Source organism: Trichosurus vulpecula, chromosome 4 (assembly GCF_011100635.1).
Source record: "Trichosurus vulpecula isolate mTriVul1 chromosome 4, mTriVul1.pri, whole genome shotgun sequence".
In the NCBI taxonomy this organism is placed as follows: domain Eukaryota; kingdom Metazoa; phylum Chordata; class Mammalia; order Diprotodontia; family Phalangeridae; genus Trichosurus; species Trichosurus vulpecula.
Window position 1 is genome coordinate 104,882,966 of NC_050576.1, and position 71,886 is coordinate 104,954,851.

The 71,886-nt window shown below is 38.7% G+C and overlaps 2 protein-coding genes across 7 annotated transcripts; both read left to right on the top strand.

Annotated features, from left to right (window-relative positions):
- The first annotated feature begins 8,242 nt into the window (after positions 1–8,242).
- On the top strand, positions 8,243–49,059 carry ZC3H11A (zinc finger CCCH-type containing 11A). 5 transcript variants are annotated; one of them, XM_036755075.1, is made up of 19 exons: positions 8,243–8,478; positions 14,231–14,285; positions 15,530–15,587; positions 18,851–19,047; positions 20,551–20,670; positions 23,477–23,600; positions 26,854–27,057; positions 27,192–27,308; positions 27,681–27,761; positions 31,538–31,648; positions 39,424–39,483; positions 41,193–41,291; positions 41,837–41,905; positions 42,413–42,919; positions 43,051–43,130; positions 43,541–43,883; positions 45,956–46,122; positions 46,472–46,539; positions 46,943–49,059. In XM_036755075.1, exons 4-19 carry the CDS (start codon positions 18,994–18,996, stop codon positions 47,199–47,201), a joined length of 2,463 nt encoding a protein of 820 aa, XP_036610970.1. In that variant the 5' UTR covers positions 8,243–8,478; positions 14,231–14,285; positions 15,530–15,587; positions 18,851–18,993; the 3' UTR covers positions 47,202–49,059. The 5 variants fall into 5 exon arrangements, with proteins under 5 accessions (XP_036610970.1, XP_036610973.1, XP_036610972.1 ...); XM_036755077.1 differs by having other exon boundaries at positions 8,282–8,478; positions 14,231–14,296; positions 42,416–42,919; XM_036755076.1 differs by having other exon boundaries at positions 8,319–8,478; positions 14,231–14,296.
- Positions 49,060–52,654: 3,595 nt separating this feature from the next.
- On the top strand, positions 52,655–57,418 carry SNRPE (small nuclear ribonucleoprotein polypeptide E). 2 transcript variants are annotated; one of them, XM_036756886.1, is made up of 5 exons: positions 52,655–52,780; positions 53,179–53,205; positions 55,011–55,073; positions 56,224–56,302; positions 57,180–57,418. In XM_036756886.1, exons 1-5 carry the CDS (start codon positions 52,727–52,729, stop codon positions 57,233–57,235), a joined length of 279 nt encoding a protein of 92 aa, XP_036612781.1. In that variant the 5' UTR covers positions 52,655–52,726; the 3' UTR covers positions 57,236–57,418. The 2 variants fall into 2 exon arrangements, with proteins under 2 accessions (XP_036612781.1, XP_036612782.1); XM_036756887.1 differs by lacking the exon at positions 53,179–53,205 and having other exon boundaries at positions 52,655–52,762.
- The last annotated feature ends 14,468 nt before the right edge of the window (positions 57,419–71,886 follow it).

Sequence of the window (71,886 nt, forward strand, 5' to 3'; positions counted from 1 at the left end):
ATCTACCAGCAAAAAGATCACAACTCACTGGAGGCTCAGATGATGGTTAGCATTGTTTTAAGCAGTAAAATGTTTTTAAATTAATGTATGTACATTTTAAAAAACATAATAGACACTTAAACCACAGTGTAGTATAAACATAACTTTTATATGCACTGGGAAACAAAAAAGATTTTGTGACTTGCTTTATTGCAATATTCACTTTATTGCGGTGGTCTAGAACTAAACCTGCCATATCTTCAAGGCATGTCTGTAGTATAACTTGTTCGGCCATTCCTCAATTGATGGGCACCTCCTTACATTCCAGTTCTTTGCTACCACAAAAATAGCTATAAATATTTTTATTTTGTTTAGGACTAATCCCTCTTTTAATGTACCCTCTCTCTAATTCTCCCTTCTCCTACTTCCCTGTTGATAGTGAAATATACTTTTGCATCCAACTCTGTTGTGTGTGTGTATTCTTCCTCCCTTTGACCAATTCAGATGAGAGTCAAGTTCAAGTGTTAGCCATTCTCCAATCCCATCCTCTTTGTTTGTGTAAACTTCTACTTCCACACCTTGACTATGTAAGATAATTTCCCCTAACTTTCCTCTCCCTTCCTCCCCTAGCATATTCCTCTTCCCCCTCCTTTCCTATTCTTCTTTTAAGATTATTGGGAAATAATAGAACTACTCCCAGGCTTTGTGCTTAATTAGACTCCCTTTATGACCCCTCACAAAAATAAGCTTACAGTGCAGAAGGGGTTTTTTTCTTTTTCAATTAAAGAGGGAAGTAGGAGAGAGAGGTGGTGGATTTTTCCTGATTGAAAAAAAAAACTAAGAAGGTTCAGAGAGGACACGTATCATCTTCCCACGTTAGAATATAAGCAGGTTATCCTTGTTCATTCAATTTACAATTTTTATGTTTTGCTTGAACTTTCTGTTTACACTTCAAAGTTTCTATGTAGCTCTGGTTCTTTCATCAGGAATGCTTGGAAACCTATTTCATTAAAGGACAATTCCCCCCCCCCCCATAGGATTATACTCAGTTTTGCTGGAAATTTATTCTTGGTTGAAAGCCTATATCCTTTACCTTCTGGAATATTGAATCCCAGACTCTCCACTTCTCTTTAGTCATATCTGATAAATCTTGAGTGATTCTGACTTTGGCTTCTTGGTACTTGAATTCTTTTCTTTTGGCTGCTTACAATATTTTTCTTTGTTACGGAAACTCTGCATTTTGACTATAGGATTTCTACTTGGGGAATTTCTTTCAGGTGGTAACCAGCAGATTCTATTTTCATTTTGTACTGGGGGAAGTTTTCTTTTAATATTTCTTGAAATAATGAAGTCTAGGCTCTTTGGGGGATGAGTGAGTTTTAGGTAGTTCAACGATTCTTAATTTCTTCCCTCTCCTCAATCTGTTTTCCAGGTCAGTTGTATTTACTATGAGATACCTTATATTTTCTTCTGTTTTTTAGATTTTTCAAAAAAATATTTCTTATTGCCTGATGGAGTCATTAATTTCTATTTTGCCCATTCTAATTGTCAGGGAGTTTGGTTTTTGTGCTTCTTGTACCAAACTGTCCATTTTCTTTTCAATTCCTTATTTTATGGCTCTCAATTCTTTCCCAATTTTCTCCTCTAAGTGCTCCATTTTGTTTACATAAAAGCATTTTAACCATTTAAAAATGTTTTGCTTCATCTTTCCCATGAATTCTAGTTAAATTTGAGCCCAAGTTTTGTTTTTCTTTAGGGTTTCATTTGTAGATGTTTTGGAGTCATGATCTTTTTCTGGAATTGTGTCTTGAGTATATCTCTTTCACTACAATTGTTTTTTTATAGTAGGATTCTTTTTTTTTTCTCCTTTTTCCAACCAACTTTAGCCCTGATGCTAGGGCCAAGCTCTACAGGAAATGTCTGGGCTGGTCCTAATGTTGTTTTCTGGGGTGTACTGAGGGCTGTGTTGTTCCCAGGAACAGCTCTGTTTGAGCACCTGCAAGCTTTTAGTGCTCCCAACATTGTCTGATCCACGGCAAAATCTGATTATTGCCCCACTGGTCTTGACTCTGAAAGTTCCTGACCTGCTTTTGGGTCTGAGCTATATACCTTTGGACTTGCCTACTTAGAGTTTCAACAGATTGCTGCTGGACTTGGCCACTACCAACCAGCTGGAAAAGTTCTGTTGTTTCAGAGTGACGAACTTTGTTATAGTTCTCCTACTTTGGTTATTGCTCTGCAGGCTTCAGACTGAGCTGCAGGCTGGAAGTGAGACTACATTGCTCTTCGGATCTTAGCTGTGCAGATACTGCTTGCTTCTTAACTTGCTCTTGCCTCCATAAATGGCCTAGGACCCAGGCCCTCTGAAATGCCACTCCTAGAGTCAGGTTCCTTTCTTGGTCCTCGATGGATCTGTGACCTGAGAGAGAGGAGTAAGTTCCAGATATGTGATTTGATACATGTTCCTGCACCTTACATAAGTTTAGGCCTCTCTCCTGGACCTGAGACACCACCTTTTCCCACTGCACAGCATGTCCCTGAATTGGAATGCTCTGCATGGCATGCCTATGGCTGGACTCTCATCTGCCTTTGACTGTTTCTCTATGCCAACCTGGTCTGGAAAAATGAATCACTGTGATTTTTTTCTTGTATTTCCCAATCAGTATTCATCCTGGTACATTTTCTAGATGTGTTTGGAAGAGTTTTTCTTTGCAGGGGAGAAAGAAAGCTTGCTGCTCCATCACTATCTTGGCTATGCCTCATAGTAGGTCTCTAATAAATACTTGTTGAATTGAATTAAAGAAGGAAAGAAAATAGAAAACTGTGTTTATCTTTGCACATTTAGAGAAGGATGAGGAAAAGAAGAAAAGAAAAAAGGAGAGGAAACACATTGTAAAGATTTCCCTTTTCTTTATTTTTCCATTTTTTTCTCTCTTTCCATTGTCCTTTTTCCTTCCTTTTCTCCTCTCTCTCATCTTTACTCTTCATTTTTGTGTCACCTTTGGCAAGTTATTTAACCTAACTAGGCCTTAGTTTCCTCATCCATAAAGTGAGATTAGTTCTTGCTTTATCTACTGTAGAAACGGTACGAGGATCAAATTCAATAACTGATGTAGAAAGCTATTAGAATAACATGAGAATTCTATGTATATAAGAATTTTGGGGTTTGTCAGAAGAGCTAACAAGGGGTGGAAGTCTATGGCGGAAGAATTTTGCAAATATCAAGTGCCACTCTTTTTGGTTGTTTTTGCTTAGCTGTTTCTTTGTTACAAGTGAAGGTGCAGTTCTGGGAGGAGGGAAGGATATGCAGAAATGACTGATATAAAAAGCGAAAGGTATCAACAAAGCTTACTTTTAAAATAAGAGTTAAAGAAACCCAGGAAATTGTGGAATAATTTCTTTTCTTTCTTTTTACCCTTAATTTCTGGGGGAAAAGAGGACACAGACCATAGATCTCACCCTTTTTCAGCCTGCAGACACCAGCAGCAGGAATGCGAGCCAAAAATTTTTCTAGCTTCTAAAATAAACTGAAAGCCCCAAGTAGTTTCATACAAGTAGGGTAAAAACAAGCCAAAAAAAAAATAAAAACTAAAAAACCCACAACCAACCAAACTTCAAGGTCTGGGAAAGGGGATAATTCTTCATTTAAAAATAAAATTAGAATTTGTTCAAATGGCTTAGTGTGAGAACCAATACTAAAACCAGTAAAGATCTAGAGGCATTTTGAAAAAAAAAATTTTGGAGAGCATCTGGGACTTTGAAAGGGCTGTGTTAATAATGTGTCACAGAAATTTGTATCAGAGTAGAGTGGAGTAGAACAACAATATATACAATGACTGCAACAGTGTAAATGGGGAGAACAACAGTAACAGCAGAAAACAAAAACAAAAGGCAAGGCTGAATAGTGTCTAATTATAAAGATACTGTAATAGATAGTAATAACCTCAGCTGGGTCCTGGAGAAGAGCTGAGGGAAAAAATGTACTGTACTTCCTTACCCTCTTCTGCAGAGGTAGAGGATTATGGGTGTGGAGTATTGCATAGATACAGTCAGCCCTGGCTGACTCCAGGGTCATTGCTGTACTCACTGAGCCACCTAACAGCCCCTGAATTGACCAATTCTTGAAGAGGTTTTGCTTTCCTTTCTTGTGTTGTTGGGAAACAACTCTATCTCAATATTCATCTCTTTTGCGAAGTAGGAGAGCTCTTAACATGGAATCAGTGGATTTTTATTTTTAAATATTTTAAATATTAAATATTTAAATATTTTAAATATAAATTTAAATATCATTCAATATAACTTAAAATAAAGCTTTTTTAAAAAAAAATTCTTATATGCATGGAATTAAAAATCAGGATTTGAAACAGCTTAGCTAATAAGTTTATACCCATAAACTGGAGGCTACTTTTGAAAAATCTTTGTGCTTCAATTTTTTTTTTTTTTTTTTTTTTGCTTTTTGGCAGGGCAATTGGGGTTAAGTGACTTGCCCGAGGTCACACAGCTAGTATATGTGTCAAGTGTCTGAGGCTGGATTTGAACTCAGGTCCTCCTGACTCCAGGGCCAGTGCTCTACTGACTTCTGTTTCAATTTTTAAAGTTGCCGTTTTATTTGAATATCTTAATGAGTAAGGTCTTTAGTTTATAACTACATCAGAGACTGAACAGGAATAGTGGAGAGTCACATAGAGTTAGTCCAAAATGAAAGAGATGTTTCCTGATGAAACCATACCTTCTCTGGCCATAGTCTGGTCCCATTGTACTCCATAACCTGACTATTTTCCCACTTGTGAGCCCGAGGATGCTTTTTGCTGCTCTTCTCTGGGTTTTTGTGGATATTACCACTCCTCTCTACTTCTAGGTTTCCTACCACCCAGCGTAGCCTGATGGAAAAGTTACCAACCTATGTGGTTCTATTTCCCTTTTCCCCTTTCTGTGCTCCTTAAAAATAGCATGCACCCAACTTTTAGATGGTTTTAAATGATTTTAAACAACGTAAGGAAATAGAGGTCTCAGTGGTGGTGTGATAATTTGGTTTTTCAGTAGCAAACACAGGCGGAAATGACCCAGTTGCAGAAGTTTTGTTAATTAATAAAGTCTTTTCCTACTCCTTGTCATAGTACCTCTATATTCCTACATCCTACCTCAGCTCATTTCTGTTAACAGATTTCACAAGAGTGAGGTACCTGCATCCTTCACAGAAATGTAATGCAAAAAATCTCTTGGAACCTTGCAGGTGAAAGAAGGTAGAGCAGAGCAAGGGAACAAGCATTTTTAAGTGCTAAGCATGGTGCTAAGTGCTTTACAAATAGTATTTCATTTAATTCTCTTGACAGCTCTGGGAGGTAGGTGCTATTACTACCCCCATTTTAACAGTAGAGTCAGACAGCACTTAAGAGAATTGCCTCGGGGCAGAAAACTATCACATATCTGAGGCTGAATTTGAATTCAGGTCTTCCTGATTCCAGGGTCAGCTCTCTATCACGGTACTACCTAGCTGCCTGGGTAAGGCTTACATTGGCCTCTCTTTTCCCCAATAAGTATATCATGGAAGAAATCTCCCTCTAAAAGCCCTCAATTTTAGAAATTCTTGAATTTGGGGTTACCCACAGCTTCTGCTATGTACTTTTGGTGGAACTCTCTCAAAGGTGCCCCAGTTGCTACCATTCCTTGGGCTGGCAAAGTCCACTCTCAGCATTTTTGTTCTCAAGTCAACCTGTGCAGCATAAGCCCCCCCGCTATGTTCTTCTTCCAGAGTATGCAGTGGTGTTCATACTTCCCTTCCTCCTTTCCTTCCTCCTCTACCCCCCACCCCCTACCCCACACTTCTGTCTTGCCTTTCCTGCTGATTGCCATAGAAGTAGTTTGTGGTATTTGCCCCAGGTTTAAAAATTCCTAATTACCATTCTGAATACCTGTAAAACCTACCTTACAGGATTGTTGGGAGGTTCAAATGAGGAAACCTAGGTAAAGTGCTTCACAAACTCTAAACCACACATATATGTCAGGCATAAGTATGAAGGAGGTAGTATTTGAGTTGGGTCTTAAGAGCATGGATAGGATTTTAAAAGGTGGAAATGGAAAGAGAGAGTATTCCATGTAGTTTTTTGTCCAAGCCCTTAGCTGCTTTCAGCAGATCAGGCCAGCAGGGGAAGGGTAGTTTGACTCAATGTTGCCAAGTAATAAAGTTGCTGGAAGTTAATTCTCTATATGAAACAAATTGTCACAATTTAAAACGTTATTTTTCCAACCCTCGCCTGGGCTGACTGCTCTCTCCCCCCCCCCACAGGATTCCGACCCATTGCTCCTAAATTATGACTATTTTCTTACATGTATTTATTCACAAATTTCCACCTTTGAGCTTTGAGTTAGTTACCGGTTACTTTCATTCCTAGGCTGACAGCAGACTGATCAAAGCCCCTCTCTTAACTATACCACTTTCCTCCTTGGGGTAGTTGACTCTCTGCCTATTAATTAATAGGCTTACTCTCTTAGGGACAGAATAAAGGTTTGCTGGTCAATTGAAAAGGTAGAAAACAGATTGAGAAGGGCTGTGAGAATTTGGCCAAATTTGAAATGCATTTGGTTGCAACAGGAAACCACTGAAGAGTTACACGAAGAGGAATAACATGACTAGAAAGTATCTGAGGATGTTTTGAAGGGAGGGAGTAGAGTAGTGTAAAAATAAACTCCTCAGAGCTGTCTCCACTTACTGGGCAAGTTGTCTTGATTCAGCATTGATGGAGGTTGGTGGGATTGGGGGGGGGGGGGGCGGTGGAGAACAAGAGAAATAAATAAATTCCTTCTCCTTCACCCTCTGGTAGAGGTGCAAGTTGAAAGGCAAAGCTCATTTCCCTCCTTAGAGCTGGGCTGTCCTGTAGACTTCCAGGGGCCATACTCCTTGGATTCAAAATTGGCAAACAAGCCAGTCGTCTTGGCAGTTAATGGTAAGGTGTTCTTCTAAATTCTTGAAGCTTGATTCAAGGCTTCTTTAAACTTTGTAAAAGGCATAACAACAAATGTAAATCTTAAAAAAAAAAGTGTCTAAAATTTTAACACCTTAAAACTTTGGTATAAGCTAATGGTATTTGGTAATTTGGTATTAACTATTACCATTGTCTCCATTATATGTCCTTACTTTATGTAATTATATTAACTGTTAGCAATCAATTGCTTTTCTGACCAGTCCCCTTCTACCACATATATTAAAGGCATTTGAGCTTCAGGAGATGAGTTATTATCCCCATTTTCAGATGACAGCAGTAAGTCTCAAAGAAGTTCACAATTGGGGCAGCTAGGTGGTACAGTGAGGAGAGCACCTGCCCTAGAGTCAGGAGGACCTGAGTTCAAAGCTGCCCTCAGACACTTGACACACTTACTAGCTGTGTGACCTGGGACAAGTCACTTAACCCCAATTGCCTTCCCCTCTCCCGTCCAAAAAAAAAAAAAAAGAAACAAAGTTCACAGTATGTGCAAAGGCTGGATTTAAACACAGGGTTTCCTGACTGCAAATCCAGCAGTATCTCCACAATTCCATCTGAGATGAAAAGACTTAGAAGGTTTTCACAATACTCCAAGCCGTTTTTGAAAATTAATTTTTATTGATATCATTTTTTATATCACCCAAAATTTCTCTTCCTCTTCCCACAAAGTCTTCCCATATATCAAATATTTATTTGAAAGGGGGAAAACAGAAGAAAAAAAATCAGCAAAACTCATGAACATGTGGAATAAGTCTTAAAATATGTGAAGTGCACAGCTAACCACGGTAGACTTCCTGCCTACACAAAGGTGTGGGGTGGGGGTGTCCTCTTATATTTTTGTTTTGTTGTGTAATTTTGCAACATTCACTTGTGATTGTTTTGCGGACAGTCTTTCCGTTTACATTGTGGAAATCTTTGGGTATACAGCTAGGTCCCAAATAGTACTGATGAGAAATTCTCTTTAAGTGGTCGCATTATTCGAACCTGCACAGCATAATTCGATTGGGCTGGAACGAAGTACCCATAGCTTATAACTTCGAATAGTGTGAATTCGAATACTTGTGCTGTTTTTCTGGGCTCAAAAGTGGGTGATAATTAAAGGTAACAGCAGAAAAAACGAGGGTAGGGCAGGTACTAAATCCAGTCTTAAGTGAGAAGCCAGTTTCACTTCCCCTCCTCAAATCCCTCCCTGCCCTCGCCACCAAGACCTGTAGGAAACCATCTTGAAACTTGCCCAAGGAAACTACAGCTCCCAGAATTCCGTGCGTCACGAGCGCAGTGCTGGCACGGGGCGTGGACAGGAGCCATCTTGGTTGCTGGCCGGGCCTCGGAGCTGGGCCAGTCGGCCAGGCGCCATCTTTGAGGCTGGCAGCCCGGAGGGTCCGTGGCTGCTGCCCGAGGAACGAAAAGCAGTGGCGGCAGCGGCGGGGACAGACCCTGGCAGCGGATGAGGGAAAGAGTCGAGGCCGCGGCGGAAGCGGTGAAGAGTGACTCTGGCCCGGTCAAGTTACGCTTTCAGGTAACTAGACCGTCTCCCCGACCCCGGAGCGGGTCAGGGTTCGGGGGTGTGGGGGAGCCCTGGGGAGGGCGGCCTAGGAAGCCCCGGGCGGGCCTCTGGTCGGCACCGCCGTAACGACCCGTCCCGGCAGACGCCCCGGCACCCCTCCCCCGCCCACCCCGCTCCTGTCACAGCCCGGCGGGGGCCCCCTCCCCGCCCCCACCGCGGCCGCCCCCCGCGTCACGGCCGAGCCGAGCCCGAACTCCTCCCCCTGGCCGGCCGCCTGCCCGCGCGGCCCGGCTCCAGCTCCTGTCTCGGGCCTGGGGCCGGGTGACGATGCCTCCTCAGCCCACCTCGCTTCCGCGGCCGAGCCCTTGGGTCCGCCGGAGAAACTCCCCGAAATCGGGGCCCAGGTCCCCGCGGCTCATGGACGAGCCGGAGGCCCCTGCGTTCGAATCCCGACTCGGGCCAGGCTGTGGGCTTCGTTTCGCCTCCAGTTTCCCTCCTCTGTTTAAAATAAAAAAAGAAGAAGAAAAAGAGGCTGGACTAGATGATGACGTGGGAGGGCCCGTTCGCCGGTGGCTCGGGGCGCCCCGATCCCTCGTCCTCGCGTCGGGGAAGGGAGGCAGCCCCTGTGCGGCGGCTCCCCGGGAGAGCGGCGCGACGTCCGCCGCCCAGCGCCCGCTTCCACCCGCCGTAACTGCTGCGCCCGGACGACGACCCGCCGAACCAGCCCTAGCCAGGCTTCATCGGGGCGGTCTGTCTGCGTCCATTAACCGCCGGTGGCCGGGCGATGCAAAGAAAGGCTCGCCGCGAGCCCAGTCTGTGCGGTTCGGCTCTGACCGAAGGGAAACAAAAGTGAATTAACTTTCCTGGGCTTGAGGTGTGAGGAGTTACTTGTTTGCAGATTGTAAAGTATCTCCACTCCCCAAAGGAGGGTAAGGACTGGAATTGGGTTAAATCTTGATACAAATAGCAACTTTACATCTGCAGGATAACTCTTGAAAACATGTAACATCTTGCTCTCAGCTGCGTTGTTTAGGTAACCCGCCCCCCCCTTCCCTCTTCCAATCAAACAAAGATTTTTAGTTTAAAAGGGGGGGGCAGGGAAACAAGCATTTGCTGTATTGACTGGTATGTGGAGTCAGATCTGTCCTGAGAATTGGGCTCTTGGGGGTCTTATTGGCAACTTGGATACTAAATAAAATGGCAGTTTCGTTACTTTAAAAATGGAATACCCAGGAAATAGATTTCATAATCTTTGAGTTAAGAATCTGAAAGCATCAAAAGCCTGTTATCTGGTAGTATGGAAAGAACACTGGACCCATAGTCAAGAAGCCTGGGTTCTAGCTGACTCTGCCACTAACCCTAAATGACCTTCAGTTTCTGGGTCTCAGTTTCTTGATTTCCAAAATGAGGGAACTGGACTATGTGGTACTATGACCTCCCATCTTTATAATTTTTTAAGACAGCTGGGAGATGTTTTCTTTCTGTTGTCAATTTTCTCACCCAAGTAGAACTATATAGCCAAAGGGAACTTGAAGTGAAAGAAAAGATGATTCAAGTGGGGAGGAACAACTGTATTACTACAATAATAAACCAGTTACAAGATTCCTATATAATCTTTGGAAACAGGGAATATACTTTTGGTGTGCTGATATCTTCAGTTTCTCCTGGCAGCATGCACAGCATTTTTAGTGATGCTGGGATTCTGGAATGTTTCAAATACCCTTATTAATACAGGTGAAAAAAGCAGGAATTCTTAACTTTTTTTGTGTGTCATGCACCAACTGGGTTGGCAACCTAGTCAGCCGTAAGGACCCCTTCTCAGAATATTTTTAAATGCACAAAGTAAAATGTGTAAGATTACAAAGGAACCCATTTATATTGAATGATATTTATATTTAAAATATTTAATATTTAAAATATTTAAAAATAAAAATCCACTGATTCCATGTTAAGAGCTCTCCTACTTCGCAAAAGAGATGAATATTGAGATAGAGTTGTTTCCCAACAACACAAGAAAGGAAAGCAAAACCTCTTCAAGAACTGGTCAATTCAGGGGCAGTTAGGTGGCTCAGTGAGTACAGCGATGACCCTGGAGTCAGGAGGACCTGAGTTCAAATCCAGCCTCAGACACTTGACATGATAGCTGTGTGACCTTGAGCAAGTCGCCTAACCCCAGCTACCCTGCCTTCCCCCCTCCAAAAGAAAAAAAAGAATTGGTCGGTTCCCCAAAAGATCTGGAGGATCTCAAATGCCACAGCTACTGCTGATATATTGTGTGCCAGTGCTCCCAAGAAGGATGAAGAACATCTTTAATTGCATGCCATATAGCCAAACAAATCCTGCTGCTTGGTACAAAACCCCCATTGTGATGCAAGTTTTCTGCATTAACCCATGATACACCTGTTGAACGATTTGTAGTGGCTTTAAAAGAAGTGTCCACAGGTGTAAAAGGAGACATCCACCTGGGTACATCCACACTTCAGCAGTATTGCTAGACAAAGTTTTCGGTCTCCTAAGGCAATTCTGATAAAGTTGTACTGGCCAGTGGAAGTAGCCTTAGGGAGGAAGATTATACCTTCCATGTACTCAACTCCCACTACACTTGAAAATAAGTGTAACAGTCTGAACAGAAGTGGGTGCTTTGAATATGCATCTTTTTACTTTAATATTGACAGAATGGAAACTGTCGCTCATAAGTCTTGCAGTAAAAAGAAAATTAAGGATTAAAAGTTATGCCTCTCCAGTTAAATTTCAATTGTTTAAGGCATTTGTTAAATATGATAGCTCACCTGTAGCTTCTAGCATGTCTTTAACAATCATGGAGTCTGATGTCCTTCCCCAAGAGACTTTCTTCATTAAAAGCAGCACAGTATCTTAATACCTGAAACAAAACCCCAGACATTTGGAATTTGGAATTTCTGCTTTGACACTAGTACAGCTGGTGAGCTTCATAAAGAGTATGAGCTGGACTGACCAGTCAGCCCTCTCGGAAAACTACACTTTAGGGTTACCTGAAGTCTAAGCTTCTCAACCACTGCCAATGTAATGATGCTGCTGGAAATGTGTTAGAAGGTGAGGACTTCTCCATAGGACCAGGTGCTGTGAACTTTTTTTCTGGCTCAGAAAGATGACCAATTGAGCTATCTTCTCAGCTGGGAAAAATTTATAGGCAAATAAGATTTAATATTTCAAAACCTAACAGTCCATACTTGAGCTCTACCTCCCAAGTTAGGGATTCAGAATATTGAGGCTCTGTAAGATGAGAAATACAGTGAAACAAATAAGCAGAACAAAGAACATCATGAAATAACTACAAGACAGGGGCAGCTAGGTGGCGCAGTGAGTAGAGCACCAGCCCTGGAGTCAGGAGGACCTGAGTTCAAATTCGGCCTCAGACACTTGACATATGTGTGACCTTGGGCAAGTCACTTAACCCCAGTTGCCCTGCCTTCCCCCCTCAAAAAAAAAAAACTATAAGACTGTAACTGAAAATAAGCAGAACAAAGAGCAAGATATGAAATAACTACAACAGTGTAATTAAAAAGATCACTTAAAGGAGGTTAAATTCGGAGTGATAGAAAAAGGAATGAAGGTCCAGAAGGATAAGTAATGAAATGTCCCTCTTCTTTCATGGCAGAAGGGTGGCAGATTATTAGGACAGAATATTATATACATTGTCAAATGTACTCAAGTCAGGTCAACAAACATTTATTAAGTAGTCACCATGTGACAGACACTGTGCTAAATTCTAAGGATAGAAAGAAAGGCAAAAAAGCTCTCAAGGAGCTCAAAGTCTAATGGAAGAAACAACGTGCAAACAACTACATACCGATGATATATACAGGGTAAAGTTGAGGCAAATCTCAGGTGGAAAGTACTGAGATAAGGGAGAATGGGAAATGCCTTCTTGTAAAGGTGGACTTGAGGGAAGCCAGAAACAGGAAATGAGGAAGGAAGGAATTCCAGTAATGGAGGATAGCCAGTGAAAATACCCAAAGTGAGGAGATGTGTAGTGTCTTCACTGAGCAAAGCGCAAGAAGGCCAATGCCACTGGATCCTAGAGTATTTGGAGGAGGAGTAAGTGTAAGAAGACTGGAGAGGTAGGAGGGGGCCAGGGCTTTAAAATTCAAGCAGAGGATTTTATATCTGATGCTTGAGGTGATAGGGAACCATTGGAGTTTATTAAGGGGGTGGGGGGGGGTGACATAAGTCAGACTTGTACTTTAGGGAAATCAGCTTGTCAGCAGAGCGAAAGATGGACTGGACTGGGAAAAGACTTGAGGCAGGCACCCCAAACAGCAGGCTATTGCAGTAGTTCAGACAAATTGGATGTTTCTGTTTAATTGTTTTTCCTTGTCATAAGGGAGAATGCCATGGGAGTGGTGGCAACATTGCTGATATAAAGGAAAAAAGGTGTACCAAAATGTATTTTTCAAAATAAAATTACACTTGAAATTAACATCCTACTGAATGCCTTATTGCAGTTCAAGCTTTGCATCTGAGCCACTTTGTTAGCTTCTTGTTTTAAAGAAAATTTAGATGACTTCCTCAGGATAATGATTTAGAAACATAAGCAGATCCTTGTGGAAGAAGTTTGTAATTATATGGACATTTCAACAGAGAACTGCCATGTAGTCACTTTAGAAGCTTCTGGCCTTATCACCTGTAGTAGGAATTGATATGTTTATAGCTTGTCCAGAAAGGGAGCCCACTCCTGTTTAGGCCCCGCTGATAGCTCAGCAACAGATAGTATTTCAGAGACAAGCAAAAGCCTTATATCACCTCTGCTGCTGCAGTAGCAGCAGTTGAAGAATACTGGAATGAAAAGTGTTCAAAATTATAGTAATCAGTGACCCCCTGATATATTTGCAGAATATGAGACTTAAGGCCAACTTTAAACCACATTGCTATTCAGTAAACTGCCCCATCAGTAGTCTACAATCTGAATGCCTCTTTATAAACACCCATCTTGTCTCAAACTGGATAGGTCAAAATTTTGAAAATATTGAACAATTGAAGTTTCCTGAAAATAAACTTTAATTATGATTATTCCTTATTTACTTGTAGCTGGAATATTATATATAGATGGTATAATTTAGAGTGAATTCAATAACTCTCCTCTTTTTTTATTAAAAGGCATATAAGTATCTCAGTTATTTGGTGAAGAGATCAATTTAGAATAATTGAAGTCTTTTTACTTTGAATTGATCCCTTGGGAATTTGTATAGGAAGGGGAAACTCAAGTTAACTGGCCAGTGAAATTAAAATGTTGTCATAGATGCCTTTGGATAAAGGGGGTAGATAGTACTAAAAGTGGCAAAATATATTCTTACAATTTGGAAAGTCCTGATGAAAAGATTTGTACAGGAGATAGGAGTGAAAAACGCATAGAAACAATTTTGGCTAAGATGGTTTTCATTTTTCCAAAGAAAATGCTTTGTCAGACTTTCATTAGTCTGTTAAAAATAAAACAAAATCTTGAAGTTAAGTGGATGTCCCATGAAACTGTCAAAAAATTGTTTTGGACATTCTAATCTCGACTAAGAATAAGCACTCAGCTTTTTGGAGTGTTAATCTGTAAAATGAACTTAGACCATGTTTTTACATTAAGATGTAATTTAGTCCTCTTAAGTAGGACTGGATATATAATCATTAAAAAGGGAAAGGTTTGGGATTTTCTCTTAGCAAAACTTTTCTTAAAGCCCACTTTTACACAAGTTTCTAAGTAATACAAGATCTGATTTTTCCTTCTTTTTCATTTTAGGTTTGGGGATATTCCCTGCTCAAAAAAGTCCTGGAAAAATTGACTAGTGTTAAGTGTGAGTAAAAGGTGTCCACATTTTATTTTCAAATTCTAAGTAACATTTAATTTTTGTCTTGTCTTGGGTAGAATTTGACAAGATTTAGCCTAGAGATTGTGCAGCTTTTATAAGAATCAAAATTCCTTTTAAGTTGTGGGATCTAGTTTAAAAATCTATAGTATTTTTATTTAAACTTTTTTGTTATAACATGTCAACATCATTGCAAAATTGAGAGTTTGAACACCTCACTAACCTGAATAGATAGGCAGTTAAATTCCTTATTGGTAGTCTGTAACTTAAAAAATTTGAAACAGCTGCTCAAGCAAACTTTTGCATGACTAATAATACTTAATGCCTTGCTAGCAGAATTGATATTAATTTAAAGGAAATGTTGTCTTTCCCCAAATGTTAAGCTCCCTATGTTTTCTGTGACTGTGTTCAAGATGGCTTCTCTGCTCCTCTGCCTTCTATAGTTTGCTGTACCATACAGTTGTCACTACTCTGATCATTTCCATCTATTTTGGTTAAAGATCATGTGGAAATGTTAATGTTATACATGCATCCATACTATACACATTCAGATGTGTAAGGATATTATTTCACCAACATTTGTGGGCTGGTGCAAGATTTCAGCCTTTTTAAAAAGATACCTTGATTCTGAGTTTTTATCATTATTTTTTAAAATGCAGTCAAATCTAAAGATTTTTATTCTATATTATAAAGATGAAAAATCACTCAAATGCTTTGGTTATGCACATTTGTGTATATGTGTTTGTGTGTATAAACCAATTTGTATATATGTATATGCTGATATACATAGATACACACATACCTTTGCGTACCTTTACATACACATGTATTTTCAGTATACAGATAATAAAGATGGGGGAAGGTTTCTGTTTTTTCTTAATAGGTGAAGAAATCTTGAAGACCAGAATTGGATATTATTCAATTTTTTTTTGTTTTAAAAAAAAATAAATTGTCCGGCTGTGGAAGATGGATCTTTTTTGTAGCCCTTTGAATTTCAAGTTCATCTTTAAATGAACTATTTTTTTTTTGGAAGAGATAACTAACCCTGGCTGTCTCCAGTCTGAGAGAGGTTATTCGAATGGACTTATTCTTCCAGTAGTTGGGAGATGTTTAAAAAGCACAGCCTGTGTTTGAATTGTGGCTGAGAGGTGTTTCCTTGGCAATGTGAGGAGGAAAATTCTTTCTGCCCCTTTATTATTAATTCATGGATTGAGTGTTGGTTCGACCTACAGGAGTAATAAATTGGAATTCATTGAAGACAGACGATCCTGTTGAGGTCACCCAGCTAATGTAAGTATGGAGATGTATCATTTGCCTTTTTTTCTTTTAAGGAACAGATATTTCTATAATTTAAACTGTAATTATTTAGAATATTACGGTTATCTACGTAATTTTCAGAAGCACAAGTCAAGCATTTTATGCTTTTTAGAAAAATAATAAGTAGCCTGCAAGAGATGGATTTGTACTTGGTTTTTTAAACAGTTATTCTAGTCCTGAAATTAGACTGCTCAAAAAAACAGTTCATTGGCTAATTGGGTTTGAACTTCAGTTTAATTTTTGTTCTTTTAAAGTGATGTTTTTCACTGAGAGAGTTGCACAGAATTGTCTTGATTCTTCTGCTTATATTTTTGGAGAATAGTAGTTTTCTGGTATAGCAGCTACATTATTAAATATTGAAGGCACTACTGTCTGTTACTTAGCAACATCACTGAACTATAACTTTATTTTTAACTAATGGCTTAAATAAAGGCTAAAGAAGCTTCCCTGTGGAAATATGTAAGTATATACCTCTCACAAGTGAGCGAAAACTATTGAACTAGTGAACTATTTGCTGATAGCACCTCTCCGAGGTCTGCATCCTTCACAGTTAATTCAACAAGCCGTTTATTTAGTCCCTAGTATGTGCTAAGTACTGCAGACAAGGAGAGTTACAAAGACAAAAATACAATAGCCCTTGACTTCAAAGCACTTACATTCTTACCACGTAGGGAGGAGGGATACAATATGTACACAGAAAAGCAAATACAATGTAATTTGAGAGAAGAACTGGTGAATTAGAAGAGGCTTAAAGTACCTGAAGTGAGGCTTGACAAAAGAAAAGGATAAAAGAAAGGAGGAGCCCCAGAAAAATGGAATAGGTCAAGTTTGAGAATTTTTGTGAATGTTTTAGTTAATGTGAAGCTTCTTAAAATTTTTATCTTTCACTTAACTAAATATTGAAGCTGAGGAATGCATGAAATAAATATTCCATGCTTTATAAGCTATAAATTGCCTTTTGGTGGGCTTGAGTGGTTAGAATGTAGCTGTCTTGCTACAAAGTGAAACAAGTCTGAACTCAGCATGGGTGAAGTAGAAGAGGGATTTCCTGAGGGCTTGTGAGCCTTACCAAAAGCATTTCCATAGCTACTGGGAAGAAGCCCTTGATTTATTCACTGTGGTTTTTATAATATATATGAAATGTAAGTAACTGAATTTCTGGACCTGGTTTTGGAATGAAAAACTTAACAAATACCCTCCTAACTCTTAGTATGGGCACATATTTTAGCTTTTAATTAGAGTCCCAAAAGTGTATGTGTGCTGAAAGGGAAGAGTTCTAGTACTTGTGGAAATTTTTTTTTAATGACACAAAATACTCTAATGTGTAGTTCATCACAATCTACATACATGCCCCAAATCATGCTTCCCATGTGTATGTGCGCACGTGCACAGGTACATGTGTGTACGCAGCTGCACTGTCTCTGTGTTTCAAATAGAAAAGTTATTTGTTGTGAGAGAATTGTGTAGAGCACAAGAGATTCTTAAACCTCAGCTTTCTTATCTATAATGTAGGGGTAATAACACTTATAGTAGCTGCCTCCCAGGATTATTGGGAAGGTCAAGTAATCAATCACAAGTATTGATTAAGCACATACTCTGTGTCCAATGCTGTGCCAGTTGCTGGGGATGCAAGTACAGAAAAAAAAAAATCTTTCCTTCAAGGAGCTTACACTCCAATGGTAGAGACAAATACACATAAAACATATATACCATATGTATAAAGTGAATAAGTACAAATATATACAATAAAGTAGCTTATGATAATGAAAGTGTGCTATAGCAGGCGATAACTAAGAACGTATATAAATTATTTTGCAAACCTTAAAGCATTATGTAAATAAACATCAGCTATTTTAATTTTCCTTCTCAAGAAACAGTGAGTTTTGGCTGTGCAAAGCAGTCTCTGCTTTCAGCCTGGCAGTGTGTGTATATGTCATCAGTCTGTAGAGCAGGAAGAAAACAAATAACTTGCTTTTTTTCAGAAGCTAGAGGTTTGTCTCTAGAAGGCCCCCATGAGAAGAATTCTGCCTTTTAGCTTACAGCCAGGGCAATTTGAGTTTAAAATATATTTGATTATAATATGTTCTCCCCCTGCCCCCACTAATGAATTTGGATGTAAATGCTGCCATTTTCATTATTAGGTAAATATATGTCCAGGTATAAGGAAGTTCAGAGGCATATGATTTTAACTTTATTCCAGTAAAATAATTTGTACTTTCTAAATCAGGTGCATTTGCTTTTGAAATAAAAATCAGATGCTGTTGTAATGTTAAAGGTAGTGTGATATACTGTAAAGGGTATATGTGTAGTTATGTGATCTGAGTTTGAATCTCAGCTCTTCTACTTACTAGCTTTGTGATCAAAGTCACAACCTCTCTAAGCCTCAGGTTTCTTTAGCTATGAAATGAAGGATTGGACTTAAATGATCTCCAAGGCCTCTTCTAGATCCACAATCCTATGAATCTTAATGTAGCAGTTTTCAAGTGAAAAAAATCTAGATTATTTCTTCCCTAGCCAACTCTAGCATGTAGATTGCACAGAAATCATCTAAGTATTAGAAAAATTATCTGGGTCATCTGTTTAGCAGTATTTATTGAACATCCACACTCTTCTGAGGAATGTACTAGATCCCGTAGGAAATATAAAAGAGAAAAATGAAGGTTATTATCTGCAAGGATTTTGTAGTCTTAAGTGAAGTATCACGAGTATAGAATATACTTGTATATTGTATACAATATCCATACAGAAATTACATGAAAGTATGTTTATAAAACAAGATATATGGATTAGAGAAGCAGTGTAGTTTAGTTTACTGGATAGAAAGCAAACCTCAGAGTCAGGAAAACCTGGCTTCAAGTCCCAACCCTAAAAGATAATGACTTTGTGACTGGGCAAATCATTTTAACTTCACACTAGCACAGGAGACTCATAAGACTATAGATTGCCTGAAGGTGCCAATCAGTAGAGGGAGTTCCCTGTGCTAATGAAATCATTGGTCCAATACAAGTAGAGAAATAATGTAACAAACATTTATAGAAACCCTGGTATGCCCAAAGCATTGTGCTAGGCACTAAAGGAGATACAAAGTATGGTGCCATTCCTGTTCTTTAGATCATTGTCTAGTGGAGGGATAAGATACCCACACAGATTTTGCGCTGTTATCTCAAATGATCCAAATCTTTTAGGGTTAAAAGTTGTACCTCATATACTTTGATTTATATTCCCTTCTATCTCAGGTAACATTTTAAAGAAGATTTCAGTGGTTGAACTGCCTGTGGAAGATTGAGACCATTTGAGAAAGAATTGGAACCTGGTTCTCTTCTAGAGAAGTAGTGGCTTGTTTTCAAGCCCCAGCACTTGATCAGAAAATCTGGCCAGCATGTCTAATCAAGGAGAAGACTGCTACTTTTTTTTCTATTCTACATGTACCAAGGTAAAACTTAAAAAGTTCTTTCCTATAATTGATTTCCTACATTGGATGAGATTTTCTTAATACTCATCATTTTAATGTTTGTGTTTCACTGCTTATCTGTTTTATTTGGTCTTTTGTGTTCTCCTAGGAAAGAATAGTGTGCAGTAGGGGAATTTGTTCATTCTTTATAATCTTTTTCTTCTTCCGGTAGTCTTGTAGTTGTAATTGTATTTTTTATGTTTTGCCAAGGTGATTTTAAACGGCATATGATATAAAATAACATTAAGTTTAAAAATAGTATGTATACACTGATTTCAATTATATAAAAATATGTGCATAAACATTAACATTTGGAAGAGAATTTAGAGTATAAATAGTTAATATTCATTGTCTTTTATTTTAAAGTTGCTTAAGGTTATAATCAAAAAAAGTTCAAGGGCCAGCTAGGTGGCGCAGCGAGTAGAGCACCGGCTCTGGAGTCAGGAGGACCTGAATTCAAATGTGACCTCAGACACTTGACACACTTACTAGCTGTGTGACCTTGGGCAAGTCACTTAACCCCAATTGCCTTCCCTTTTCCCCTCCAAAACAAACAAACAAAAAAAAGTTCAAGGTACATGACAAAGTTGTCATTCTGCATAGTCTATACATGTTTTTTCCCCTCAACATCCCTAAAATGATTAAGACCCCTGGCTGTAGGCTATTGACTTTGATTTTATGTAATGTAAATGTTATTATATATATATGTAATTGCTACATTTCCATAACTGCGTAAATTAAGATTTGTATTTTAATTCTTTCCTTTTCCAAATTTCCTGCTGACAACTCTGAAAATACACACACGCACACACACTGCTTTTTCTTTCCTTCATTTTGATATGTACTGCTTGTCTCTTTCTTGTAATTTACACATCTATGTCTTCATAGACTTTTCTGAGTCCCTTCAGTGACATCATGCTTAGAATGCCCAAACAGATGTGTAGTTCTGTTTTGAGCAAAGCCCTGGCAATTTTGTTGGTTATAAATACATACAGGCAGCCAATTGTACCAAAATGGTACTTGATTTCAGAGTATTAACAATGTGTACTGCCTGTGTTATAGAACACGTGACTGAGCCAACCTCCTGGTCTAGCATCTTGATATTTTATATGTAGAATTAGCTTTACTTGTAGAACTCAGAATATGTAGGACAGATTGAAATTAAGCTACTGTTTATATATTTTTCAGGTTTTACCAATCGTACTACTTGTATTTTCTTTGTCTCTGAATCTATACTAACATGTTCTGGCCTCAGATGAAATAAATAGTAATAACTGTAAGAAATACCTGTAAGAAATCTTTGCAAAGTAGAACCTGTTTCCCTTAGATTAGTCCTATTTTCTTTGAATTTTTTTTTTTTTTGATCTTGATTTATCTCTTTTCCCTACTAAGTACTTATCACTGAGCAGCAGAGTTTTACATTTATAGATGTATGTGAGTTTTTAGGTCATGATTATTTTCTTTCTTCTTTCCCATTCATTTCAGGGAGATAGCTGCCCATTCCGGCACTGTGAAGCTGCCCTAGGAAATGAAACTGTTTGTACACTGTGGCAAGAAGGGCGCTGTTTTCGTCAGGTCTGCAGGTTCCGACACATGGAAATTGATGTAAGTGGTCAGTCTAAATTTAGTGACATTTGATAATCAGTAACCTAAGACCAGAAACACTGGGTGGTCGGACAATTGAAAATTTTAATTGCTGTGTGTAGTTTGATGATTAGGAGAGGGAGTAGGACAAGATGGCATACCTTTTTATGAGCAGGGAATACTTTCTGTACTTATCTACCAGGTGGAACAGGTTAAATGTCACATGATTGTGGAACACAGAGCAGGATTCACTATAGTAGGTCAACCTGTGTTGTGAAAGTTTGCTCCCAAGAGAGAGGCAGTAAAGTCTCCTAAACCAAAAGCCTCAAGAACAAGCAAAATTAACATCAGATCTTGAATTGATTCACTGAATTTCTGTGGCCTTGAAGCAAGAGGCAATTAAATAATTGCTATTGTCATCATCTATAAAAGAGCAATGATTATAATACCCATTTGGGAATTTCAAAAGAATAATTGTTCATTGTCTTTACAGGTCTTTGCAGGTAAAAACATCCGATCTTTTTGTGTGTGTGGTTTTTTTGGGGGGGGGAAGCTTTATTAAACACTGAAACATTCTATACACTATACTCTTTTTAATTCATCTGAGGTGGTTCTTCATAAAATTAACAGCATTTCATTATTTTCTTTCCCCCTTTAACATTTTACATATTACTATTACTGATAATGATCTTTTAAAATTTCTACTGCTATAATTTCCTAAAAACTTAGATCTTGGGCTGTTTGTTTTTATTTGTTTTGTCTAGACCTGTGATTGTATCACTGTGGGGAAGCCCAGTGAAGAATCTTCCTTTATCGATGCAGAATAACAGTTCTGCAACTTATAATTTTAGGGACATGCTCAGTACACTAAGAAGTTAAGGTGGCTTGCCCAGGGTCATATAGCTCACAAATGGCAGAACTGGAATTTGAATCCCACTCCTTTGATTTCAAATCCAGCACTAGTTTTTAAAATTAATTTTGTTTTAGGTTCTAAATTCTCTCTTCCCTTTTCTCCCTCCTCCACCCATTGAGAAAGCAAGAAAAATAAAACCATTACAGATAAGGATAGTCATTCAAAACATAGTCCAGCATGAGAGAGAGAAGGAGGGAGGGGGGAGAAGGAGAAGAAGAGGGGGAGGGGCAGGAGGAGGATCAATATGTATTGTTTTGGTCATTGTATGGGTCAGAGTTCCTAAGTCTTTCAGAGTTGATTATCTTTACAACATTTTTGTTATTTTGTAACTTGTTCTCCTGGTTCTGCTTTCTTCACTTTGTATTGGTTCATAGATATCTTCCCAGGTTCTTCTGAAACCACCCCCCATCCCCCTTCATCACTTTTTATACAGTAGTATGCCATCACATTCACCTACTGCAGCTTGTGCAGCCATTGTCCATTCTAATGCTATCTTCACACACATTATGCTGCCTTCCCTCACTCGTAAGCAGAAAGAGCAGATACGGAGAATGTTGTGGATTAAACAGTAATCTGATCAGATGAATTCAGAACTGGTCACATGGCCAAACTCAGGGTAGTTGTAAATGGCTTGATGGCAGGAAGTCTCCAGAGGAGTACTCTAGGACTGTCTGCTTTGTTTTGTGCCTTTGCTGTGTATAACTGGATAAAGATATGGATAATTTCATCAGATTTACAGATGACACAAAGCTGGGAGGGGGTAACTAACACACTGAATGATAGAGTCAAGATCCAAAAAGATCTTGTCAGGCTAGAGCATTGGGCTGAATCTAACATAAATGTAAATTTATACACTTGTATAAAAAAAATCAACTTCACAAATAATAAGATGGAGAATTATTAGATAGCAGTTCTGAAAAAATGTGGTGTTTTTATGTTTCAACAATCCAGCTAGCAGCTTCTGTGGGGGTGTAATATCCACCTACAACCAGCACCCAGAAAGCTGCCAACACGCTGCAAAAGCACAGGTTCTTTTGATCTGCTTTAATAAGGAAAGCAAGGTTAACTCACTCAAACTCATTTGTAAACTAGGCTGTCCCCTGAGTTAGCCCCACCTTGGGCCCCACCTTAGTTACCAATCCACACCCACATAAGTTTTATACCTAATAGGGGTTTGGGCCTGGGGCTTAGCACCTAGTAAGGCTCAATGAAATACACTGACTTACTCAAAGGAAACAAACCAAACTTTTCAAGGGCACTTGTTGAACTAAGTGCTAAGAGCCCATTTTGCTTACCAACACATTTTAGTAGATTGCAAGGCAAATAAAGTCAGCAGTCAGTGTGGCATTTAAAAAAATGTTAATGTGACCTTGAGCTGCATCAAGAAAGGCACAGCTTCCAAAAATAGGGTGATGAGAGTCCCCCTGTACACTCTTCTTGTCAGAGTTCATCTGGACTATTGTGTTCAGTTCTAGGCACCACAGTTTAAGAAAGACATTGATAAGCTGGAGAAAGTTCAAGGATGGTAACTAGAATGGTTAAGGCCCCTACCTCCATGTTGTGCGAGGATCATTTGAAAGAAGTAGGGATGTTTGGCCTAGAAAGGAGAAAACGTGTTTGCTGGCTTCAAGTATTTGAAGAAAAGTGTGGAGGAGGGATTAGCTTCATTCTGTTTGGCCTCTGGAGAAAGAACTAGGAGAGATTGGTGAAAGTTATGCAAAGACCATTTTAGGCTGTGTATCAGGAAAAATGAACAATTAGAGTTTCCCGAGAGTGGAATTAAGTGCCTTAAAAGGTTCCCCTTCCTTGGAGGTCTTCAGGTAGAGGCTATTTCTTAATTCTTGATCGTCTTTTCAAGATAAGATAATTCTGTTTCATATTTTGATTTATCTCCTGATCTTTTTTTCTCTACAGAAAAAGCGGAGTGAGATTCCATGTTACTGGGAAAACCAGCCAATGGGATGTCAAAAATTAAATTGTGCATTTCATCACAACAGGGGACGCTATGTTGAAGGCCTTTTCCTACCTCCAAGCAAAAGTAAGTTCTGTACTTATTTTAAATAATTTCACACTTCTTTAGTCACTCTAATGTTTTCTATTCTTGATTTCTTGTCACATCCACAAAGACCTTCAAAAGAAGCTTGAATTTATCGGCTCCAACCTAAATCCAAGCCAAGCCAATAAACACTTATTAAATACCAATTATATGTGAGTCACCATACTAGGTGCTGGGGACATAAAGACAAAAGTAAGGAATCCCTTCCCTTAAAAAGCTTACATTCTAACAAGGGGAAAAGGGAGAATTAGGTTCAGAACAGCAATTCTTCTTGTTGCTTCCTCGACCTTTTTTTAAATAAAATTTTATTAATACCATTTGTTTTTATATCACCTGCATATCCTAGTTATACTTCTTTCATTCCTCCCCTCTTCCATCAGTCTTCTGAAAAATAGTACTATAATTAAGCAAGCCAAAATTTATCAGCTGCTTTGAGTGGAAAGAACTTTAGCAGATGTCAAGATAATTGAAGTCACTCCTCATACTTTGTATCTGAACTCCCCATCTCTTTGCTCTTTCTTTCTAGGAGATCTGAAGTACACCAATGCCAATATCATTTCTGCTTCTCCATCCATTGATGGAGAATACTTTCACTCACAAATACTTTCACTCTTACTTCCTTATCTAGTTTCTGGATTTTCTCAAATGAATATATCTTTTCTGAAGAAATGAATCTTACAGATAATTTTTGTTTTGTGATCACCTACAATTTCTCCTGTATCCTTCTTCTACCCTTCCTGTCCTCAAAGACATCCCTTACAGATCAAAAGAATTCTTTTAAAAAAGAAAATAAATTCAACAAAACCAGTTATCCTATTGGGGAAAAAAAAAAGCTGATACTATGTACAATGCGCCACACCCATTGATATCCCCCTCTGCAGAAGAAGGGTATAGAATATCTTTTTATCCCTTGGGGCTGGGCTTGGTTTTTATAATTTAAAAATATTCAGTTGTGATTGCTTTGTGATTGTTCTTTCCATTTACATTGTTATAATCATTGTATAGATTGTTCTTCTAACTCTGCTTATTTCACTTTGCATCAGTTCACATAAGTCTTTCCTTGCTTGTCTGCAGCAGATTCATCATGATCCTCATTTCTTATAGCGCAGTAATATGCCTTTATATTTGTTCACCACAGTTTGTTTAGCCATTCTCCATTTGATGGGCATTTTTGTTTGCAGTTCTTTACAACTTCAAAAAGTGCTTTGGTGTGTATGGAGCATTTCTTTTTGTTAGATATAACTTCGCAATCTACAAATGCAATTTTGTTTCTACTTTTTTCTCTTTTATTCCCTTTAAATAAGTTTTAACCTTCCATATTCATATTCCAGTTATAGACCTTGTCCCACCATATCTTGGTGATACCTTTGAAGTTTCTTGTTTCCCTGCTTTAGTTTACTCTGTTGCCCATATTTTGTTTAGGATCTGAGACCTCGAACTTTTTTGTTTTGTTGTTTACTTTGCTGTCTACCTTACTGGATTTTGAATTTTTTTCTCCCATGAACTTCTGGGTGTTTCTACTGCAATTTTTCCTATATTGGAGCTCCTACTCCTTGTGATTCAGCAGATATATGTAGGCAGTTTTCTCCCTTCTCTCTTTTCCATTTAAAATCTTTTTGGTAAGATTTAGAAAACTCCCAAGCAAAAATATTTTTATCAGCCCTTACATAGCCATTTATGGCTAAGCATTTATCATTTCTTCATTTTAAACTATATCCCCAAATCCAAATTGTTTTCTTAATCACTAACTAGCTTTTTCATTCCAATATCTGTCTTTCTGTTCTGAAGCCTCATCTTCATTCTGCAGCCGTGATTAAAATACTCCCTGTATTTAACTTTCCTAATCCCTAGTAGAGCTTTCCTTCAAAGGTCAGCTCAAATGCCACCTCCTACATGGGGCCTTTTCTGATCTCCCTAGCTGCTTACTGCTTCCTCCCCCAAATCATCTTGCATTTATTTTGTATACGTTCCATATGCTATTCTGTGCGTACATATTGTCTCTCCTAGCATAGTACTTGGCACACAGTAGGTGTTTAACAAATGCTTCCTGACAAATGATGCTACCAGAATCAGTCAACTAACAATTGGTCATCAGATTTAAGAAGTCTGAGGGAAGATTCGTTCCCCTTCTTTATTTGTACTGCTGCTACTCTAATATAAGCCTTTATTGCCACCCACCTGGACTCCTAGTAGACCCTATTTCCACTGTCTCTTTCTTTTGTCTCACAGTCAGATTTATCTTCTTCATACATTTGTCTGGTCATGTCATTTCCCTCCTTAGATCACTTTCATCGCCCTCTATTGCCTATCAAATAAAGGTCAAAGTCCTTAACTTGATTTTCAAGACTTTCCATGGTCTGGCACAACCCCATATTTCCCCTTATCTCATACTACTACTCCTTCTATGTGTATGATACTCTAACCAGAACTGGACTGTTCACTATATCTGTATAGGTCCTATGATTTACTATCTTCAAGCCTTTGCTTGTGGTGTTTCCTGTTCTTATAGTGCCCTTCCTTTCCATCCATCTGACCTTTAAAAATTCAATCAGATACTGTCATCCATGAATTTTAAAATCCCTAATTTTCCCCAGTGTTACTTTTCTCTTATCTCCCAACTTGACACAACACTTTCGTTTGTTTGCTTCCTCATTTATGTACTACTGTATTTTTAAATAATTATTTGTGTGAGTTACTTCCCAACTAGAGTATAAGCTCCCTAAAAACTGGGATTATGTGTTATCTAAGTTATATATTTGTCCCAGTATTTAGCACTGTGTTCTACTGATTAGTAAGCACTTATTAAACATTTGTTGATTTGACTTGAACTTTACAACATCTATGTCATAAAAATTAAGTAAATAAGAATCTGTTCCTTAGTAGTTAATGTAATATAGATTTTGAGGTGTTATCTACAATATTTTTTCTTACTGCTGCCTTGATTAACAAAAGTTATGATTTTTAGAATTCATAAAATTATTAAGAATTAGTAAATACAATTATTGAGACTTTTATATGTTGAATACATTTCATATTTGTAATTCCTCTTATGGAGTTTGGGGAATTGCAAAATAGAAGACAGTTAATTCACCTCAAGAGCATATATTCTAACTAGAGACTAAAAAGGACATAAGAAAGTGTTATGAAAACTGCTGAACCTAGTATGTGTAGACAAAGTAATTTGGAGTTCTATTTTTCAATTGTTGTTGACTTAATGCTGCCTTTACACTTTTAGCTATTTTACCCATTGTGCCTGAGTCACCAGATGAAGAGGTGAAAGCTAGTCAGCTCTCATTGCAGCAGAATAAACTGTCTGTCCCCTCCAACCCTTCCCCCCAGCTTCGGGGTGTAATGAAAGTGGAAAGTTCAGAAAACGTTCCCAGTCCCACACATCCTCCAGTTGTAATCAATGCTGCAGATGATGATGAAGATGACGATGGTAAATATCAACTTTATTTTGGAGATTCAGATATGGGAATTCAACAAAAAAATCACTCAGTGAATCAGAGGTAGAACCAGGAAAGAAACTGTAAGTCTTCATCATTTTAAATTTTGTTTGACTTTGTTCTCCAGATCAGTTTTCTGAAGAAGGAGATGAAACTAAAACACCTATTCTGCAACCAGCTCCTGAAGTTCATAATGGATTACGTATAACTGGTGCCCGGAAACCCGGGGTCAGCTTAAAGCAAGGTAAGAGTAGGTTGTAACGGCTGATCCTTTATCCCAGAGGTTTGTAATCTTTTTTGTTTTGTGGATCTTTTGTCAAAATAATGTTTTAAAGTGCATAAAATAAAATATATAGGACTATTAAGAAAAACAATTGTATTAAAATAGTTATCAAAATATTTTAAAATCACATCCTTGGACCTCTGCTTATGAACTTTTGCTCTTAACCATAAGTCTTACAGAAATATTCACTAATTCCTGACCATTTTTTATAAAGTTCCTATTAGCATATGTTATTGGCTTAGGGAGGAAAAGGCCCTGGCCAAAATGTCCTAGACAGTAGACCCTGCCTCTTTACTGTTTCATTTCCTCATAAATCCTCTTTTGGCTTCGTAGGTGATAGTTTGAATTTTGGAATAAAAACTCTTGAAGAAATCAAGTCAAAGAAAATGAAGGAAAAATCTAAAAAGCAAGGAGGTAAAGTTTGTGAGAATTTTTTGACAGAAAGTTGTTGATGTTGGAGAATAATAATTTTTCTGAACATAAGAACTAAAATGAATGAGTTGTTTTTGTGGCTTTTTTTTTTCTGGAAGGGTCATTTTTGTTTTAAAGCTAAGGATTGCCTTATACCTTTAATTTGGCTTTATATTCATCCCTGTATAATGGGAACTAAGCTTAAAGGGAAAGCCTGTTCATCATTTAACAACAGGAGTTCAAAGAAAGGGAAAATGAAAAACCATAAAAATTGGAAAATCTTGCTTTGTACTAGAGTTGTCATTCCTCAGGTTGATGATAAAGTTTTTTTTTTCTATAATTGTCTTGATTTGGTTGGTTAATATCCTGAACCATAATCATCATCATCACTATCATAACATTAATAATGGCTAATATTTATATAGAGCTTTAAGGTTTGCAGAGTACTTTACACATTTTATTCTCATGACAACTCTGGGAAATAGGGGCTCTTATTATCCCTATTTACAGATGAAGAAATTGAGGCCGATAGGTTAAATGACTTGCCCAGGGTCACACAGATAGGAAATCTCTGAGTCAAGATTCAAACTCTACTAAATTTTAAAATACCAAGTTTGGGGCAGCTAGGTGGTGTAGTGAATAAAGCACTGGCCCTGGAGTCAGGAGGACCTGAGTTCAAATCCGGCCTCAGATACTTGACACACTTATTAGCTGTGTGATCTTGGGCAAGTCACTTAACCCCAATTGCCCTGCCCCCTCAAAATAAAAAAAAAAAAAGAAAACAAATAAAATACCAAGTTTATTTATAAACAATCACTTTCTTGTCACTTTTTACAAGTACATTCCATATGATGATCAACTTTATGGGTTTATATTCAGAATTCAGGTCTGAAAAGTTTATTTGACACACATGAAGATGAGGAAGAAGTAAGACTCAACTACGTAGGAATCAGTATGGTAGCAAAGAAAAATTGAGGTTATCTGTAATTTTTATAATGTTTGCCAAGCAAGTAAAGGCAGATTAAATTGCAGTGGCTTTAGACTTTGGTCTTCTTACTATTTCTATAGTGTATCAGTTTTACAGTAACACTCTGACTTTTATTAGTGTCTTTTTTCAGTGTAGAAGAAAATTGCTTGAAAACTTTTAAAGTGGTACTTTTCTTTTTCACCTTAAAGCAAAAAATAAACCTTTAAAATTGAGATTCATTATAACTAAGTTGGTGTAAAATGTCCTTAAGTAACATAAATTCCCAAAGTATTATAACAACATTTCTAGTTATTGCAGAATTCCTAGATATCACAAAGTTTCTTAGTCAAAAGGTGTTGTAATGGAATCTCACATTGGTAGCAGTAAGAGGCTGATCACAGGAAAAATACTGCTGCTTTTAGAATCCTTTTAAACCAAGAGAACATCTTAAGGGGAGTCTTAAGCAGTTTGCATAAATTTCTGCACATGTTCTACTTCTAGATAAAAAGAATAATATTAAATTGTCCAGTAAGATAGCACAAAAGAGCTTATATCTTATACTGACTACTTGCTCTGATCACAGAAATTTGCTATAGAAGGATAAAAGCAGGGACATGTGACCTACCAAATATGACAGGATAAAACATCTTTGACTTTGTTTAAATTCAGATATAGTTACAGTTCTTCAATCATGCAGTATATTTCTCCTCATAGCTAAACTCAGGAATAGTCAGGTGGGAAACATTCCTTATTTCTTTCTAGTTCTGACCTGACACTTCCCTTACCCTCTTCAACTTGCCTTTTCTGTCACATAACCTAAACAACAAAATATTTTTCTCTCTTTCTCTCCTGCCCTCCAATGCTGTTACAGAGAGGGAGGGGAGAGGGGGAAAGAAAGACCTGTATTCCAAGAAGAGTCAGATTACACTTCACACAAAAACATGAACACAGAACAGTCACAGACAGAAAACAAAAGGAAGAATCCAAAAGCTCAGAGAGGGTTATGAGAAATCCTCTGCACAAATTAGACCTTTGCTTGGCCCTCTGGCATGTACTGGGGCCAGGTACCATGCTTATTACCTGTAAGCCTTAAAAATTAAAAAAGGGGGGGGGTACCAATAGCACCTGCAGCCATAGCTCATCACAATCAGTGTCCTGAAAGGGGAGCAAGAGAGGCAATGTGTTCCCCATAACAAGATGTCCCTCAGGAGGAATTATGCCAAGGCCTGTTGAAGGCCAAACCCAAGCCAAACTCAACCAACCGTCCCTGCAAGCAGTGTCCAGGGTACTTGAGGGGAGAAACCCGTCTACAGGGCAAGGGAGGGGGAGACTTTCCTTGACTCAGAGAAGGCTTGAGACCTCAGACTGTTCCACTACGTTGGGCGCCAAAAATGTTGAGGGTGAAAAAACCAGGGATTCAGGAATCCCAAAACTAAAGTTCCCAGGACTGGAGTTCCCGGTTGAGGGGGAGTACCCCCTCAAGGACCTGAGTACTGAGTAGGGGCTGTCCGGAATGAATTCACAGTCTCAAGCATTCTTTAAGTCAAGGTGGCAAAGATTTGTTGTTATGCTTTGCAGTGGGCAAGAGTTCTTAGGGAACCTGCAACCTTACAGGGGTGCAGGGAAAATTTAAATATGAGATTTGGGGGTGAAACATGTCAATTAAGTGTTTTGGAGTGGAATTAGGGAGTGGTTAAGGGGTGGTCAATTCTTAAAGGAACATGCACTTTTTGTATCTACTGCAGGCATATTACCCAGAGTTTACTGGGAAGTAGCCCAAGGGGGGCTACTGGGAGGAGTGGTTTTGACTGTGAAACGTCACTGTTAACTAGCGGTCAGGGCCGACTGGAAATATCTAGGTGGCTTTCATCAAATGTCTTGTTAGACAAAATAAATGTAAGAGAGTATACATTTGACTGTCTAGGATACATATCAGTAAAGTCAGTAAGTAGTGAATATTGTCATGACCCAGTGCACAGCCAGTTATCAGTACGCAGGGCTGCCTACTGTGAAAGGAGTAGAGATAAATGCAATGCTGGGGCATGCCACCCTTGAGCTAGAGAGACAGTATTTTGAGGCTAGGGAGAGATGTGATTTTAGAACTGGATGTGATTTTGGAATTGGGGTTCAGGCACAGATACCCAAGCAGAGGCTGCCAGAATTAGGGTCCGCACCCAAGCACCCCATCAATTTGACTGAGTAGGGAATCTTATAGTACAGAAAGAGCATTAATTTGCCCATGGTTATAGGAAAGGTTGATGCCAGCTGTGGAATAAAACCCATAACTTCCAAATCTTAGTCCATTGTTGGTTCTTTTGTGTAAGCAATATGTCCTACCAGCCAACATTTAGAGTTATAGATTAGGAAAATAAACACTAACTTAAAAATTGTCTTATTCTAGCAAAAATAACACTTTTTAGTAGGCTTATAGGCATGTAGATTTAGCATTGAAAGGGACCTTACTGATTACCTAGTTCAACCCTCTCATTTTGCAGATAAGAAAACTGTAGTCCTGAAAGTTTAAATGAATTGCTTGGGGTAACACAGCTAGTGACACAGATAGGACAGAACTCAGTTTCAGACCTTCTGATCCCAAAGCCAGCATTGTTTGCCCTTTACTCTATGTTGCTAAATAGCTTTCTTGGTTCTGTAGACACCTGATTTTATAGATAAAACCAGTCACTTTGGGGACCCAGGAATGACTTACTGAATTATTGAAGATCTACTGTGAGATACTTAAAGTCTTCAATCTTAAAAATAGTTTCATTGTTTTCCACAAATGGTTTTTGTTTTTGTTTTTTGCTTTTTTCAGAAGGGCCTTCAGGAGCATCTGCTCACTTACTTCAACCTCAACCCATTCCAGGTCCTGAGAAAGAGAATGTCAGAACTGTGGTGAGGACAGTGACCCTGTCCAACAAACAAGGTGAGGTGTAAGTAGGGTTTTGATTTGTCACTGCCCTGCTTACACAATTGGTAGAGCAAAGATATGTTTTACCACTTTGTCTATGTTGAAGGATCTGCAGGTAGAAAGGTGTTGATGATTTTGAATATGGTGGTATTTTTTTGGGCTTTGCATGCTTATGTGTATGCATTCATTCACTCGTTCAAGTACTTGTTTGCCTACCACGTGCAAGGCACTGTGGGGTATGTAGAATGGTCTCTGCCCACAAGGAGTTTAAAACCTAGTGGGGGAAATAAAATTTGTACACAAATTACTAGAATAAGAGGTAATAACAGATGAGTAATACAAAGTAAAGTAAGAATTCATAAGAAAGAGAAATTTTTGTTGGGCTGATTAGGGAAAATTTTGTGGAAGAGTAGTGTTTGATCCGAGCCTTATAGGATGGGAACATAGTGATGAGAGAGGAGGTCATTGTTGGTAAACGGAATAGCAAGAGTATGGCATAGCTTGTCTTTCAGAAAGCTAGCTCCGTTAAGTCAGGAGTTATATTTATTTCTGTGGTGTAACATCTGCCAATCAAAATAAATACATAGGTGGGATGGAGTTTCAGACATTTGCTTTTTAATTCAATTTGGTAAACAATTGCTGCTAGGTACTAGAGATACAAAGCTTAAAAAATAACAGCCCCTTCCCTCAAGGTCCTTAGCCCAATAAGAGGTGTGAGAGATGCACAAATGCACAGTTGCACAAATAACATTTTAAAACATGTAAACATAGCTTAGAAAATAAGTGCCTGGGAAATGTTAACTAGAGCAGCTTGAGAAAGGAAAGGAAAGGGAAATCACTTTTATCTGGGAGAAAGGAGGGATTAGTGTCTTGAAACAGGAAGCACCTCAACTGGGCCTTGAAGAAGAAAGATGTTTAAGAAGGAGAGCTTCAATTCAATAGAGAGTAAGTGTATATTAAGATACTAAGAATACAAACTTGACTGCTATGTTTAAAGCACTGGGAATACCAGTACAAAAATGAAAGAGTCCTATTCCCAAGGAGCTTAAATTCTATTTGGGGTATACAGCAAGGACATAAATATAACATAGGCTAGGAAAGTGAGGAGAGGAAAGGAGAGGTCAGAAGCTACCCTAGGAACATAAGAATATGGAAAGAGCATTAACAGGTAGGAGTGAGGTAGAAGAATCAAGCAAAGCTTCATGGAGGAGATGTTACAGGAGCTGAACCTTAAAGAAATAGAAGAACTCTAAAAGAGAAGAAGGGGGAGCATACTGCAGGTATGAAAGATGACTTATACACATGCACAGAGGTAGGACAGAGCATGTTGAATTTAAGGAACAATAAATTGCACAATGTGGCTGGAATGTAGAGTAATGTGAAACAAGGCTAAAGAGGCAGGTTGGAGCCAGAGTTTATGTTATTGCTAGAGGCAGTAGGGAGCTACCAGAAGTTTCTGAGCAAGGGAGTAAAATGGCCAGTCCTTTCTCTTAGGTAGATTACTTTGAGATTGCATTAAAGATGGCATGCAGATATGTATCACTGGTATTAAGCTACCTAGTAATTAAATTTGTTCATGGCAGCGTATGAAACAAAAATGAAAAATGGACCTCAGTCCTTCATACAACCCTCTTCTGCTTGTATAATGATGGTGACAGAGTAGCAGAAAAGGGGGCTGCTAAGAACCACATTATTTTTTGGCTGTCAGACTTCAGTTTGACTTTTGTCCTTCAAATATGAGATTCTTGTCCAATGACTGAGTGGACATGTTGCTGAAGTTACTGAATCATATCACTCTTAACATTATTCCCATAAACAAAACCAGAAGAAAGAAGATGCAACTAAATGGATAGGTCACGGATACTCCTTGTAGAGGCAGAGTAGTTGGAGTGAGTTTTATAGCATCCCCAAAGACTACAAAGAAACATTATTTCATGGGACATTTGGCCATTATGTGTTCCAATACTTAGGATAAATATTTGCCAAAAGACCACTATGAAAATAATTTCAACTTATGTTCAAAAATTGGTTGTTGAAGATGAAGTGGTAGAGAAATTCAACAAAGAACTTAAGACCCTCCAAATCAAATCAGTGTACACTGTGATACTTGGTAATTCAGTATGGTGATGGATGAGGAGAATATGCAGGAAAATATGGCTCAGGAGAAAGAAATGGGAGTAAAGACTTGATGACACAGAAGCCTTTTACCTGAATATCATTAGTACTTTCTTCAAAAAAAAGTAATTGGTAGGTGTTAGACAATTACCAAATAACACCACAAAGAATGAAATTAATCATATTTTAACAGACAGGAAAAGACTTGACTTGAGAATTATTCCTGAATCATCTGTCTGCATAGTCAGATCATAAAGTCAGAACTGACCAGATCAGAACTTAGAATAGGAAGAAAAGAATAATAAGAAAAAAATATATGTATATATATGGTATTCTTTTAAAAAAGGTTTAACCTTGAAATATTTAATTTTATCCACAAGTTAAGCCAATGGAAAATAATTGCCATAACAGGGAGACCAAAAAATCCCAGAAAACATCTTAGCAAACATTTGACTTACTTGCTTACCTACAGAAGAAAAAATGAATTATTACTTTTTTTACAAGGATAGTGGAGATAATTAGGTCCAGGCACTTCCTTTTTCCACAGTGGTAGTGAACCCTCGTTTTCTTGGGTATGGTAACAAGAGGGTTTTCTTTTCATATAAGAATAATGGTGACCTTGAAGGCTACATGATCTCCAATAACCAATCCATGAAGGGATAAAGCACATCCTTGGGGCAGGGCAGCAACAGCATCCATGGTGAAGCCTCTTTCTTCACCTGTCCTTCAGCTACCTAGTGATATATTTAATGGCATGATTCCCTTCTCAGCAGTGGCTGAAGCTTTGTGGACTCCATGGGCAGCTCAAACTTCTCTTGAACCCTTATGAATTCTTGATTAATGAGAATCTTTTCCCTTCCATTCCCTGGAGTCAGTCAGCAAGTATTTATTAAGCAGCATACTATGTGCCAGGCACTGTGCTAAATGCTGAGGATACAAAAAAAAGCAAAAAAACTACCTCTTCTTGCCTCAAGGAGCTCACATTTTAATGGGAGAGATATGTAGATTACTAGCACAGATAACATATAGACAGAGTAAATGGAAGGTAATCTCAGGAGAAGGCTTTAGTAGATCAGGAGGATGGAAAAAGCCTCTTGCAAATGGCGAAATGTAAACTGAATCTTGAAGAAAGCCAGGGAAACTGAGAGGGAAGGATGTGTACATTTCACGTATAGAGAACAAGCCAGTGCAAGGACACAGAGATGGGAAATGGATCACCATGTGTGAAAAATGGCTGGTAGACCAGTATCACTGAATTGTTGAGCAAATGGAGGGAAGTTAATTGTAAGAAGACTGGAAAGGGAAGAAGGGCCAGGTTGTGAAGAGATTTAAGTGCTGGGAGTTTATATTTGGGAGTTAATAGTGAGCCAGTAGGAGTTTGAGTAAGGGAGTGACATAGTCAGCCTTGTGCTTTAGGAGAATCACTTGGCAGCTAAGTGGAAGATGGATTAAAGTGCAGTGAGAGTAGAAGGAGGGATATTAATTAAAAGGCTATGGTAATAGTCCATTCAAGAGGTATTGAGGGCTTGTACTAGGGTAGTAGCTATGTAAATGGAAAAAGGGATTCTATGTGAGAGGTGTTGTAAATGTAGAAATGACAACATTTGGCAATGGGTTGGTTAGGTGGGGTGAATCAGAATAAAGAGTTGATGATGATCTCAGTATTCTAAGTCTGGGTGACTAGGAGGATGGTAGTGCCCTCCATAGTAATTGAGAAGAAGAAAAAGATTTGGAGAAAAGAGCAAATTCTGTTTTGGATCTTTCGAAGTGTCATTGAGCCATACAGTTTGAGATGTCCAAAGAGCATCTAACAATGTGTGGCTGGAACTCAAGAAAGACTTTAATAAGAAAGGTTAAATAGAGAGATCTGGGATTGACCTGCACAAAGATAATTGAATTCATGAGAATTAACAATTTAGATCAGAGCTGGCCAACCTTAGGTTTTTATTGAAACAATAGACAACATATTTTGATTTGACATTTTAGTGAGAGCTCTGCAGCAGCTCGGCTTCATTTGCTAAAGCATTTATGTAATCTTCTATGCTTGCAGGTGGGCTGCATAAATCGCACTGCAGGCAGCATGTGGCCCACGAGCAGCATTTTGGACTTAGGTGGAAAAGAGAAGAGTGCCCATGATAGAGCTTTGGACAACACCTTATAATAGCGTTAGCTGGGCACAGTGGGCAAAAGGCCAAAAAGATAGCAGAAAGTTCCCAGAGGAAGTGATGGTGAATACCAGGATGTATGAGAGAGTCAGTGTGTGCCAATCTGCACTCTTCAAACTCAGATGACCTGGATTATAGGCTAGTAAATATCTGATGATTGGGACCTCTGGAACAAGGCTGAGCCCATTCTATGGAGGAGTTATACTCACCCCAGAAGTTACTCTGTACATGAATCAAACAATCTGCTTCTAACAAAGAGGAATTCATTGCAGTTATGTAAAATGGAGCTTGTCCAGAAACGTGGAGCCAAGAAGACAGGACAGGATTGAAGAATAGATGATTTACTTGGAGTTTACAGTACTTGAAGGGCTGTAACATGAATTCTAGATTAGCACCTGGATGTAGGGAGCTTTGAATTCTAGGCTAGGAAGTTTCTGTTTTATTCAGTAGGCAGTGGTGTCTTTTGGCAGAGGAGTGATGCGGTCATATCTAGATACTTTAGCAGTGGTATGAAAGATGGGTAAGAGCAAAGACAGTTTAATGACAAGGGAGACTGGTTATGGGCCAATTAGTCCAGGCAGGAGGTGATAAGAATCTGAGCTAGGGTGATGGCATTTGAGTTGAAGGGATATATATGAGAAACATGTATCAATCAAGAAGCGTTATTAAGTGCCTGCTATGTGCAGGGTACTCTATTAGACACTGAGAATACAAAAATAGAATAGAAATGAAACAATCCCTGCCTTCAAGGAACTTCCATTCTATAAGATGAAAAAACACATACACACATGAACAAATACCAAATACATACAGAAATAAATACAAAACGGTTTCAGAACGAGATGTTTAGTAGCTGAGGGAAATTACATAGAATGTTCTATTCTTGGATAAATTTTCCTCTTTGCAGCTTCTGCCCAGTGCTTCTAGCTCTGTCCCCCGTGGAAACCAGCTTAATATGTCTTCCATGTGACAACTCTTCAGATACTTGGAAACAGCTCTCTGCCGCACCCCACCCCCACTCCCTAGTCTGCTCTTTTCCATGTTTAAAATACTCAGTTCTTTTAGGCAGTCCTTGTTTGGCATGAACTCAAGACCATCACACTATCCTGGTTTGCTATCCTCTGAACTCTCTCCATTTTATCAATGCCCTTCCTAAAATGTGGTACCCAGAATTGAACGTAGTATTCCAATATGATCTTGGTAAAGCAAAGTACAACAGCTCTATCCATCCTCTCTCTCCCCCCTTTCTTCTCCCTCTCCCCACTTTCCCACCCCGTTCCAAACACTCTGACTCACTTAATGCAGTCTGAGATCTTTGGCTTTCATGCCACACTAATTGTTTCATATTAAGTTTGCAGTCCAATAAAACCCCCATATCTCTTTGAGATAAAATTCTATTTGTGCCTTCTCCATTTTGTACTTGTGAAATTGTTCTTTTGGAAACTAAGGTTAAAACTTTGTATTTATCCCTTCAAATTCATCTTATTAAATTCAGTTCAAGGTTCTAATTTATTGAAATCTTTTTTTATTGACTTGCTTTCAGGTTATTAGTTATTTCTCCCAGTTTTGTCATTTGCAAATTTGATAAGCATGCCATTTAAGCCTTCATTCAAGTCATTCATAAAAAATGGTGAATATCACAGGGTCAAGCACACATCCCTGAGACACAACCTGGGGAAATAAGTTGATATTGTACATCACATTGTCCTGGTTTTCCTACCTTTATTTATTAGGACTTCTTTTTCTTCTCTGTCTCCTTGACCTCAGTACAGCCTCTTAAGCTTACTGTTTCCCAAAATTCAGCCTTTGCCCCTTATCTTTTCTTTGAATTCTTTTCCTTCACATTTTTATTCACTCTCTTAACCTGTAACTTCCATGTCGGTGATCCTAAACTGTATATCTCTTGCCCTTACCTCTATATCCAGCTTTAGAGTCTTATTTCTATCAGTACTACATCTTGAATAGGCACCTCAGCATATCCGCCCCCCCCCCAAATTTTTTTAATTAAATCTTTACCTCTAAATCTGTAACTTCTCCTGACTTCATTTTTTTCTGTCAGTGACATAAAAATTTGTAATGGTCTTCTACAGTTAAAAATGTAGTGCTTTCTTAATTCTTTTTCTCCCCTTCACCTTTCCTCTTCAATCCACTGTCAAGTCTGGCTGGTGTTTTGATGCTTCAGTAAATTCATGATGACTTCCCTTCATTCATGCAGAGAGTAACCGCCTCAGCCTGTGGGATTTGTATCCATGTTCATCCATAGATCATCTAAAGAGGAGTTGCTCACAGCATGGGAGACCTTCCTCTAGCTTTTTTTTGGGGGGGGGAGGGGAAGGATGGGGGGGGTGGATTTCATTGGTATGGAACTTTTGATTCAACATCTATGGTATGTAGGTCTTATGTGTTTCACTTTTTGTGTTCCTGCTGATACTACTCTAGACAGGCTTATAAACATATTTTTTTTCCTTTTTATTCTTGCTTCATCTCTTGCAGGAATTCTAGTTGAACCTGTACCCAAGCTAACACATCAGCTAAGTCTAGTAGTACGTGCAGTGTTACATGCCCGTAGTCCTTCACTTCTGCAAAGAAGCTAGGGAAATGTGTTTTCTTATCTCTTTTTCAGGGCCAACTTGAGGGACCATACGTTTTCTAAATTCTATCTCCTCCAGTGCCTAGTGTAGAATTCTGCCCACAAATATTTGTTGAATTGATGACATAAATTTATTGCTATGGAGGAGAGGACATAAATGAACTGATGTTGGATTACTTGACTCTTAATGCTGTATTTTGTAGAGTATATTTTCAGTATTGTTTCATGTCTTCCACTTGTTGACCTCTAGGATATTGTCATATTATTTAATATGCTGAAATGTTTTTATTTACTTGAGACTGCCAAAAAACTTTTATCTTGCACTCATACCCCCGTTCCTTTCCAAAAGTGGGGGACCTAAGGAGAAGGAACATTGCATATGTCAGATTTTTTTCAATATGTTTATTGGGTTTCTGAAATTTTTTCTTTTCTTTTTAAAATTATTTTGTTAAAGGAGATAGCTCTCTGGGGAACAAGGTGAGGAGAGATACAAGGGAAAGTCTAGGTGACATAAGAACAAAAGACATAACAAAAATCTGTCTTGTAGAGCAGTATAATGGAAAGAATAACCAGGCTTGGAATCTGGAGAGACTTGGGTGCAAATCCTTCTTCCAGCACATATTAGTTGTGTGACCATGGGTTATTCATAGAATTTGAGCTACTGTTTTTCTCTTCTGAAAATTAGACTAATACTAATTGCAATATCTAACTCATATTTGAACAGATCAAGTGAGAAGTTCTATGTCAGCACTTCAAAAAACCTTTAAGTGCCACACAAATGTCAGCTTTTGTTATCATTTTGGGTATTAAACTACTATTCTTAATATTTGCTGGTTTGTTGTCAAGTACCCTGCATTCATCAAGCACTAATGGTAATTAAGGATAATAAACTTTAAACTATTTATTGTTTGCCATTTTAGGAGAAGAGCCCTTGGTACGACTGAGTCTTACAGAAAGGCTAGGGAAACGGAAGCTCTCAGGTAAGCACATTTTGTGCAAACATTCTTTTGTTTGCACATGTAACAAGCCGTGGTGTGTTAGAAATACCTCAAGCAGTGTCCTTCTCAAGAATTTCCCTCAGAAAAATAAGCTATTGATGTTGTCTCACCAGTCCTCTATACAGTTCTTAAGGACATCATCACCAAATTTACTTCTCTCAATTCTTCTTGCCCCATATTTGTTTCACCCTTTCAACAGTTGTGTGAATTAAAGTTCTAGTTTTAGTTTGATTCTTAATAGTTCTTTAAAAGATTCTGAGCTGGGGCAGCTAGGTGGTGCCGTGAGTAGAGCACCAGCCCTGGAGTCAGGAGGACCTGAGTTCAAATCTGGCCTCAGGCACTTGACACATGTACTAGCTGTGTGACTTTGGACAAGTCACTTAACCCCAATTGCCCTGCCAAAAATAAAAAAAAAAAAAAAAAGGAAAAAGGTTCTGAGCTAGAAAGACCATGAGTACATGAGTACTCCTCCTCTCTTCCTTTTTCTTTGTAAAAAGAACATCTAAAGCAAGTTTTTTAGAAGAGGGATAAAATTTCGACTTAGTAAATTTTTTATGTAAAGATTTCTGTTAGCTGAGAAGTATTTAAATTTAAACTTCCCATTTATTAATCAGTAAATTCCCTTTCTTAGCAGTGTGTTTTTCATTTAAAGAATAGAAGCAAAAATTTTTCCCATTTTTTTCCTGTCTTTTTTGAAAGACCATTAGTATACTTTCTATAGCTATCCTCCTGTGAAAGTGATATACTCCCTAAGTTTGGGAAGACTCTCCTGATTTCAGAGGTTCCCTTCACACCATTTTAAATAGTGTTGGCATGGCAATTTAACAGTGCCTGCGTGGGGAGGGGTAGTAGTATTTTTATAGACAAATCTTCAAAACTCCTTTACCATTTTAAATTACATATTTAGTCACCAAGTTCCCAAATGATAAGAAAAGATAATTGTAATTTTAGTGAAGTTTTTCAATTCTTGCTATTAGAAATATAAAGCTGTTTATAAAATGCTTTTGCAACCTAAATATGCCTAGAGCTAGAGAAAGGAAATTGATATAAGCTCTTGAGGGTTCATAGTACCTATATTATCTTTTGCTAGCTTTAGAGTCTTACAAATATATCCTTAGGAAAGTTTAGTCTTTGACAGTCTGGAAAACAATTTAAATATTAGAAATTGCTATTTAAACAGCTTATACCAGGCATCATGCTATACTGAAAAGAGCTCCTGATTGGAATCAGAAGGCCTTCATTCTGACTTTCTCCTCCCAATTATTTAAACATTATCTCTCTGAGCTTCATCTTCTTTGGTTGCAAAAGGATAGGATTTATATTCACTGATCTCTAAAGTTCCTTCCAATTCTGAAGTTCTATAAGCTTCTTAATTGTTTGTGGTGTTACTTTGGTTACTGGAATTCACTTGTTAGCCAGTTAGAATTTTTTGCACATTCTTAGTCCTGACTTTAGTTAACTTGTTATGGTTCCCATATTGAAGGTTATTCATATCTTGTTTTCTCCCCTGACCCACCATCTTACTCTGTGAAAATGTCATTACTTTCTCTCAGGTGGAGTTGTTGAGTTCCAAGGAAACTATTATTTATCATATAAATAGAAAAAAGGACACCAATCTCCATAGATTTGTTTACTTTTTTCTATTTATGGTTTGTTTCAACTAAATTCATATCTTTCCTTTGGTCTAAAAGGTATTGACAGTGACCCTCCACTGAAACGAAGCCTTGCTCAAAGGCTTGGGAAGAAAATTGAATCTCCAGAAATGAATACTGACAAAACTCCAAAGAAAGGTACTTGTTTATAAATTTTTCAAATTACTACATATCTTTACATTTGCCACTAACTTTGTTGACAGTTGGGACTCTTGGTTCCCAAACTGCTCAGGCAAACTAGATTAGATAATGGATTTTTAGGGCCATATCATTCCCTTTCTGTGATTTTTAAAATGACAAGATAATTTCCCAAAGCCCATCAGTTTATTTGCTTTGTCAATTGTGCAGAAATAGTTTTTCAGATTTATTTTCCAGAATACTCAAGGTATGTGATTGATGTAGAAATCATTTTGTCGGAATCAGGTTGTTGGGGTCAAGGACTAGAAAGAAGAGATTTTGAGAGAAAAGAAATAGTTGTATAAATGGAAAAGGAGAAGCCCCAGGGAAATTAAAGAGTACTGCCAGTAAGAGAAAAGTGTCAGTTTCATTATGAAAATTGAAAAGGAACACGTGAAATTCAATTAGATACCAAAGAGAATTCTTAGTTTAATAATTCTGTGTACCACTGCCAGCAGATTTGTCTTTATCATGTCTTTTATTGTTTTATTCTTTTCATTTTTCAGTTCAAGTTTCTAAGTCTCTGAAGGAGAGATTAGGAATGCCAGCTGATCTAAACAGTATGGAGACAACAGGTAATGACTCCTGAAACAGATTCCCATATTTCTACCTCCCATAATAACACATATGTTTTCTCTGATTTGGCTATTCAAGCCAGGTTAGAGAGCTAGATTTTGAAACAGCAGTTGTCATTATTCACCAATAAACAATTCAATTTTTCTTTTCCTTCCATTTTCTTTATTCCCCCACCCTCCCATTTCCAATCATTATTTTCTCTGTTAGACATTTTTTCACTTACTATCTCTTTTCTATAAGAGGAGAGAATATCATTTCTAGTACACAGGCATCTGATTTCTTTATATTTTTGCCAAAAATGGCTGTTCTTTAGCATGAGCAGAAATTTATTTTTATTTCAAAAAGCATAGCTAATCTGTAGATTCTTTAGTAGATAATTATTTATTACTATTTTAAATACAGGATTTTTAATATCAAATGTCTTTTACTAGTGTACCATTTAGAAAACAAATTTCATCTGGCACAAAAGTATATAATAAAGTCAAAAGGGGTTTTTTTGGCATTAGCAGAAAGATCGGCTAAAGGTGGAGAGATCCATGTGAAGACACTAGAAGAAATACGTCTTGAGAGAGCCAGCCAAAAACGAGGAGACTTGCAAGTCAAAATCAAGAATGAAGGACCCCATAAGACTGAAGATCCCAGTTTAGGGCTGAGGAGTTCTTCTGCTATCCGAATTAAAACATTTTCTGAGGTCCTGGCTGAAAAAAAACACCGGCAGCAGGAGGAAGAGAGACAGAAAGCTGAGAAGGAAAACCCTTCTGTTAAGCTCAGAATAGAGAGTGAGTCTAAGAAACCAGTAATCTTGCCTCCCACCATTGCCAGCAAAGGGCAATTGGAAGAGCCTACAAGTAAAACAAAGCCCATGCAGGAAGTACACATAAAAACCCTGGAGGAGATCAAACAGGAAAAGGCATTGAGGGTACAACAGAGTGCTGAGAACAGCACCAACTCCCAGCCGCAGCCTGAGACTACTCCAGTCATAAGACGACTGCTCCGCATCACTAAAAGAACAGGTAGCAAAATCGTTTTGTTTGCAAATTAATCTTTGTTAGACTACCAAGGTATCCATTAAGCTAAAGATTTAATTCAACACAAACTGGCCTGAATTTAGAGGTTAATGATTTGGAGTTTGATTTGAATGCAGGTATAAAAGAAGAGAAGAAACTTAGTGAAGCAGGTGAAACCACATCTCGAACCTGTGTTACCCGAACAGAGGCTGTTGAGGTGAGAACATGATCAGTATGGTTTACAAATAGGTTCCAAGTAAATGCCTTTTTTTCTTATATCACAACCACTCCCTATGGCATTTTGTTTGTTGATGATTGGAAGTGAACATTTTTCTCCTTCCCTCTCCCATTTTTTAAAAGGACACTTTTTTTCTTCTGGGTAACCTAGGATTTAGAGGGATGTCTTTAAGCCTCTTTAATTATCTTTTCTAGGAGATACCCCACTTTTGAGCATACACATCAGTTAGACTGTGGAAGAAAGATAAACGTTATGCATTCCACATTGATCATTACCTAATTCTCCTTGTTCTCCACACTTTTGGGAAGCAATACTGTCAGTCCTTTGTTATCTTGCTAGTGGTTCTTTTGGCCATAGTCTTTAGTTAAATTCTGTTGGGTCTTTTGTAGGTTTCTTCACAGCCTTCAGATGAGAGCACAGGAGATGGAATTTCCAAAGTTCAAGTCAAGAAATTTGAGGATATCATGAGGGAGAAGCGCATGCAGAAACAGCAAGAGGTGGAAACACTACAGAAGGAGAAGGCTGTTTTAACATCCCTTCAGGAAGAAGCAGCACCTAGTAACACCCAAGTGGCAGAGAAATTAGAACTGAATGCTGTGCCAGGAATCACCCGCCAGCTGACAAAGCGCATGCCAATAAAAGCCCAGCAAGTAGAGGTAGAAACTTCAGGAATTGGGGATTCAATACTGAATGTGAAATGTGCAGCACAGCCCTTGGAAAAAAGGAGTAAAGGTGAGTGCTTTATATATTATGTCCTGAAGAGTGGGATTCTTTATATAGTGAATCACTGACTCACTTGGAATAGTAGTTAACAGGTTGCATTTAATTTGTCCTCTGAACTTAGTGGAAAGAAGGAAAAAATGTTTTGAAAATTCAAGAAAAAAATGAAAAATATTTCCCTAGACTCTTCATTAGTCCATGCTTTCAGGGTCAGTCACAAATCCACTGGGCACCAATAATCTATAGAGATCATAGGATTTAAAGTGGAAAAGCACCTTAGAGAACTTAGATGAGCAAATGGAGGGAAAGAAATTTCGCCCGGGTAATACAAATAGTTCATAGCAGAGTTAGACACTCAGGTCCTCTGAAGCCAAGTTCAGGATTTTTTTCTACTACACCAAGTCTTGGTGATAGTTGTGGAGATGATCCTTGCACTAAAATCTCAAATTCATAGGATCATAGACTTAAAATTGGGAGGAACCTTAGAGGCCATATGGTCCAACTTCCTCTTAAACAAATGCAAAGACAGACCTAGGTAGGATATGTGACTTTTTCAAAGACACACAGGAAAATTAGTATCAGAGCAGAGATTTGAAGCCAAGTCCTCTAGTCCAGATCCAGAACTAGTGCTCTTTTCTACTTATGATTCAAACTGAGACCATGAATATTGTTCTCTCCCCAGTGAGAGTCACTTCTACTGTTGTTCTTTCTTTGTTGTGACAGTTTTCATATGATTTGAATTTCAGAATTTAGATGTTTTCCTCCATCCCTCTTTATTTTCAGTTTAGTCTTCTTGAACAAATCATTAGACCCTCCAGGTCATTAATACTCAGGTGAACATCATCTTCCAAGTCCTAATGTGATACATTTCATTCCCAGCCAGTAGTCAATCATTTCAACATCTTCAGCCAAAAATTAAATTGTAGTCTTTAACTTCATCTGTCCAGGTGGCCATTCTCTTCCAATATCTTTTTTTAACCTTCAAAAGTCCTAACCTTGGGGCAGCTAGGTGGCACAGGGAGTAGAGCACCCGCTCTGGAGTCAGGAGGACCTGAGTTCAAATATAGCTTCAAACACTTGACACACTTACTAGCTGTGCGACCTTGGGCAAGTCACTTAACCTCAATTGCCCTGCCTTCCCCCCTCCAGCAACAAAAAACAAACAAAAAAAGATAATAAAAATTTTTAAAAAGTCCTAACCTTTATAACCATCAGATTTTTTAGTATTCTACACAGGACTTCAATATAATAGTAGTTAGGATTTATATACCATTTTAAGGTTTGTAAACATGCCCACACATATGTACTATTATCATCATTTTAAAATTGAGGACACTGATCCTCACTTGAGGACAGTCACTGATTAAATAACTTCTCTAAGGTCACCCAGCTAATAAGTGTCTGAGACAGGATTCAAACTCAGCTTCCTAATTTCAAGTCCAGCACTCTATCCACTATGGCCACCTAACTGCCTTTCTTGATTCTTAGCATTCATCCCCACATGTTGAGTTTATGTAGTTTACATTTATGTAGTACTTTATAAAGCATTTTACATACAGTATTACTCTTGATCTTCACAACCCATGAAGGTAAGTAGTTTAAACTCTTGGTCATACCCTTTTTATAGTCCAGGAAACTTAAGATTCATACAAATTTAATAACTTGCCCAAAGTCCCATAGTGGTAGAGCTGGTCCTTGAAACCTGGTCTTCTGACTCCAGTGTTCTTTCTATTAAACCATTCTTTTTCACTTGCATCTTTGGAAGTGGGAAGTGATCAACAGGCTTAAGAATGGAAATACCAGGAGTTAGAGAGTAGCAGGTGGTGGTTGTCTATAAAGTTAAGTGAAGATCTATAGAGTATGTAGCGATGTGTTTATCAAAACCCTATGCCAAAACAATAACAACAAGAACAGCTTTATGCCAAACACATCATTTGAGAGGATAAATATACATATGTTATGTCAGTTGTGTGATTAGATATGGTTTATATCTCTATTTTTCAATACCATTACCCCTAGTGCCCTCTACTAAATTCTTGTCTGTACAGTCGGAATACTAACCAACTACCATCTTCATCCTGTAGCCAAGCCCAAGGTTAATGTCAAGCCATCTGTGGTTAAAGTCATTTCAACCCCTAAATTGGCCACCAAACGCAAGGCAGCCGAAGTCCACCCTGCTGTCATTGCAGCTGTAAAACCACTCAGTTCCAGCAGCATTCTTCAGGAAAGCCCAAGCAAAAAAGCAGCTGTGGTAAGAAAATCATTTTGATCCATAGTGCAAGTTTTTTGTCTGTCAGAAAAGATGAAAGTCTACTTCCACTGTCTTTGCAATTTTCATAGTATATCCTGCTGTTTCTTAATACTTTGGGTGTTTACATTATAAATTCTTTGTCTCCATAAAAAGAAATAACATTTAAAACAGACATTTGTTCCATGGTAGGAACAAGTTTGTGTTAGCAAATACTAGTTATCTTCCTGGAGTTGGAAGGTTTTATCCACTGTCTTTAAGACCCATGCACTGAGTAGGGTCTGGCTATCACAGAGCTGCTTATTTTCCTGAAAAAGGCAAGTGGATATTGACATACAATGTACTTTTACAGGCTGCTGTTCCAGTTCTCTCTGAGGACAAACCAGTCACTGTGTCTGAGACAGAAAAAACCCCAAACAGGTAAAACCTCTGTTTATTCCTTTTAGCCAAACTTTGTCACTGTAAATACCTGTGCTCCCATTACTTCTTATCTCTGGAGAACCTTGACACCAAACAATGCTTTCTATCCAAATAATTTATGAATGAGACTACTCAGTGAACCCCAAAATATTGCAAGAAAGTGGATTGATGTTCAGTGTCATAGTATCTATTCACACATTGCTTTTTCTGCACTTCATGGTATTCGGAAGATAGCACATGACTGAGTGTCCTAAATAAGATGATGCTTGGCTCCTAGCTAATGAACTATTATCAGACTCAGAAACATTCCTATGTTAATATGGCATCCTAGGGACTGAGTGATTTTAGCCAACCAGTGGGAAAAGACAGCTTTGTAATAATAAATTCTCTTTCCTTCTCATAGTCTTGATCTGCCTCCAAGTCAAGCTTCTTCTGATCCCCCACTACCAGAAGTATCTAGTCCTTCTTCATCCCAAGTGGCGACAAAAAGCCGCCGGCTTAGCTCTGCCTCTTCAGGGAAGCCTGCCCTTTCTGTGGAAGATGACTTTGAGAAACTGATCTGGGAGATCTCAGGAGGCAAATTGGAAGCAGAAATTGACCTGGATCCTGGAAAGGATGAAGATGACCTTCTACTTGAGCTCTCAGAAATGATTGATAGCTGAAAGTGGTGATAAGATCACTTAAAAAAAACTCACAAAAAACTGGATTTTGTTTCATCTATTATAACATTTGCCTGAGGTGACTATTTCTGTAGGCCAGGATTTGCCTCCATCAGAAGTATACCTCAGAAGTATCTACACTTGTTTGGGCCTCCTGTGGGTCAAATTAAAGAGAAGGCCTTTGGGCAGCCATCCTGTCTATTATTGTTTAGCTCTGAGATAAAGTTCCTTGTCTCACCCCACCCCACTGTTCCCTCCTTCTCCCAATTAAAAAAAAAGAGAGAGAGAGACAGTAGAGATGAGATTGGGTTGGGGGGGCATAAAGGAGCTTAAAGCTTTATGGTCTATGTTTGTTAATTCTGGCTTTTTTCTTTGGGTCTTCTTTGTTGTGTGTATGAACGGATATATGAAAGGTTATTGGAGTTTGAAAAAGATGAAGACAGCTGCTACTACTCTTAAGGACCAAATTTCATGCTGCCACTGAGCAAAATACACTCAGCTTTTGTTACATTGTCTGTCCTTTTACAATGTATTTAAACTGTTAACATAGCTTTAGAGAGGGCTAAGCAGCTACAGGGAGCAAACCAGAATAACATGGACAATTCTTCTAGGTCCGAGTTTTGGTGCTTCTGCTACTCTGAAGGCTTCTAACTAGCAACAGCTTATTTATTACTACTGTAATTTTAAAATAATTTTTTCTCTTTTGCTTGAAAGTGCCTCGGTGGTCCCAAGAACTACTGTGTTGCTGGGATCCCCTGGTTTCTTCACAAGAATTGACATGATTAGTAGAACCTTCTTCTCAGCACGAAAGTTTCTCCACGTGCCCCCCCCAAGTATTTTTCCCTCCCCAATACTTTTCCACCACCACTGGCATTGAATCACCAGGAGTTGTGTGAAGGGCTATGTTTTTGTTTTGTTTTGTTTTTTTAATCTGTACTGCTGCAGTTCCAGCAAATTCTCTTGCCCAGGATTTCTCTACCTTTAACCACCTAGAAAGAAGCCAAATCAGCTGCTGATTTTCATATGTGAACTATAGCAATACACTGAACCCCACTGTAACAGGGATGTTGAGATGCTTTGGAGGTGTATTGTGTACCTTCCATTTTTGTAGGTGATTTTTCCTACTACTTCTGAATTGATTTTTTTTTGTTCTTGACGTCCTCTCCACATCCCCTCAAGGGTTTTAGACTTGTGCTAGAATAAGCCTATTCCAGGCTTGTGTTCTCAGAAGGAGATATATTGCATTGTAAATATTTGTGTTCATATGGTATTTTGAAGAAAGGAAAAAAAACTTGTCCATTTTTATAATCCATTGTAGGTGGTATCTTGGTTCCCCCAGGGAAAATTGACCCACCTATCATATTGGCTCCTAAGGAACTGCTGTTGTAGGCGGCTCATCAAAAGGAGAACTTCATGTAATCTCATGGGAGGGTGGAGAATGCCACAGGACTACCCATTTGGCCTTGCTGAGGTCTGAATGGTTATGCACAAACAAAAGTAACTTGAGAAATTTATATATTTAAAAAAAATAAACACAATTCCCACCCCTCCCTCTGCAATTGAAATTTGTTGTAGGGGGACTCCTCCCCAAGGCCAAGCATGGAATGTTCTGGCTTCATTACCGATTGCCACCTCCCCCTTCCCCTTCCCCATTTCATTCTTGAGATCTGCACAGAGATCTCTACTCCCTTTTGTAAATAACCATTTTATTCTTTTCATTTTTTATGATTTTGTTTGTATCCTATTTAAAGCACTTGTACTATTAATCTGCGTCTGAATCATTCATGTTCAGCATCATTTGAACCATTAGTCATTACGGAGAAAGACATATTTGTGTTTTAAATAAAACTGGTGTAGGAAATTCTTGGCAGTGTGACTTGTATATAGCCTGTTAACATCACATCAGTGCATCTGATATGGCAGATGCCCCAGTCTAATTATTGTTCCCCTTCTAGAACTATAAATGCCTTGATTTTTCACTTCCTGATTTATTCTCTAAAATCTCTAATGATTACATGTAAGCAAATAACTAAATATCCAAAGTATGGCTATAATTTAGCTGCATTACTTAAAGGGACTGGACCATTAAAGTATGCATGTTCCCTGCTTTTCCATAATAATATGTTAGAAATAGTCATTAGGATGAATGTAGGTGTGCCACACTTTTAGAAGGTGTGACTTTAAAAGCAGCTAAATAAGGAAGAGGTTGTTGTACAAAATTGTTAACTTAATAGTTAGTAGCTGGCATTTATATAGTTCTTTAAGGTGTGCAAAACACTTTACAAATATCTTATCCTCCCAACAATCCTGGGAGACAGTGGCTACTTTCTAAAATCGTAAATGAAAATTTTCCAGACCTATTAGAACCAAAGGACAAAGTGAAAATAGAATCCACTTATTACTCCTGAAACTCTAAAAGAGAAAGTCCCAGTAATGTTATAACCAAAATTCAGTGCTTTCACATTAAAGAAAAAAAATTTCAAGCAGTAATAGTCATGGCAACTTCTACTTCAAACAAGAGATCTTGTAATGCAATAATCAAAAAGGCAAAAGATACAGTCTTACAACTTAAAATAACTTATTCTATAAAACTTAATATAGGAGCAGCTAGGTGGCACAGTGAGTAGAGCGTTGGCCCTGGAGACAGGAGGACCCGAGTTCAAATCTGGTCTCAGATACTTGACAGATGTACTAGCTGTGTGACCTTGGGCAAGTTACTTAACCGCCTGCCAAAAAGAAAAAAAAAGTTAATATAATCCTACTGGACGGAAAATGGATCTTTAATGAAGTAGAGGACTTTTTAAACATTCCAAATGAAAATACCAAACCTGAATAGGAATTTAAAAATGCAAACACAAGAGTCAAGAGAAAACTAAAAAGATAAATTTATTTGAGTGATTGGAAGGGATGATGAAGGGACAGGTTCTGTTCTGAGAAAAATATGTAGGCATTGAAATAATTTCAAAAATTAACAGAAGGAACTGAAGGAAGTTTGGAAGGAAGCACAAACAAGTTTTGAAAGTAATATGTTGAGTTTAGCATAGTTTTTTTTTTCTCTAAAGCAAGAGGTATGGAATAGAGATTCAGTTTCATACATAATCCTCTGCTATGTATATGGATGTTAATATATGGGTGATGTTTATTAATTTCAGGACAAAAATAATTAAATTTAAAACTAAAAATGCAGGTTACACAACTTTTCTGGAATACTTTTATTAAGCAAAGCAAAATACAAGCAATGGAATGCATTTATGTATGCACACCCTCATAGACTATTGTAGAGCCACTTAAGCTATGATTCTTACAATGAATTTCATAGTGTCTCATGTGTGGTGTCTATGACCCTTATGTATAAAAATGTTTCCTTCTTAAAGGATCATACATTATCTGGGTAATGCAAATGAATTTATATTGCTTCCTGTGTGTATATGTATACACATATATACATATATAATATACATATATGCATGTGTGTACACACAAATATATACATATATAGATATGTAAACTTGAATATACACAGCCATAATCATAATTGAGCTATATCCATAATTCATCATTTCCCTCATGTTAGGGTCTTTGTATATTGGAAGTTTATTCCCACATCACTAACAGACTCTTATAGGTTAATATCAGAAGACTTTGATTCATACTTGAGAGACCAATTAAAGGTCATCCTGCAATGGTTAATCAATTTAGTCATTAATTCCCGTAAACTGCTCATTAAACTCCCTGAACTGCCCATATTAATTGGCTATTACCCTGTATACCTATGTAGTTCAAATTTTTTTATTTATTATTTTTAACATTCTCTTTAATTCCAAATTCTCTCCCTCTCTTCAGCCCCTCCCCCATGCATTGAGAAGGCAAGTAATATGATATCAGTTACACATTTGAAATAATGCAAGAGATATTTCCATACTAACCATATTGAAAAAAAAAGCAAGAGAAACAAGGGCAAAAAAATGCTTCAGCTGTACTTAGGGTTTACCAGTTCTCTCCTTCTGGAGGTGCATAGCATTTTTCATCAGGAGCCCTTTGGAATTGTCTTGGACCCTTATATTGAACAGAGTTGACAAGTCCTTCACAGTTGGTTATCATTAAATATTACCGTTACTGTGTTCTGCTCCTGGTTCTGCTTACTCCACTTTGCATCAACTCATACAGGTTTTTCTGAAACCATGTCCCTTGTAATTTCTCATAGAATAGTAGTATTCCATCACAATTATATACCACAACTTGTTCTGCCATTCCCCATTTGATAGACATCCCTTCAATTTCCAATTCTTTTTTTTAATTTATTTTTTATTTTTACTTGACAACATTTGGTTCCACAAGTTTTTGAGTTCCAAATTTTCTCTCCTTCCCTCTCCTTTCCCCTTCCCTCCCCCCCCCCCCGCCATGGCATGTAATCTGAAATAGGTTCTACATATACCTTCTCATTAAACTTCTATACCATAGTCAAGTTGTAAAGAAGAATCATAACCAATGGAATGAATCATGTCTGTAATCATGTATGATGATCTCCTGCTCCCCTCACTCAGCATCAGTTCATATATGTCTTTCCAGGTTATAATGAAGTCCGCCTGCTCCTCATTTCTTATAGAACAATAATATTCCGTTACATTCATATGCCACAATTTGTTTAGCCATTCCCCAATTGATGCACATCCCTTTGATTTCCAATTCTTTGCCACCACGGAAAGAACTGCTATAAATATTTTTGTACATATGAGTCCTTTTCCTTTTTCTTGAGTCTCTTTGGGATAAGACCTAGTAGTGGTATTGCTGGATCCAAAGGTATGCATAGTTTTATATTCTTTGGGCATAGTTCCAAAGTATTATCCAGAATGGTTGGACCAGTTCACAACTCCACCAACAATGCATTAGTGTGTCCTTACTTTTCCACATTCCCTTCTACATTTGCTATTTTCCTTTTCTGTCTTGTAAGTCGATCTGATAGAGGTAAGGCAGCACCTCAGAGTTGTTTTACTTTGCATTTTTCTAATCAATAGAGATGCATTTGGGTAACCCACAGGCAAAGGAGCCAACTCACCCAATTTTCAGAACATGGCATGAGAAGGGTCGAGTCATTGCTCTCCTCAACACATGATAGGCCAGGCTGCCAGGCTAGGGCTCTGATGGGTTAGACTAGAGAAGGGGGCAGGGCGAGGTCACGTGAGGGACCTTCCCGCTGCCTTTCTGGTGGGGGGTGAGGTAGGGTTTGAGGAGAACGGGATCCGGCTTTGTTTCCTCCTCCTTACCCGTAGGGAGCGCTGTCGGCACAGTGAGGACGCTTAGGCGCTTTGGCTCCTCCTCCCTCCTCCACCCCTCCCCTTTCCGCTTCCTGAAATGTGGAAGGGAAGCTGAGCGAGAGCCTAGAGCAGCCGGTCCGCCAGGAGGAGGCGGAGGCGGAAGTCGTGGGTGTGGGAGGGGCCTCCCGGCGTGCAGCGTGGCCGAACTTCCGGTTCCGCTCGTGGTTTCCCTAAGGCGCGCCGTGCCCCGCGCTCTCATTGTAAGCTCCCGCCATGGCGTACCGCGGCCAGGGCCAGAAGGTGCAGAAGGTGATGGTGCAGCCCATCGTATCCTCTACCGGGGTCGGGGTCGGGGCAGCCGAGGGGTTCTGGCTGGAGAGCCAGGCGCGGGGGCAGGGAGGTCGGCGGGGGCGGGGAGCGCGAGGAGCCGGCCCCCGGCCGGGGCTCCTCCAATGGGGCACCTGGGCCAGGTGCGAGGAGCCGCCCGCATGGGCTGGGAGCCTGGGCGCGGGAAGGCGAGAATGCCGGGCGAGCCTCGGGTGGGCGTAGATGGCGGGAACTTGGCGCACCTGCCACAGATTCCGGGCAAAGCCTCGGGAGAGCGCAGGGGGCGGTGCGTGCGCTTGCCGGCTCCTCCGCAGCCCCACCTCGGGGACCCCACCCCACCGGGGCTTTGCTGAAGCGTCCTTGGCTCGGTAGGTTTTTCCTTAACGACTCCCGGACAGAACCTCATCTTCAGGTATCTCCAAAATGTAAGTGAAACCCCCGGTCCCTTTCTTCCATTTGTCATGCAGCTCTGTGTTGCTTTTCCTAATGGGAAGAAGGAACGAGACCCTGGGTGGATGTGCCCAGCTGTTGGTCATTAACTCCTCTTCCGAACTTTAGGGTGTTGCTTCTCCGAAGTCACAAACATTAAAGCTAAGTGGGGGGAGGGCGAGGGCTGACCCCAGAGCCTAATGCATCACTGTGGCGAGCACGAGCTGCGCTGCCTGGGACAGAAGAACGAAGGCTTGCTCCTTTGTGAGCGCAGTGGGTCATGGTAGCAGAGGAGATGGGGGGCGGGGAGGGAGGGTGTCAACTTGGACAGCGATCCGGTACTGTGGTCATGGTGCCCATAGGGTGAGGATTCCACACCTCCGTCCGGTCTAAGACTGCCCGGTGCAAAAGGCAAACGTTTTTAAATAGAAGACTCGCTCTTAATATTCAAATCATACTACAAACCTATGCCCTCAAATGACGTTTGTTATGAATTTAACCTTTTAAGTATTAGCAAAACTAGTTTATATTTAGAACAAAACTTTTTCAGTCAACAGGCAGGAGACTTATAACCTATTTGTAGTAACCTATTATAATTTATAATAACCTATTACCCTTTCACTTTGTGTCCCTTCCCATGGTCTTTGTATTTAATGCACTGGTTTTAACACTAAAAGGAGTGGAATTTAAGAATACCTTGAAAGAACAAGCTGTGTCAATTGACAAACTGCTTTTTTTTTTTTTGAATCACTAAGCAAAGAAAAAAATAGGATGAAAATTTTTATTTCAAAGTAGGTGATGCAGTGAATAGAGCATTGGACTTGGAATCAGGAAGACTCGTTTTCGTGAGTTCGAATCTGGCCTCTGACAACAGCTGTGTGACCTTGGGCAAGTCACTGGACCCTGTTTGTCGCAGTTTCCTCATCCTTAAAAAGAACTGGAGAAGGAAATGGCAAACCACTCCAGTATCTTCGCCAAGAAAACCCCAAATGGGGTCAAAGAATCAGACACAATTAAAACGTGTGAACAACTGAAACAATAAACAAGAATCATAATACTTTTCTGTTAGATAACATATCTGGTCCTTCTAGTGCTGAATGTATAAAATAGGATTGCAAAAGAAACCAGACATGTTGAAATGCATTTATCAAACTATTCAAACAGATCCCAGATTAAAGACCCCTGATTTAATGGTTTTATTAGACTTTAGTTTCCTCATTTGGCATACAATAAAACTTTGTATTGATTTGGAAAGTTTTAATAGCACTTTGAACTAAGATCCATCAATCTGAGGTTGTGAGCCCTTTATTGCTTTTTTTTTTTTTTAAAAAATCACTTCATTTCCAATTGCTTCAGCAAGCTAGTATGACATAAAAAGTGTTAGAGAAAACATGTTTGTTTCAGACTGTTGGTCTCTTTGCTCAATCGGCCTGATGTCCTTTGGTACCTGAGTTTTCTAAGATAGCAGAGAACTCTGAGAGAAATGTTTATATGTTACAAGGCAAAACAACAATAGACTGTGCCTTAAACCTTATAAGCATTATGAAAAATGCTGTGACTGAAAGACCCCAGATCATAGGAAGTTGTTAGTGTGTATAATCCCATTACGGTGTTTGTCAAATAGAAAATTTCTTTGGAAATAATTTTAAAATTACATCTTAGTAACAACTAAATTTTAAAAATATTTTCTGTTATTTTACAAAATCACTTTTGGGAAGTTACATTAGACATGTGTAGGTGGTAGTGGTGGCTTTTGGTGGCTTTTTTCTTTGTTTTTAAAAAATTTGTCTCTTTATTTCAGCGGTCCCGAATTCAGGTGTGGCTGTATGAGCAAGTAAATATGCGAATAGAGGGCTGCATAATTGTAAGTATCTGAGATTTATGCTCCTTTTCAGCAGTATATAATGAGAAAAGACCTGAGAAGAATGAGAAGTCAAACTGTAGGAAAGTGTTTTTGAGATAGATGTGTTAAGTTCACAAACTGAGAAAAGAGCGAGGGTTTGTTGAGAGCTGATTGTATAGCACTGTACTAGCATTTTTTTGGTGGGAGATGAGGAATATAGTGACAAGAAAGAAAATACCATCCTTGATATCCTTGAACAGATAAATATGGCATTAGTAGGGAGGAACAAGAGTGCGAAAGAGATACAGGGAGAAAACAAATATTTAAGTGCAGAATCTGGAAATAATACTAAGTGATCAGAACTATAAAATTCATTAAGTAAAGCCTCCTGGAAGATGTGGGCAGTGAATCAAACTTAAAGAAGTCATAATAGTTTGGAAGTGTTTTTCTGCTAGTGTACAGTTACTGTTTGGTGTTTCACAAATGCACCCTTGGGGTTTTCTGATGTCCTGAAAAACCTCACTCCCCTTTGCCAATCTTTGATAAAGGTAGAGAAAGACTATAGGGTAACTATTGTGTATGTGCATACACAATAGATTCTCTTAGAAGTGGGAGGATTATGGATAAGTTAGGTGATAGGATGTGTTCCTGGTGGATCCTGAAGCCTGGGAAACAATAGTGTTCTTAACCTGGGGTCCATGAGCTTTAAAAAAAAATTAATAGCTATTGTAATATAATTGATTTTCCTTTGCAAGCCTATGTATTTTAAATATTTAAAAACTTCTGAGAAATTTTTAAATTCTGAGAAGCGTTTCATGGCTGCCAAAAGGGTCTGTTACACAAAAAAAGGTTAAGAATCCTTGAGTTAGAGAAAAGAAGGTAAGTTAATGCATATGGAAGAGTAGTGGTTAGAATGGATTCTTCTCAAAAGCAGTCATTGAAGTTTCTAGGTCTTTGCTATTTCATATTAAAAATCAGTGGTGGTATGGGTTACTATATTAAGTTATAGAAATGTATTGGTCTTTGGTTGTAACTGGGTGTCTTTAAAATAACATGGTTTCATATTCCTGGGATGATTTGAATATAATTCTGCCTAAAGAAGATCATTTTAAAAGTTTTGTTTGAATATAACTATTAAAATTTTTAAATGATGATTTCTTTTATTATCTAGGGTTTCGATGAGTATATGAATCTTGTATTGGATGATGCAGAGGAGATTCACTCTAAAACAAAGTCAAGGAAACAGCTTGGTAAGATCATATACAGCCTTGTTGAATTTCAGATAATTTGTCCATTTTGCAGAATTTACCCTTTTTTAAAGCTATTCCTTAGCACCTAATAATGACTAAGCATTCATAATCTTATTTCAGCCAATGAGAAAGTGTAGTTAAATCAAGGACTTCTTACCCCTCCCTTTAGTGTTACCCAGCCCTATCCTACCCTCCACTCCTCTCAGAAGCTTCATGAATATTTCATCTCTTATCAAATGGTCCTTTGCTAAAAATGACTCTTTGAACTTCCTGTTTTAAGTTTCCTCTGCTTAAAGTTTCTCTCGATACAAATCAGTTGTGTAAGACTTGTTCTTGAGAAGCAGTGGGATGATCTAACTACACGTCTTGCTGCTCCACTTGTTTTGCTTGGAGCCTTGATTTTATTTAAGTTAAAACTAAATTTTGTATGTTATAAATGTAAAATTCACAAGCAGTTAGGGGTAGACCATCCAATTCAGTTAGTGTCTGGTGCATTTGTTTTTATAAAGGAATATCTACTCACAGACTTGAAATTACCTCTTAAAAATGCATTAGCTCATGTGAAAGCTGTCATATTTCTAAATGCTTGTGTACTATGAAAAAGAAATAAGAAACTAGTAAGACAAGTGGTGGTCTCAGACCACAGAATGAAGCATAGTTTTTGCAAAACATTACCATTGTGGGAATTTGTTTTGCTTGACTATGCGTGTTTGTTACAAGGGTTTTGTCTTTCTTGTGAGAGGAAGAGAAAATAAATTTTTATTTAAAAAAAAATTTTTCAGGCTCTCTCATGCTAAGATTTTAATTCTGATTAAGTTATTAGGAAATTTTGTGGTAGAGGTTCATGACTTCTCATGGTTTTTTATCTGTATTGCAGGCCGGATCATGCTAAAAGGAGACAACATTACTCTACTACAAAGTGTTTCTAACTAGAAGAATATTGTCAGTGAAGTTAGAAGACACTCAGAAGGCAATACTTTTTTTTCTTAGTTACATTCTCTGGGCTTCAAAAGCCAGCTACACATTTTTCCATGTTGTTTTGATCTTTCTTTTATGGTATTATAACAATAAATGGGTTGCTCTGGGGTTTGTTTCTATTAAAAAATTCTGCATTGAGTTTCTTTCTCTCTGTGAAAGAACTTTTCACACGGTGGTGCCATTATCCCTTTTAAGAGCCTGGAGGCTGCAGCTGTTGGTGCTGGCCATAGAGCTTTCTGAAAAGAGGCATTTGCCCCAGGTATTACGCTTTGAGGGGTGTGCAAAAAGGGTAAAATTTTGTGAGATTCATATATATTGTGAAGGTAGTGTCCTTAATTAACATAGGACGCTATATTGCAAACATACAGTGGGCACATTGAAACCAAAACTGAAACTAGTCTCTTGACAGTCAAGTACTCCCGTAGCATTGTTGCTAACTTGGAAATTATTTCCCTAAATCTAAAAGTTTTGTGAAGAGATGGAGGCTGTGTTAGACTTGGCCCATAGGTGTCTGTTCATTAATATTAATGCAGTTTTATCTCCAGGTTTGTTAGCCATCAGGTTGAATGGGGGAAAGGAAAGGGAACCCAAAGCATGGGGCTATTTTATGTTGGAGGCAAGAGTTGGGAACTATTCCAGTACATTACCTATAGATGGGTGGACATGAGAAATCCAATGTCTGAGCAAGACCACCTAACTCTTAGGGACTTTCCATCCTCAGCTGCTGTTCATGTCCTAATTAAAACCTAAAACTGGACACTTACTTTTCTGTACTCCAGTGTAACTGGTCTGTGGCAGGATGCAGGAAAAATGAGTCCAGCATTACTTCTCTGCCTGTCTGGAGTGTAAAAACAGAACCTTGCTGTAGACACATGAACTCTAGCATATGAAATCACCTTGCGGCTCCAACAGGTGTCTTCATGGAGCCAGATGATGAGTTACGCCCTGTATTGATTGGCTTCTGTCTCTCCTCTTAGCTCTTGCACGCCTGCCCTTCTGTTCTAGTCGGATCATAAAGGTTTTCTTTATTCCCATAACTTCTATATTCAAGTTTGATAGTCCCTGAACTGGTTGGTGTATGAAGAAGTCCAGCAGAGGGCACTGCTGCCCTAGACTGAGCTCCAGCCCCTAGTTGTGAAATGAACTGAATGAACTTCTTTCTGATGAGAGCACAGACCTCCCTGCTGCTTTTTTGGCACCAAAAATAGCTGGGAAGAATGATAACAAGCTAAAGCAACATAATCCCTAAGAAAACCTGCTGGCTACACTCTCTACTTCCCCCTACGTCCTCACTGACCCAGCTGCCCTCTGTAAGCAGAGCTGTGCCTGCTGTGGCTTATTCTGAATAGATCAAGGAACAGAAGGTTCTATTTTTGACAGCGCAAATGACGATGGTGAGAAATAAGGTACAGTGAATGCTTACAATTGGGCTCTGTATTTAGAAAGCGCCTTGCTTGCTTTTCTGCTCCACTGGAGCTGGTTGTGTTTGCTTTCTAAGTTGTACTTTTCCACAAACGTGTAGATTTTCTTTTCTCCCAAGCAGAAGATGCAGTAGGAGGGGGTGTTGCCTTTGGCTGTGTTAAGGTTACTAAAACTTGCTGCTGGGAAAGCAGGGTCCAACCAGGAGCCCCTAGTGCAAGGATAATTATTTTGCACTTGCTTTCTAAATGCTTTCCTCTTAACCACCCACCTGTTATACTTCTGGTTCTCCCAGAGAAAAAGGCCCTAAAGGAAAAGTGAGCACAGCTGTAACCTGTTTTTTGATAGTGGTTGAGGACAAAGAAGAAGGTGAATTTTGAATGCTTTGGAGATTTTGCATTGGTAGGGGCACCAGTTCTTGACTTTATATTGTTATTGTAGATGTTTTAGGATTAGGAGAGAGAAGCTTGTACAACTTAGATTGGGGCATTGGGAGACAAAGGGGGCTTTGGGCAATCTCAAATGTAATAGGCAGCTTTGTGGCTAACGGTTAATGGATGGCACAGAAACTGAACAGCAGCTTTTCCATGAATCCTTCCTAACTGAGTCATAATTGGCTTCGTCTTAATAGTAACCCCAGCACAACTCACTTAGATTCCTTCCTCAATGAATTTTCGGATCCTACAAATCAAGGATCATAAGAGACCTGAACTGTGATTGGTGTTCTCAGAGTCTAGCCATAGCCCTGTCACCAGTTTTGCCAGCTTTGGGCAAGCTAACTCACCTTTTTGTGCCTCAATTTCCTCACTTCCATGAAGGTAATAACTGCCCTACCTACCTGCTTTTAACGTTGGGGGAAAACATTAAAGTTTATTGTAATGTGGTATGATAGTATAACTTGGGACTGAGATTTTTCTTTTTAGTATATGAAAGATGTTTGCTAGGCATATAATTAAATAGAACTGTTTCAAAGTGAATATTTGGCTTACTCTGGAAGACATGGCTTTCGGACACTTACAAAGCTACTTTAGCAGCATCTTTTTAAAATGTCATAAATTCTTGACAAAGACCACCCTAGCAAGATTTCTTTATGACAGCATGCCTGTGTTCTCATGCATTTGCAGAATGCCCCTTTCATGTAGGGTGGAGAAACTGAAACCTGAAAAATCCTCCAGCAGATCAAAGTGAGAACTGGGACCAAGATACCAAATGCCTGACTTTCTACTGAATTGAACTGGCTCCTGTGGCCATGGGCACTTATGTGGAAGTTTGTTTCTGTTGTCACTATTTGCTCAGTGTTACCCATTGACTGAACATTTACTGAGTGATTGTTAGGGGCAGCCTTCACAAAATCCTACTCTGCTGCCTTACGACAGAGGTTATCCTGGGTTTTAAAAAAACTTCTGTCAATAAAGCACAAGCTCTGGCAGGTCCTGCCGTCTTGGAAGGACTTGAGATACTATTTAGGAAAAAACTATCTGCTTTTCTAGGAGAAGCTTAGCTAAATAAAGAAAAGTTTGTTATTAAGAGACTGGCCACTCACTGGTGAATTCTTTAGGACAAAAGGAAAATACAAAATGGCTGTCAGTCTCTTGTAGTCTCCTTCTGCATGTACGCTGATGATGGTGGTGCAAAAGGGGGCTGAGAGTGCTGAGAATCACACAGTATTTAGACCATCTATAAACCTTAATTTAGCTTTTGGTTCTTTAAATGCGAGATACTTGTTCAGCAACCCGTGAAAGTATGTATGTGCTACTGGAAAGTGAATTATGTTAATCCTAACAATTCTCAACACAAAAGGAACTTGTGGCTAAAGGAAAGAATGGCTGTCTTTGGAGAAGCAAATAAAGAGGCTGGCAGAGCTGGTGTTATTTTGTGCCCAAGGATAACAAAAAACACTTTCATGGAACATTTAGTCAAGTATGAAGTTGGGAATATGAGAGGATGGCAAAGATATTAGGAGTGAGAAATGAGAATTCAAAGGCTTATAGGCCACCCAGAAGCCTCATGTCTGTACATCCTACATCTTTTCCTGGGGTATGTCAGCTCAACGTGACCATTTATGCTTTGGAAAATGGCAAGCACCACAAATCAGGGCATGATTTATTATTTTGATGATTGTCTGGACCCAAGAAAATGATGGCAAAAATGTTAATGCAGATTACGCTTTGTGTGTATATTTAATTACTAGTACACACTACTGACCGTTATCACTAAGGATAAAGTTGGGAAGCTTTGGACATGGTGAGCAACGTAACATCACAAAAACTGAAAGTAATTAATAGAAGATCACTCGTTACCCATGTGGGAATTTCTGAGTCAGCTATCTTTAGAATATGACCACTAACTTGTTTTGAGGTAAGAATATCAAACTAGGCTAAACAGCAAAAATTGAAAAGATGCAACATGCACTTTAAACAACTCCAGCCTGATCCATTTAAACAAGCTGTAGATCCTGAAAATTGGGAAATGAATAAGAGAACAGATGCTGTCATAGACTACCACCACTTCTAAGGAAGTTTAACTGATATAACTCACTTGCCACATTGAAACCAAAAACAGCATAGAAACTACTCAGCCAGTGTACACTTCATCTCTTTGCCAAGAGGAAAAATGTAGCCAAAGTCAACATTGGCTTATATGAAGTCATTTTAGAGATCTCAGAAGAGGATTATAGAAAATGGAGTAGTAGCACCTCATAAAACAAAAAAGCAGTAGAAGGGGAAAATAAGTTTATAGAAAGGTAGGCAAGACACTTGGTTAAATTTAAGCATCTTAAGGGCCTTTAAACATGAAACTAGGAGAAGAACAACAAATGTAAAAGACCTATAAGATTGTTATAATAAATTCTTTATCCTATAATGACAGTGAAGCCACCTCATGTAGTCTCAGTCTCCCAGGCATGAGGAGGTAGATGTGGTACTGAATGAAACAAAAATGGGCAACTGGACTAGACCAAGTATATACAAAAGGACTCTATGGGAGGTGACACAATTAGTAAGGGCATTAAAGAATCAATTCTCAAGGTATGTGAAAAAGAGGGAATATAAACCAAGGACTTTGAAGAAATTCCAGATATGATTGTTGCCCACCCTTCCAGAACAAAAACAAAACTGCAATATTTTTTGAGCACATACACATGCATTGAAGAAATCTTAGTTACAGGCATGAGAAGGACCTGACATTCACTAACTTAAATTCTACAGTGTACATCTTTATAGCCATTTAATTGACTAAAAGCTGTAGTAAATAAGCTCCTACTGTACTTAACTTTGTTGGATTATTTTTTTAAAAAGCAATCTTTGATTAAGTAGAGGAAAGTCACCTTAAAGACCCTTCTCCAACAAGAGATCTTCCATATATATGTGAGAATGAAGATTCCCTGAGAGTATGTAATAAAAAGAATTTTTTAATTATCTCTGATGTATTGATCTCTTTCATGTCAAGGCATAAAGTGGATGTGCTTGCCACAGGTTCTTGCTATTCCTAGAGATAGTTACTGCAGAGTCAAAATAGAAGAGGAGTTTGAAAGTAAAGTCCTCCCTTTGTTCCATGCACTGATTTTAAGTACTAGAACATTGATGAATCTCTTGAACAAGATCTGTAAATCAATTAAGCATTTGCCCTAATAATCCAAACTGAAAAGGTCAAATGGTTGAAAAATGCCTATTTTCTAGTTTGGGCTATTTTCCAACTGCATGCCATAGAGTTGGTCCATTAGTAGGTTTATCTTAAACAGGGTATGTGGAGAGTAAGCTGGACTGCTTTGGAGAAATTGTGCTGTGTCTCCAGTGACTGCAAGCTTCCCAATCAGCAAGCATTTATTAAGTACTCTTTAAAAAAAAAATTGCCAGGCACTGTGCTCTGCCCTAGGGATACAAAGAAAAAGCAAAAACAACCTGTGTCTTTCAGAAGCCTACATTCTAATGGAGGAGACAACATTTAAGTAATAGCATGTAAGAGAAATTAGGAGCAGAGGATTGGCAGCTGAGGGTGTGGGGGGTGGGGGGGAACCAGTAAAGGACTTCTGGAGTAGCTGTTATTTGAGCCAATCCTAAAGGAAGTCAATGGTTATAAGAACTGGAAGTTGGATGGGAGAACATTCTAGGTGCGGGAAACCAGTGCAAGGTGTGGAGATAAGGGAAATGGAGTTTTATGTGCAAGGAATAGCAGTTGGGTTGTAGAGTATGTGAAGAGGAGTGGAGTGTAGAAAGATTGTAAAGGTAAGAAGGGGTCAGGTTGTGAAGAGCTTTAAATGCCAAACATGACAATATTTGATCTTGGACACTGGAGTTTAGTGAGCAAGGAAGTAGGGAATACCATTGAAATTGGTGCACTTATGCTTCAGAAAAATCACTTTGGAAGCTAGATGGAAGATGGATTAGCATTGGGAAAGACTAAAAGCAGGGAAACCAATTAGAAGGTAAGAGGTGATGAGGGCCTCTACTAGGGTGGTGGCCATGTGAGTGAAGAGAAAAAGATGTTAATGAAAGATGTGGGAGAAGAAATTACAAGATCTAACAACAATGATGAGGAAAAAAGTCAGAATGACACTGAGATGGCAAATCCTGGGTGACCGGCAGGGTGGTGGTCTGTGACAGTACAGAAGGCGGAGGACTTAAGAGTTCTGCTTTGCTTTTTTTTTTTTTTAACTAAAAGGTGAAAGCTGTTATTAAAAATTAAGAGAAACCAGAGTATTTTAAGTTTATTCTTGGAGCAGAGGCCCATCTTTTTAGCTACAGTATCTTCTGGTATTGCTATGTGCAGGTTGTAACATGCTTATCAACCAAGAATTAGTAGCATCAAGGATGTCATCAGATGGATGATTAAGGTGGAACTGTCATGTGATGATTGATAATTCATGCACATCCCGTGTTCTCCTTTGGTACCCATTCATTATCAAGAGATCTCAACGTAGATTCCCAAAACACTGAGCAGATCCCCTGTAGAGGATTTATAGGAGAATATGAACAAAGATAATAGGATGAGGAGATAAATAGGAATTGGTTGGGTGTCTTTTTTGAAGGGTTTCCTCACATGAATGAGATCAGAGATCCATTGAAGTATGTAGAAGTACTCTACAAAGGGACTAAGGTTTTCTGCCACTTTAGAATATGAGTAGTAGATAAACAGAGACCGCATCCTTTCTGAACAACTATTAAGTCTATGTTCGGAGATAGCCCTTTAGAGAGAAGGGGGAGACTTGTGGACAAGTAATAGGACTGACTTTTCATACTCAATGAACCAGTGATAGGAGGAACCCAGGATAGCAAGAGCCCCAATCTTAGATCATTCTTCTCTGACCATCTGGAGGTCTTTTATTGGAATCAACTCTTCATTTTATTGGAATCAACTCTTCATGTCTCTGGCCCTTAGTATTTCCCATTTTTAAATAAAAGGGCTAAGCTAGATGATCTCTAAGGTCCTTTGAAAAACACGAAGGACAAATGCACACTTTTAAATATGGCTTCAATTTTGTGTGTCACACATCATTTTCATGTAATTCATGGTTCTACTCTTTAAAAAATAGTTTTTTAGCAAACAAAATTGCACTCTTTTAAGTTGACTAAAATTTGCGTTCCTTCAAGTAGTCCCTGTAATGAGTCTGTATTAACACTGAACTTGTGTAGTCATGGAGCTGGCTCCCTGGGGCCTCCCCTTCACATTTGTATTGCTTGATGGTCTTAGAGGAGCCAGTTATGAACGCAATGAAGAAGCTAAGAACCATGTAGATAAAGAGGTTGATGAAGGCCAGACTGCTGTGTGCCTGCCAGATTACAAAGGTCAGAAACGCATCCCTGTTAATAAATACAAGCATTCAAACACATAGAGAGGGTCTGGCTCCAACCTGATCCTGTCTCAGAAACAGTAGCCTAAGTAGATGGCTGACACAAAGGAATAGAAATGCTTGACACTGGGCAGGGAAACTCGAGCACCACAAGGGGGATGATTGTATTTCTGGAAGAAAGCAAGGTAGCGGATGATACCAACCCAAAGGTTTTCCCATAGCATTTTGCCCTATTCAGTATTTATCAGCAGTTAGCTAGCATACTTAGTCTCTACTTGTTGTATACCTTTTCCATTGAGGAGATTCATTGCTAAGGACTCTCAATTTTACCTTTATAACGTCTCTCACTCCTTCTGACCTCCAATAACTCACCGCCCTGGTGCAGGTGCTCATCTCCTCACTCCCGTACTATCTGAATAGACTTCTGGTTAGTCGGCCTGCCATAAGAACCCTCTCCACTCCAGTCTAACTTCCACTCAACTGCCTATGATTTCCCTAAAGCACAGGTCCAACTATCCTACTTCCCTTGTACAGAAACCCTTTCCCAATCCCTCTTGATTCTTCTGCCTTCCCTCTGTTGATTATTACCTATTCATTCTGTATCTAGCTTATTTGTGCATAGTTGTGAGCTCCTTGAGGGCAGGTACTGTCTTTGGTCTTTCATTGTATCCCTGCCACATAACACAGTGCTTGGCACTCAGAAAGCAGGACCTACTTTAGAAAGTTCATTTGCTTCCTGAAGCACATTTTCAGTCATGAATACTTAGTTTTCTATGTGCTTATTGGCTAACAGATTTCTTGATAGAGGTATTCTTGGTTCTCATCACTGAGTACCTGGGTTTTCCCAGAAGTTGTCCGAATGTTAATACAAGAATGCTACCATCCAAGATTGTTACCAGTTTCTTGGTGGGGTTTTTCTGCCTTGTATTTTCCCCAAAAGTTTTTGAGAACTTCTAAAATATAGCTCCTTCCACTTCATTCAGCTGAATTATTTGTCTGCTATCACTTATTTGAAGACCCACAAATATACCCTCTTTGATTTTAGCCTTACTGTTTCTTAGAAATTTATTTTTCAGATAAAACCTGGATTATTTCAATCCATTGCCTTAACAGAATTTTTCATTAAATCAAGTTAGAACCTAATTAAAAAATTTTTTCAGAACCTCCTAGTGCAGGTGTTTTTCACCTGGGGTCCAATATATTTTATAACTATTTCAATAAAATTGGTTTTCTCTGTAATCCTATGTATCTTATACATTTAAAAAGATTTGGAGAAGGATGCACAGGCTTCACCAGACTGCCAAAGGGAGTCCAAGCCAATGAAGGCAAAGAGCCCCTGAACTAGGAATTGACAATGCATTTTTCTTTCCTGGAATCAGTTTTTCCCTCCGAAGCTATATTTTGTAATATTTGGTGTTTTTCTTTCTCCGCTGTTCCATTCACAAATAAAGCAACAGCATTTGGTATACACAAGTTGTAATATTAGTAAAAAGCACAATCTATTAATAATATTTGTCATAATGCCTCTTAAGAAAAATTTAACATTTTGCATATATTTTCATGTCCTCTTGTGAGATATTCCAACCTTTTAGTCTAGCAGCTAAAAAAAAATTCACTTTAATATTGTTGGAGAAGTTAACACACAAGGTCATTTAAGTCTCCTTGAGTTATTACATGAAGATCTGAAGATGAGTTACTTCAAATGAGTGATCACCACCTTGCTGACCTACTTCGACTGCTGAGCCTCATTATAATCTGACTCATCAGATTCATTGCCGTTTACATTGCTTTTTATTGTTTTTGGTATATGTAGTTCAGTAATATGTAAAAGTAATATTACAGTTGATGGTAGATTTGGATATTGTAATCTATAGTTAGACTTGGAGATAATCACTGATAAATTTGTTTAACAAAAATCGAAATCTGTTTAATGGACCTTTATTGTCTTCCAATCCTATGAACTGCAAACAGCATGTGACAAGATCCATGTATTTAACCAGTTAGTAGTTTAACAAGTAATTTAGACTGAAGGGAGGGAGTGGTGGTGCATGATTTTTTGTTTACAGATAATTGTGCACTCAATGCAGCCTCTGAAGCTGAGATGCAGCAAAGTATGGATCACTTCTCTGCTGCTTGTGCTAATTTTGGCCTCACAATTAACACCAAGAAAACACAGGCACTCCACCAGCCACCACCACATCATCCATATGGGGAACCATCAGTTACAGCAAACGGAGAAGTTTTGAATGCTGTGGATAAGTTCACTTACCTTGACAGTATACTTTTCAGGGATGTGCACTTTGATAATGAGGTTGACACATGCATTGCCAGAGTTAATGCAGTGTTTGAGAGGCTCTGAAGGAAAGTGAGAGAGAAGAGCTATTAGACAGATTACCAAACTGAAGGTCTACAAAGCCGTTGTGTTGACCTCATTGTTGTATGCCTGTGAAACCTAGACATTCTACCAGCGCCATGCCAGGAAACTGAATCACTTCCATTTGAATCGTCTTAGGAAGATTCTGAAGGTCACCTGGCAGGATAAGATACTAAGGTCCTTTCTCGAAGTAAACTACCAAGCATTCAAACTCTATTGCAGAAAGTGCAACTCCAGTGGGCTGGCCACGTTGTTCGAATGCCAAACATGCTTGCCAAAAAGTATTTTATGGATAAATCACACAGGACAAACGCTCACATAGTGGTCAGAAAAAGCGATACAAGGATACTCTTATGGCCACTCAACTTTGGAATTGATTTTATGACATAGGAGACACTGGCACAGGACTGCCCAGCATAGTATGCCCTCATCAGAAAAGGTTCTGTGCTCTATGAGCAAAGCAGAATTGAAGTCACACAAATGAAATATGAGATGTGCAAATTTAGAGAATCTGCCCCAAATGTTCACATGGACTATTTGTGCCCAACCTGTGGTAGAGCATCTTGAGCTGGTCAGACAGTCGGACAGACTTGACTCTAGCATAGTGATGTCATTTTGGTCCTCTTTGAGAACAAGGGACAACAACCAAGTTTAACAAGTAATTTAGCACAGTTAAGGCCCCAATCCTTATTTTAATCACGTATTTTGCAACAAAAACAATACATGTTTTCTTAAATAGAGAATAAAATTTTGTCTCTGAGCTAACTCACTGTACTCACAACAAAACCTATTAGGATAACTGATATACATACCAGCCACAAGAAGAATTTAAGGTAGTGTCCAGTACATCTACCAAGTACAAACTTCAGAAAATAGGACTAGTTACAATAACGATGTTTATCAAATGGCATACAACTGACAGAACAGACATATATGTAAAGGGAGTGTTTCATTGCATGACTGAATTCACATGAATGTGCCCCACCCCATATCACATAAGTAGGGACTTCACACCAAGTGTAAAGGCAAGCTAACTAGTAAACCTCCCCTCAGCCATGCTACATTTTATTTGTGCTATATATCATGTACTCTCACACTTCACATGCCACTCAATAATGGTGGGTGACAAAAATGCAAATGGAAAATTTTTAATTCAGCATGAAAAATACATCTCCAACAACAAGAGATTTCCATGTGATGAAATGTGTTGAACGATGGGTACTTTTCCTTTCTAAATGCTATGATACTTTTTTTTTAAACCATCCTGTGATTTCATCATCAGTGTAGGAAGCTACGGGTGAGGAGCCTCCTCTGCACTGCAGATAGCAGCTTCTTTATAGTAGAGAGTTACTTGGGACAATGAAGTTACGTTACTTGCGCAGGGTCACACAATCAGATATAAGACTTGGACGCAGGGCTTCCTAACTCCAAGTTCATCTCTGTCCACTTAGGGTCTACTGTCCAGTTTTTCTAGGTACCTTCACTCTGGATCAGCCTAACCTGGCTTTTTGTAATAGGCCTTTTAATGTGTTCATAATGCTGGCCCAATTGAAAGCTCTCTCCTTGGAACTCATTAGCAACTCCCTTCTCTGTCTCTCCTCTTCAGGGAGTCACAGTGTACCCTAAAGATGTGAATGTACTTTCCCTTCCCTTTATAAAACAGTTTAATTTATAATCTCTCATGGAAACAGCTTCAACCATGATGGTCTTCCCAGCCACAATAACAAACTTCCCATTGATTTACTCAGAAACAGGAGGAGCCTATTTGGGAAGGCCTTACATGTTGTTATTGCTGATTCTTATAAGATTAGGTCTGCAGCTGGTCTCTCTGCTTTCAAGTCTCCGATAGCATCGCTTTGGCCCTACTCCCTTAGCTGAGGACTTTGTCTCATACTTCATTCCCCCCACTCCCCCCACCAATGGAGACTATTTGCCAAAAGTTCCCTTTTTTTTTTCCTCTTCTCATTTCATATCCCTCTAAAATTATCCTCCACTATCCCCTTGACTCCAGCCTCTGGCTCTTCCTGCTAAGGCCAACCCCTCTACGTACACCCTTGATTCTGTTGTCTCCAGCATATTACACACACACACACACACACACACACACACACACACACACACACACACATTATCATTCTCACTTTAATTTTTGCTCTTTCCCTTTCTACTTGTTCCTTTCCTAATGCCTTTAGAGGGACCCATGTCTCCCCCGTCCTTAAAAACCCTCACTAGATCCTTCCATCCTCATTTCCTTTTCCATTTAAACTTGAAAAAGCTATTTCCATTAGGTGCCCTCCTCTCACTCTCTTCTAAGCTCTCTGTAGTCTGGTTTTCAACCCCATCATCTGCCTGAAATTGCTCTCTCCTACATGACCCATGATCTTTTAAGTGCCTGGTCCACTGGGCTTTTCTTAATTTTCATTTTTTTGGCCTCTGCAGTATGTGACACTATTGGCCACTTTCTTTTCCCAAAGTCGTTCCTTTGGGTTTTCCTGCTATCCTACCAACCTATCAGACTGCTCCTTCTCTGTCTCCTTCGCTGGGTCTTCATTTATATTATGATCATTAATGGTAGGCGTCCTCCAAAACGCTGTTCTGAGCCCATTTCTCTATGTACTCTCACTTGGTGATCTCATCAGTTACTATGGCTTCAATCATAATTTCTATTTCAATGATTCACAGATCTTTATCCCTAGTCTTTCTTCCGAGCTCTAATTGCACACTAAAAACTGCCTATTGGGCATTTCATACTGGAGTCCTGATGACATCTCACATTCAACATGTGTGAAACAGAACTCATTATGTTTTCCCCCAAACCCACCCTTCTTTATATATCTATATCTATCTATCTATATCTATATCTATATCTATATCTATATCTATATCTATATCTATATCTATATCTATATCTATATCTATATATTTGGAGGAGGGAAGGCAGGGCAATTGGGGTTAAGTGACTTGCCCAAGGTAAGTATGTCAAGTGTCTGAGGCTGGATTTGAACTCAGGTCCTCCTGACTCCAGGGCCAGTGCTCTACTCACTGTGCCACCTAGCTGCCCCTTACCCACCCTTCTTTTAACTTCCCTGTTATTGTTGAGGACAGTACCACCCTCCCAGTCACCCACATTTATGACTTTAGAGTCATCATGAATTCCTTAGTTTTGCCCCACATATTCTATTAGTTGGTAGTTTCTACTTCTATAACATCTCTAATATATAGTCCCCATTTCTCAACACGTGGCCACCGCCGTAATTCAGGTGCCAATCACCTCCCCTCTGAATGATTGCAATGGCTTCCTAATTGGTCTCTGCCTCAAGTCTTCCCCAACTGCAAGCCATCCTCCACTCAGCTGCATAGTGACTTTCCTGATGTGTGATTCTAACCATGTCACCCTCCTCAATAAACTTCAGTGGCTGCTATTACCTCTGGGATAAAATAGAAACTCTATTTGGCATTTAAAGCTCTCATAACCTGGTTCTATCCTATCTTTCCAGTCTTGTTATACATTATTTCCCTCTACACCCTCTACAATCCATCCATACTGACCCACTTACTGTTCCTAACAAATGGTATCTCAGCCTTTCGACTAGCTGTCCGGCATACCTGAGGCACATTCCTTCCTCACCACCTCTCAGAATCCCTGGCCTTTCTCAAGACTTACCTCAAATGCTACCTTCTTCATAGGCCTCTCCCAGTAGTCTTTCTCCTCCTCCCCTCCACCCCCAGCTACTAGTGCCTTTGCTTCTAAATTTACTTTGCATGCACATTATGTTTACCTATTTATGTACATGTCATCTCCCTCATTAGATGTAAGCTTCCTGAGGGAAGGAATTGCTTTTGCTTTTTAGTGATAAATCTATCACTTAGCCTAGTACTGGAAACATAAAAAGTGCTTAATGGTCGATTTGATGCCATTGCTTATATTTCTGCTCAAGCACCTTAGAGACAGAAGTCTGACCCACCAATCACCTCACTGTTTCCCCAAGGTTGGAGAGAACTTATGGGTAGATGGTGGGAGGGGAATGTTGAGAGTACTCCCTCAAAAAGATGATGTTTGTCTTCACTTGATATTTTCTTTGATTAAATATATTGAGTTGAACTTGCTTCTCAGGCTTAGACTTGTAGATTATTTCTATGTCATCTGTGGAGGGGGCTCTATGTAACTTAGTATCACTCCGTGAGAAAGAGTGTGGACAGAACAAATTTACACTTATGTGTAAATGTGGTGTTTGGTCAGCCCTGGTAGAAATGGCGAGTTGTAAAATGGTGGAGCAAGTTGGGAGGATGCTGTAGGACTGCTGAAGCTATGGAAGAAAGGCATGGAGGTGGGGAGGTATTTGTTTCACCCCTGTTGTATTTGGAATGCAACAGAGAGAAGGAATGGAAGTATTAGAGGCTGTAGACAAAACTAAAAGATATGAATTGCAAAGGAATGGCTAACCAGAGATGTCATTATTTTAAATAAGGAATAATTGCTTTGGAAAACTACTTCTTCAAATAGGTATTTTAATACAGTAAAGTTATGGAATCATTTTTGGTTTTTTTTTTCGCTGATAGTCTCTCTTTTAAAAGAAGGTTTTGGGGGTGGGTGTCTGTATAGTATATTGGTATGTAGCACAGGTTATGTGTTATACAACCCAAGGAACTTTTCTCTCTTCCATCTTTCCTTCCTTCCTTCTTCCTTCCTTCCTTCCTTCCTTCTTTCTGTCCTACTTTCTTTTTCTTTTTCTCTTTCTTTCTTCTCTCTCTCCCCTCTCTTACCTCTCCTTACTTTTTTTTTTCTCTTTTCCCCTTCTCTTCTCTTATTCTCTTTTCCCTCCCTGAGCTGCAGCTGGCTGGCCTTATCCAAATTATATTCATGATAGTAGGATTTGTAGAGGAGTGGACATCCATAGAGTGAGTGCTACAACTCACACTCCGTATTCTAGGGATATTCATGTTAGGGTGAATACACTCACACTAAAACTGTAACTCCTGAGCCCCTACTGGTATGCTTTCTGTTTAACAAATCAGCCAAAATGA

Bases quoted from the DNA above. Each gene is read 5' to 3' on its own strand.
- SNRPE (XM_036756886.1), top strand. From the start codon at position 52,727: ATGGCGTACCGCGGCCAGGGCCAGAAGGTGCAGAAGGTGATGGTGCAG. The intron at 52,781-53,178 runs GTATCCTCTACC...ACTCCCGGACAG, and splicing joins AGGTGATGGTGCAGCCCATC to AACCTCATCTTCAGGTATCT. The intron at 55,074-56,223 runs GTAAGTATCTGA...TTTATTATCTAG, and splicing joins GAATAGAGGGCTGCATAATT to GGTTTCGATGAGTATATGAA.
- ZC3H11A (XM_036755075.1), top strand. From the start codon at position 18,994: ATGTCTAATCAAGGAGAAGACTGCTACTTTTTTTTCTATTCTACATGT. The intron at 39,484-41,192 runs GTAAGCACATTT...TTGGTCTAAAAG, and splicing joins AGGGAAACGGAAGCTCTCAG to GTATTGACAGTGACCCTCCA. The intron at 46,123-46,471 runs GTAAGAAAATCA...GTACTTTTACAG, and splicing joins CAAGCAAAAAAGCAGCTGTG to GCTGCTGTTCCAGTTCTCTC.